This window comes from Octopus sinensis, linkage group LG10 (assembly GCF_006345805.1).
Source record: "Octopus sinensis linkage group LG10, ASM634580v1, whole genome shotgun sequence".
NCBI classification, from domain to species: Eukaryota; Metazoa; Mollusca; class Cephalopoda; order Octopoda; family Octopodidae; genus Octopus; species Octopus sinensis.
The window spans coordinates 51,430,757-51,502,845 of record NC_043006.1 but is presented as its reverse complement, the minus strand read 5'-3'; the positions used below and the strand labels follow the sequence as shown (position 1 = coordinate 51,502,845).

The 72,089-nt window shown below is 35.9% G+C and overlaps 3 protein-coding genes and 2 long non-coding RNA genes across 6 annotated transcripts; 4 read left to right on the top strand and 1 right to left on the bottom strand.

The window, feature by feature from the left end:
- Nucleotides 1-237: 237 nt before the first annotated feature.
- On the bottom strand, nucleotides 238-3,339 carry LOC115216210 (zinc finger protein 845-like). The gene has a single exon (XM_029785409.2). The coding sequence runs from the start codon at nucleotides 2,187-2,189 to the stop codon at nucleotides 615-617; it is 1,575 nt and encodes a 524-aa protein (XP_029641269.1). The 5' UTR covers nucleotides 2,190-3,339; the 3' UTR covers nucleotides 238-614.
- Nucleotides 3,340-14,205: 10,866 nt separating this feature from the next.
- LOC115216209 (zinc finger protein 85-like) lies at nucleotides 14,206-15,624 on the top strand. The gene has a single exon (XM_029785408.1). It carries the CDS (start codon nucleotides 14,206-14,208, stop codon nucleotides 15,622-15,624), a length of 1,419 nt encoding a protein of 472 aa, XP_029641268.1.
- Nucleotides 15,625-20,099: 4,475 nt separating this feature from the next.
- LOC115216702 lies at nucleotides 20,100-23,244 on the top strand. 2 transcript variants are annotated; one of them, XR_005000982.1, is made up of 4 exons: nucleotides 20,100-20,602; nucleotides 20,938-21,049; nucleotides 22,216-22,279; nucleotides 22,711-23,244. It is a non-coding gene; the product is annotated as an uncharacterized LOC115216702 (long non-coding RNA). The 2 variants fall into 2 exon arrangements; XR_005000983.1 differs by lacking the exon at nucleotides 20,938-21,049.
- A 13,699-nt stretch (nucleotides 23,245-36,943) lies between these two features.
- Nucleotides 36,944-38,703, top strand: LOC115216649 (zinc finger protein 239-like). Its single transcript, XM_029786140.2, has 2 exons — nucleotides 36,944-37,289; nucleotides 37,406-38,703. Exon 2 carries the CDS (start codon nucleotides 37,425-37,427, stop codon nucleotides 38,298-38,300), a length of 876 nt encoding a protein of 291 aa, XP_029642000.1. The 5' UTR covers nucleotides 36,944-37,289; nucleotides 37,406-37,424; the 3' UTR covers nucleotides 38,301-38,703.
- Nucleotides 38,704-49,279: 10,576 nt separating this feature from the next.
- On the top strand, nucleotides 49,280-54,419 carry LOC118765130. Its single transcript, XR_005000981.1, has 3 exons — nucleotides 49,280-49,910; nucleotides 52,895-53,040; nucleotides 53,823-54,419. It is a non-coding gene; the product is annotated as an uncharacterized LOC118765130 (long non-coding RNA).
- The last annotated feature ends 17,670 nt before the right edge of the window (nucleotides 54,420-72,089 follow it).

The window sequence follows — 72,089 nt, the reverse complement described above, 5'->3', positions numbered from 1 at the left end:
CTTTTTACTTCTATGTAGAGAATATTTCAAAAAGTCATCTCAGTATTTTCCTCGTTTATATTTACATATGTGGCTGGTGAATGAGAATAGTTCTTCACATTTGCAAGATTTTATTACTTTGTGTTACTACTAATAATTAATGAGCTTATGGCGAATCACTTATAACATGAATAGGCCTTTCTTCAGGGTGCAGTTGTGGATTATATGACAAGAATGATTACCAGCTGATAATTTTTCCCTCCACTCTACTTCCAGCTGTGAGAAACTGGTTACTCATATTTCACACTGATAAAAGTTATATTTTCTGCCCAATATGTATTCAACTGTGGATTACAAGAGAAGATTTATTTCACACTGAAATATTCCCCATATATTTCACATTAATATAGCTCTTTTTTTCTTTATTTTGAATGTGTTCATTTATTAACTAGAAGTTAATAAATTCACAAATAAGAATTTAAGCATTTTAGTGAAAGAGTTTCTCTCAAATGAAAGCATATTTATAGACTACAAGATGAAAATTTGAAGGGAATGATTTCAAAAATATTTCACCAAGATGGTCTCCAATGCATACTTGACGGACTATAAATTCAGATTTGTAAGAGAAAGTTTTTTCACATTTCACAGTTAAAAGGTTCCGCTCTAGTATGTATTTTTTTGTGTGTTTTTAAGTAACCATTAGAAACAAATGATTTCTCACATATTTCACAACGGAATGGTTTTTCTCCAGTATGACTACGTATGTGGATAACAAGATTTGATTTATTAACAAAAGACTTTCCACATATTTCACACTGGTATGGTTTTTCTCCTGAGTGCATTCTTTTATGTGTTGTCAACTGACCATTGGTACTAAACGATTTCACACACATCCCACAGTGGAACGGTTTCTCCCCAGTATGTGTTCGTTTATGTATTTGCAAGAGACCATTCGATATAAAAGTTTTCCCACATATCTCACAATGATATGCTTTGTCCCCAGTGTGTGTTACTCTGTGTGTTTTTAGGAGACCATTTGTCACAAAGGATTTCCCACATATTTCACACCCAAAAGGTTTCTCTCCCGTATGAATTCTTCTGTGAGTTGCTAAATAACTACTAGAGACAAAAAATTTCCTACATATTTCACAATAATATGGCTTTTCACCCGTGTGTATTCGTTTGTGTCTTGTTAAATCGCTACTGCTGATAAAAGATTTCCCACAGGTTTCACAGCACTGTAGTTGTTCCCCGGTGTGACTACGAGTGTGAACTGTAAGCTTAGAATTCGAGATAAAAGATCTCCCGCATATTTCACAGCGATACGGCTGTTCTCCCGTGTGACAGCGTATGTGCAATGTAAGCTTGGAATTCGTGACGAAAGATTTCCCACACACTTCACAGCGGTACGGTTTTTCTCCCGTGTGTAATCTTTTGTGAAGCACAAGACTAGATTTAACAGTAAATGATTTCCCGCATATTTCACAGCTAAACGGATTTTCTCCCGTGTGAATCCTTCTGTGTGTTTTTAAAAGATCGTTAGTAATGAACGATTTCGCACACGTTTCACAGTTGTAAGGCTTTTCTCCGGTGTGTCTACGTTTATGGATAACAAGATTCGAATTCTTAGCAAAAAACTTCCCACATATTTCACAACGGTGTAGTTTTTCTCCCGTGTGTATTCGTACGTGTGCTGTTAACTTACTGTTAGTGGTAAATGATTTTCTGCATATTTCACAATTATAAGGTTTTTCCCCCGTGTGTATTTTTTTGTGCCGGGTTAAATCACTATTATTAGCAAAAGATTTTCCACATATTTCACAGGAATAAGGTCTTTCGCCAGTATGTATTCGTTTGTGAGTTGTTAAATTACTATTCTGGACAAAGGATCTCCCGCATGTCCCACAGTGGAAAGGTTTCTCTCCAGAGTGTACCCTTTTGTGACTGGTTAAATTACTGTTATATAGAAAAGATTTTCCACATATTTCACAGTGATAAGGTTTTTCTCTGTTATGAATTTCGTTGTGAGTAAAGGTTTCATGTTCTGAAGAGAACACTTTTTTACAAATCTCAAGGCGATATTCAGGAGTATTTCTGCATAATGTTCTCTGTTTAGTAAATGTTGCACTACGTAAAGGTTTTTCATCGCTGTTTATCTGTATAACTGTATCTACACTGGTAGAAACAGTTGTGTGATTAACATCTTCCATATTTATATCCGCTTAAGATCCAAGAGATGTCTGAATATATATAATCAATTATGGTTCAGTTTTTTTCTTCCATATCATGGGACTCTGTTAACATGTGTGAAAAAAATTAGGTTTAGATATTTTTTTTTACTATTTTACCACCAGAACGCTCGTTGCGGAATGGGTCCTCCCAAAGAGATGAACATCTTGTAATCGAAAAAGAAATTTCTAGTTTAATTTTAAGAGAGATAAGGACCAGGAAAGCTAATCGCTTAATTGTTGACAGTTTAAATCCAATTTTCTTTGTCCCATTAAAGCTGTTTCGGATGAAATCATAAAAGAGTGGAACACCGACTTTGAAACGTGTAGGTTATTCCTAAATGTTAGAGTTCATCCTAACATGAGATAGTCGCTACACAAATATACACAGATCAGTTGAAGTTATAAAGATTAATAAATTACTGATGCGATAACAGCATTTTTTTCAATGCTATTTCATACTATAAGAGTACGAAGTAGGCGGTGTCATTGGCAATATGATACCGGTGACATACGTTAAATGTACCTAATAAAAAATACAGCTTCTTGATAGGGCCAAATCGTAATCACCGTTATTGAAAACATAGGAATCTGAAGAAATTCTTGGAAAAATAAAAATAACAGAGGTAGATCCTTTGTATTTTAGATAGAATCTTTACGTGACATATGGTGGAGGCAAAAAAGTTTGACAAATTAAAGGTTTATGAAATCAAAAGGATATATGAAGATATATTGCTGCGTAAGGTAACTATTTCGAAGGGGATGATGTTTGTCTGAAGTTTGAAAGTGTTTAGATACAAAAAATAATTTTAAAAATCTGTCGGCCAAAAGCTAATGATCCCGTGTGGTGTTTATGGTGTTATGGGCTGTGATGAGCTATTTGGTGTTGGTGGAGAGAATTGCAGATGAGGTAAACGAAAGTGAAGACTCCGGGGTCCAGCGGAAGAGCCACGGGGGTATGCGTGGGCAAAAAGCACAAGCGAGCAGTTGGACGAAAGACGGCAGCGTGCAAGGGCGTGGCTTTTCTAGACACTGATCACTCATCCCGCCTAGGTCAACGGGTAAGGTCTTTGTATTTCTTTCTACCTTTTGCTTGTTCCTCTGTGTGTGCGTGCGTGCTTGCTTGTTCTTCTGTTTATGTGTGTCTGTTCTGTTTTGTTTTTTTTGTATTTATTAATTGTGGAATATAGAAATAACACACAGAGGAACAAACAAGAATAAGCACACACGCACAACCCATTAGCTTCCCAATTGATAATTGGCAAGAGAACATGTGGTCACGGAAATGACCGATTCAGTGTTTACATTATTACGAGTTAAAACGAAAGATTGCCTTACTTTGTTTTAAAAAAAATGGCGATCTTCGGTATAGGTACACACGTGACTTTGTTTACATTTCTGAAGAAAACAGAAACTCTTTTCTCCCACCTCTAACCCTAACCCTAATTCCCCATATATAAAAAAAACACTTTCTTGAAATGTATTCCGGTACTTACACCGGTACATATAGCGGCGAGGTTACGCCAAAAAAATAATTTACTTTGTGTAAAAAAATTTTAATTTAAAAAAAAACATCTGGCGATGCTTCCGTATATGTACCGGTGTACTTCCGGAAGTAGCGGTATATTTCAAAAAAGTGGGGTTTTTTTCATATATGGGGGGGGGGGGTAGGGTATGTGGCGATGCTTCGGTATATGTACACACGTGACTTTGTTTACATTTCTGAAGAAAACAGAAACCCTTTTCTCCCACCCCTAACCCTAACACAAACCCTAATTCTAACCTTAAATCCCCTTATATAAAAAAAGCACTTTTTTGAAATGTACACCGGTACATATACCGAAGCATCGCCAACCATCTATTAATTTGCATACGCGCACCGGGACCACACTTCTTAAATAGTACCAGAAATTGTGCTGGAGGCGTGTAGGGAATAAGTGATAATAAGTGAGCGAAAACTAAGACTGCATTCTAAGAGACAGCAAAAGAAATAAAGGACGACAAGTATTGTTTAGATTTGGGAAACACAATATTGAAATTTTGGAGAAATACAAGGAGAGCCTTTAATCAGCAATTGCTTTTTTGGTTGATTGTATAATAATATGACAACTAGAATCATATAATAGCCTTTACCGTACTTGCCGATTACTAATGACTGAATGATGATGTAGGTAAATATTTATATTATTTAAACCATGGACACAAAACATTTAAATTATTTTCATCACCAGATGTTCTGGTAGAAAATTAGAGAAAAGCGACGTAATTTATTTTCGATAGCGACAGTAAAATTTTATTTAGTAAAACACCGAAACGACGAAATATACATGGCTTTTGTATATTCACAGCTACAACAATGTATGTAATAATGCAGATTATTCCCTAGAGTTTCATTTGCATTTTAGTAGCTTTGATCATCCAATTTTTCTTCGGTTTATAGTCAGCAAATTTAATTTTACATACTATTTTTTCACCTCCTGCACGAGACAAAAATAAACAAATATATGTAAGATGTTAATTAAGACTAGATTTGTTGCTTCGTTTACCACACAACTTGTGATGGTATTAGAATCTTTTAAATTATGAAGTGTGCGATGAAATGGACAATTATAAGTTGAGTATTTACCCAATTTTCTAAGCCATCATCAGAGCCTTCCTGCATTTGAGACATTCTTTTATTTTCTATACAATATATATATATATATATATATATATATATATATATATATATTCTGCTTGACTAGTCACCTAACAAGTACAGACAGGGGGCAGATCTAATGTAGCTATAAGTCGTGATTGGGCAGAATCTGGATGACGTCCCGTTCTACTTGACTAAAGCCACCTAACGAAACGATTGGTCAAAACGTTGATGACGTCACGCTACGCTGGATTGACCACCTAACAGGCATTATAAAACCGAGCACTTCACAAAAACTCACTAGAACCACCCAGCGAACATCCACCATGGGTCATCACAATTGCTTAAGGTAAAAATGAATTCCTCGCTCTTTCGGAAACATCAATCTTCTGTATTGACCGCTTTCCACCACTTTGATCTGTTTTTTGTATTGAATACGTATCGCCACCGTGGGCCACTGCATCGAACACTTTGAACATATACTTCAAACTATACATGAACTATATATCAACTATACATGAACTCTAAGATGTCTGACTCCGTTGTGTATTATAAATGAATTTCTTCTGTTTGACGGCATGAGCTGTCTTTTTTTATATATAACTTTTTTTGATAAGGTTCATTTCAGGAACTGAAACATGTTATAATGTATATATAAAAATTAAAAATTGTATAATACAGCAGCATTTTCGAACTTCATTTTTTACAAATATATATATATATATTATATATATATATATATATATATATATATATATATATATATATATATAAAGGGCGAAACTTTCATATTTACATATATACATGCGTGTATGTCTTGACATCACATGATGGTTGTAAACAAACCTCACTATCATGCAAGTAATGTTGTTTTTTCCAGTCTTCCCTGAAAAACATGTTTGGCCATGAGGAAATATTACCTTACTTGGAAACAGGGGAGTTAGTGAGTGGAAGGATATCTGTCTGTAGAAAACCTGCCTCAACAAATTCTGTTTGATCTACGCAAGTATAGAAAAGTGGATGTTAAGACAATCATGGTGATAATGAACTGTATCCAATACCTGAGTGTTTTGTGTCTGTCTTCATCTACTTAAAAGAGAGAGAGACACAAGAAAATGGAGTCCTTGATATATAATGCGCATGAGAAGTGATGGTCTTCACCTTGGATTTAACAAAAGCAAAAACACAAAGGCAAATGATGTTTCTGAATATGCACAGATAATTATCATTTCTTATTTAGTAGTTTAACTTATATAATGTTAAACAATCTGAAGCTATGGCTATAATTTACAAGTATATGTAGACTTCGCACATGGCTGTATGATGTAATTTTTATAATAAATTGATGAATAGGATTCAATTGGTTAGGTGAAATTATATACCTACAGTTTATCAGAATAGAAAGATAGTAAGACTTACACTATTATCTTTTTATTTTTTAAGTATCCTCTGTATCATATTCTGTTTTTATTTTACTATTTCAGAATACCAAATGAAGTTGGCATATTATTATGGAAAGGCTTAAGGAAGATGCTATACCAAACTTAAGCAACTTTGTTTATTTAAATTCATGGTAGAATTCCTGTAGAATATTTACTTGAACTGACATTAAAAGCAAAATTTCCCAACTTTTGCTGCCTGAAAAAGTAATAGATGATTTGAGATTCTAATGAAACTTGAGAAAACTTTACAAAGGAAATCACAGTGTCTTCAGATATTGACAAAGATATCAGTTGATGGAAGTATATCAGCAGAAATATTTGTACTGGTCAAAATATAAAAGTAAAATGAAGAAAAATATCCTTGTATTGTGGTGAAAAAAGTAAAAGTATAGAAAAATGATTTATGAGAGGAACTTAAAAGATTGATTTATTTTATTTTATTTTTTTTACTGGAGAGATGCCAAAAGAGATAGCAAAAGCATCATACCATTGTGATATCTGTGGTATATCATTCTCTCAGAAAGGTAACTTAGTTACTCACAAACGTGTTCATACTGGAGAAAAACCATATTACTGTAATATCTGTGGTAAATCATTCTCACAAAATCATGCTTTAACGAAACACAAACGTATTCATACAGGGGAGAAGCCATATCACTGTGATATTTGTGGCAAGTCATTCACTGTAAGGTGTGGCTTAACTACTCACAAACGTATTCATACAGGGGAGAAGCCATATCACTGTGATATTTGTGGTAAATCATTCTCTGAAAATGGTGTTTTAACTAAACACAGACGCATTCATACTGGAGAGAAACCATATCGTTGTGATATTTGTGGTGAATCATTTTCTGAAAATGGTGTCTTAACTAAACACAAACGCATTCATACTGGAGAGAAACCATATCACTGTGATATCTGTGGTAAATCATTCTCACGAAATGATCACTTAACTAGGCACAAATACATTCATACAGGAACTAAGTTATACAACTGTGATATTTGTGGTAAATCTTTCTCTGAAAATGGTGTCTTAACTAAACACAAACGCATTCATACAGGAGAGAAGCCATATCACTGTGATATTTGTGGTCAGCCATTTTCTGAGAGTAGTACTTTAACTATTCACAGACGAATTCATACAGGAGAGAAACCATATGACTGTGATATCTGTGGTAAATCATTCTCTCATACAAGTAACTTAACCAAACACAAATATGTTCATACAGGTTAAAACCATATATTGTTGGCATCCTTTTTTGTCTTGGGAGACAATGGAGTTGTGCATAAAATAGTCTAGTCCGACTTTTACATTTTCATGTCCTAATACATCTCCTGCTGTGGCTGTGTAGTTCTATCCTGGACAAACACTCCCTAAAACCATATAACTATTGTGTTACGTCAGATTCTCTCTCAAAAATAAAAATGCATAAATAAACTACACAGAAATATATCAAATTTTGTTCTATGAAACAAATATGATTCACAATAAATGCATCCAGTTGGGAATGAACATGTAACAGTATAACTACTTTCAGATACTTTTTTTTTATATATACCAACTATATATTTGTGAGAAAACTTACCACACTGATATTATGAATAGAAATATTCTTTCAGAATACTAATATATATTGCATCTAACATATTTCCAGAAGAGAAATAAAATACTATTTATTTATTTGAGATTGTAGGTAAATTCTTTGAGAAATATATAATGATATAAACATATTAACAGTTTATTTATATTCTAGATATATATTCTTTCATGTGTCTTATATATGTTATTGTTGATATTTTGTTATGTATATGCCCCCACTAACAAATGATTCTGTTGTTCGTAAGATCTATATAATTTTGTTACGTAGGCATGGCTGAGTGGATGTGGAGTTTGCTGGTGACCTTGTGATTTCAGGTTTCATCTCTGTGTGACATCTTTATCAAATATCTTCTTCCAGTGCTTACACTCTGTGTCATTGTCTGAGAAAAACATGGATGTCCTGTAAGCAATAACTTGTAGCTCTACACTTTCAAAGCCTTGTGACATTAGGAAAGATGTCCAACAATAGAAACCATGTCAAAGCTGACACTGGAACCTGACGCAGCTCTGCAGCTCATCAGACCCTGTCAAACTATCTTATCCATACCAGTACAGAAAATAGACATTAAATGATGATGATGATGTAGGATTTTAAGAAGACCCTTGCTTGAAAAGCAGGAAAGAATTGACAACAGGAAGTCCATCTAGTTGTAAAATATTGCATCAGTAAATCTCTGTCTAACCTGTGTCAGTATGGAGAAATGAATGAACAAATATTCCCTTTTATTGCAATGATTGCTTTGTGACGTGATGCCTAAGCTAAATGTTAATTTGGAAGTATCAGTGTAGCATTTAACTTAATAAAAATGCAAAGTAGTTGGTATAATTTGTGAATCATCGTCATCTTCATCAATATCCATTTTGGTTGGATATGTCTGTCATACAAGTTATTGCCATGTTTTCTCAAACTTGTGTCTGCTACCCCAAATTGTGACCACATTACTCTGAAATTTAAATAAAGCTGTTTTATCCTGAAATTATTCTTTTCTCATTTTATATGTAGAAGATCTAATTAAAACTTGTACTGATCATAAATAGAATGAAGACTTGCATATTTATCCAAACTGATCTTCAATGGTTTACTTTAAAGCTGTGTAATTTGTTGATGTTATTTCATATTAATTTTTAAATATTAGAGATTGTAAGATAATTTAGTATATTAAATGATAATAGCAGTAATGTAGTCAATAGGTTGAAAGTAGTAACCTCGAAGCAATATAATATGATTAATTCGTGATGCAATTAAAATGTGAAACATATTGTCTTTATGAGTGAGATATAGTCCTCTCACTTATCTAGGTGAGCTGAATTCTGAATAAGAATAGACTTGGACTTTAATAACCCATCAAACCTATATTCGTGATAATCTAGCCCCATCATCACAAAGACAGAGAAACTGTTCATATCAAGGAAGTAATCTTGTACCTCACCCTCTCTAGTTTTGGACGGCATGCAGTTAAAACCTTTCAGAATCACTACAAATAATAGATCTTGCAATCTAATGAGTTTTCCTTGTTACCTTGCATATGTACAACATAACTAAATCTGCATCTCCAAAACTGACCTTCTTTTTCAGAAACAGGAAATTCTTAATTCTGATCAGTTATTAATCTTCCATAAAAAGACTTAATCACATCTTATATTCTTTTAGTAAAATGGAGGATAAACTTACTTGTTTTATCTATTATTATACTAATTGAATTTTACACTCAGAGTAGATGAATAGCTTGTGAGAGCTGTACAAGCAATATCGAAAAGTGCAGTCAGTAAGGTGAGAGTAATGTACATAGTGATGAATTCAACATGACGGTAGGGATACATCAGAGGTCAATCGTCTCTTCACTTCCAAACCATAACAGAAGGGTTTGAGACTTGCTACTCATGAGAATTCCTGTATATGTGACCTAGTTCTTATAGTTGAATCAATAGCAAACTTGGAAAAGAAATTCCTAACTTGAAAACAAAACCAAAGCTTCAAGATTAAAATATTAGTAAGTAAAAGAGAAGACAAAATCCTGTTACTATCAGGGGAATGGTCATGAATAGTGTATAGAAAAGGGACAGGTAAGAATTCTACATGATGCACTCAGTATAACTTACGGTTACAAGAGATGTAGAAGGATCACAAGCAGATTAACAGAGAAGGTAGACTTCATATGCAACAGGTGCACAGAGACAATGAGTAGCAAAAGTGTGTTCAAAATAGATTCTCTCCAATGTCTAGACTAGTTGATAGCTTCAGTTACCTTGAGAATCTAATTATTAGTAGGTTTGTTTGTTCAGAAATCTGTTTCACTGGAGGAAGAACTGTTGAGGAAAAAGTTCAGAGAGGTATTACTTCTGGAAACAAAAGGCTTTCTCTTAGAGTGAGATATGACTGTATGATGCTTGCAGATGAAGTGCAATGTCATGTAGCAGTGAGATGTAGGTCTTGAATGTAGAGGATTTGCTAAGATTAGAAATAAACGGTGCATGCTTACTCGATGTGTAATATATTTGTGTGCACAAACAACAGAGCACAAATGAGCTGAGAGAAAAGCTTAACATAAAAGGAATCAGATGTAGTGTGCAAGAGAGAAGATTGTTGGTTTGGGCATTAGATGTCAATGAAGGAGGGCAACCATATAAAGAAAAATTACGTGCTCAAAGTAAATAGAACCTGCAGAAGGAGCAGACCAAGGAATACTTGGAACAAAGTGGTAAAAACTATCAGTCGCATTTCATAGATGAGATGGTAAAAGACTGTCGATTGGCAACAGGCTGTTTAAGAGAAGACCTGTCCATCTGTCTGGACATAGTGAAATGTGTTCAAATTTGTATATATATAATACATGAATATGGATGTATTCGTTTATATCTCTGGGTGTATGTATTTATGAACATATATAATCTAACACACCTATCACTCTGTCACCCATGTCTCTATTTCCGCTGCCTTTATCACTAATGCTTCTAGTGCTCACACACCCTTCCAGTAATCTTGATTACTCTCCTCACTTCTATGCTGCCGATGTGATTAAGAATAGCAGTTGATCTTTTCAGTTCACTGTACATTGCTTTCAGAGTCACGAAGGATGCCACTTAGGTAACCTTCTTTCATTCTTATCATCGCAGTTCTCTCACCATCTTGAGGTATATGTTTATGGGTCATCATCAGACATGCATATGCTCTATTTATCCTCTTCATTGGCCATGTTATATCAACAAGCACCATTTACTGTCATCATATATCACCCAGAGGGCAGCGAGGTGGCAGAAATGTTAGCATGCCAGGTGAAATGCTTAGTGGTATTGTAACTTGTGAATAATTCTGTGGTATTTTTTTTGCTTGAAGGCTAGTGTTGAAATTGTTACAGAATTCTTTCCTTGTTGTGTTGTTATTAATAGTATTCTGCGTGTGGTAGACAGTGTGAACTTTTATTCCCATCTGTGAGATGGGGTAATTATCCATTTTTGTGGCGTTTTTCCACAAATTTTGTTTAAAATGAATACTTCCTCTGCAGAGGAAAAAAACTGAGAAATGTTAAGTATGCCGACAGCAGACAAACTTGTTGAACCCTCAAAAAAGATAGATTTTGCAGCTGCAGCAGGAGAAAATAAAATATGTATAGATCAAAATGTGCTAATGCAGCACCAAAACATGTTTTTGAAGGAGGGATATGACGTAAAAGCCACCATCCTCAGTGAAATCATAGAGGAAACTGCAAAAAAAGTAGTTGTGTTTAAAACTCTGGTAATAAAGGAAAAGAAACTCGACAAAGCACCAAAAGAAGAAATAGAAAAATAGCCACAACTGATCTGGCAGGACACAGAATACCTGACCAGAAGGAAATGCTTTGCCACTGTAGTAGTTTATTTCAAGAGTGAAGAAAAGGCTAAAACATACTCAGTGCAACCTTTGAGAACCACAGACATTGTGTTGCTGCCAAACATACTTAGGCAGGCATACATCAAAGATCACAATAGAAGAGATCTCGCCAGAAATTAACATCTCATAGCTACTCCCAGCCCTACTAATGGGGCTCGAAGAAGAAATAATGATATTAGAGGTCTCAAAAATCCCCCAGCAGAACTGGAAGGAGCAAGGCCTCGAGGTCATCATCCAAGCGGGCCAGACCCTGGAAAAAATCGTGGAAAATATATACTTCAGAGAAGAAACCACCTTATGGGTAATGGTGGAGGGAAGAAGACCCCGGTGCTTCATATGTGGACAGAAGGGCCATATTCGGGCAAACTGTCCTATCCGTAAGGTGGAGATGACCCAATATATAAAAAAAGGATGCAGAAGAGGCAGAGACACAGAAGACTGACCAGCAGGCTCCCAACAATGAAAACACTCAACCAGTTGGGAGTGAAGATGGATGGTCTACCGTAAAAAGAAAAAAAGTAACCAAAAGTTTACTTTATTTTTCCCAATCCCACCCCCTCAACATCCAGCATGAACAAGCAAAAAGCTCCCTCAGCAGACACACACGTACATTCGGGCTGAAGACACTAGAGAACTTCCAGAAGTCTTTCGCATGGCAATGTTACCTAGGAGCCTTACCTGTCCGGGACAAGCTCGCAAGGCATGGTGGCCCTGGCCCAACGACCTGTCCAAGATTTGGGCGGGACAGGGAAACCATCCCGCACGCTGTTGTTTAGTGTTCGGTGGTGTGTGGGTTTATGCCGAACAACTATTGTCAAGTACAGGAAGAGTACAGCTATCAACTGAGTCAATAGTAAAAAATTGCCCAGCAGATTTCCTACCGAAAGAAGGTAAGAATTGCTTTCTCATCGTTGTAGCAATTGCGAGAGAGGTTATTTGGAAGACGCGAGTGAATGGGTTAATAACAGGCATTTTTATCTCTGCCCTGGCTTGGTGAATTTCTTCACCTTCCACTTAAGAAGGAAAATAGGATTAGAGAGAAAATGCCTGTCCGCGAAAATGTTTCAAGATCGAAGAAAGAATGTCGTACGAATGCTGCGTATGGATGGGACCGCATGAATACAATGCAGGATGAACCCAAAGCATCAGTGGTGAGGCGGGGCTCGTGAGTTCCGAGCACATCCAGCCTCCCAACTCCATTTTGTAATGTGTTGTTATCATTCAAACTCTTAATATTTATGTAAAATTTTAAAATCCATCTTTATGTCAATTCATTAGTTTAAATCTGACCCCATATCAGATTGTACTGTCCCCTTGTGGAAAATAAAAACTTTGCGAAATGTTTAGCAGTATTTCGCCTGCCGTTACGTTCTGAGTTCAAATTCCGCCAAGGTCGACTTTGACTTTCATCCTTTCGGGGTCGATTAAATAAGTACCAGTTACGCACTGGAGTCGATGTAATCGACTTAATTCCTTTGTTTGTCCCCTCTATGTTTAACCCCCTGTGGGCAATAAGGAAATAAATATCACCCAGAGGTACCCGCTCTGGATGAAGAAATTAGAATTTAAGTTCTCATATATCTGAGCACTATTCCGTGGATATCTATATCACACTTGCTTCGCGTTCTCCTAAATATTTTATCTTTGTATGTGCATGTGTTCACATTGCCCTCGCATTTGCTGCTACGTAAATAATGGCATCCTGACGGTGTCATTTGTTTGTAGTTCACTACGAAAAGAAGGCCGGACTCGTTTGTTTACCTTTTTTTTTTTTTTGTATTCCTAAAAAATTAAAATTCTGATAAATAATAATTGTGGTGATCCTTCGTTTTGACTCGTAAATGACCTTCGTAATGCACTTATTTCAGCGGGCGAAGTTAAGAGTCTTTAATTCATGCTTGGTACTCATAACTTATAGCACCGATGTCATCCACTTGAGTGGGGTATTATTTTCAACTCCACCGCCTACTTAGTCTGTTATAAGTTTTGCTAAGGAAGCATCATGTGTAATTGTTATCTCAGGTTACGGTATTTGAGTGTTCTTTAAACAGTTGAATTTCGCTATACAATCACACCATTCCGTGCCCTTTTCTTTTCCCCATAATAACTTTCAACTTTTGAAAGAATGCAGGACAACCCTTAATATCTGTGGGTACATGTAGCTGAATGTTCCATCACTTGCGTTATTATATATTTCATTCAGTCAAAAAGTTCTTGATAGTTTAAACAGTGAACTTTTCTACCGTTTGTTGTTTCATTTGGACTACACATACACGTATATGTACAGAACTGGAAACGTCTACAGTGTCTCATGAACTGGACCCATTCTGCAAGACGCATTTTAATAGTAAGTAAAAAATATACCTGTTATATCCCATCATATCAAGAAACCGAACCGTAATAGATTATCAGGACATTTCTCGGCTTTTAAGAATTCTCTGAGAATTAATATGGAAGATGTTAATCACTTGAACACCTCTAACATAATTGTTTTTACCGATACAGATACAGTTAAACAGGCATACAGCAATGAAAAATCTTTACCAAGTAAAACCTTTTCTGTACAAAGATCATCACACAGAAATGTTCCAGAATTTTGCTGTGAGATTTGTAAGAAAACATATCCTTCAAAACATGAAGCCTTCAAACACAAAGAAACACACAAGGAAAACCACTATCAGTGTGAAGTGTGTGGAAAATTTTTTATTTCACGGACGAAATTAACAAAACACAAACGGATTCACACTAGAGAGAAACTTTTCCTTTGTAAGATATGTGGGAAATCTTTCATGAAGAATTCGAATCTTGTTGTTCACATACGTAGTCATACTGGAGAAAAACCCTTCAGCTGTGAAATATGTGGAAAATCTTTTGTGGATAATTGTTATTTAAAATTACACAAAACATTACACACAGGAAAAAAACCGAATCGCTGTGAGATATGTGGGAAATCTTTCATTAGTAGTTCGAATCTTGTTATCCACAAACGTAGTCACACTGGAGAAAAACCTTACAGTTGTGAAATATGTGGAAAATCTTTTGCCTCTAATTGTCACTTAAAAAGTCACAAACGCTTACATTCTGGTGAAAAACCATACCGCTGTGATATCTGTGGGAAGTATTTTGTCTCTAATGGTAATTTGAGCAGACATTCCATGTTACACACAGGGGAAAAACCCTATCGTTGTGAAATATGTGGAAAATCTTTTACCACTCACAGTTTTTTAAAAACGCATGCAACAGCACACACTGGTAATAAACCTTATAATTGTGACATTTGTGGAAAAGCATTCGTTAGCAATTCTGGTATTTTGGTTCACAAACGTAGACACACCGGAGAAAAACCGTTTTCTTGTAAAGTATGTAGCAAATCTTTCGTATCTAATGGTGAATTAAACAGACACAAACGAATACATAGTGGAGTAAAGCCGTTTCAATGTCAAATATGTGGCAAATCCTTCTTTAGTAATTCAAAACTTGTTAACCATAATCGTAGTCACACTGGTGAAAAGCCCTATCGTTGTGAAATATGTGGGAAGCCTTTTGTTTCTAACTCTAATTTGACAATACACAGAAGAATACACACGGGAGAGAACTTGTCTCACTGTGAAACGTGTGAGAAATCATTTGTCACAAAATATGATTTAATAAAACACAAACGAACGCACAGCGGGGAGAAGCTGTTTCACTGTGAAACTTGCGGGAAATCTTTTAGCCAGAGTTCTAACTTTGTTATCCACAAAAGAGTACACACCGGAGAAGAACCTTATCGTTGTATAACGTGTGGGAAATCTTTTATGAGCGGCAGTATGTTAAAGACGCACAAGCGAATACATTCAGGAAAGAAGCCTTTAAACAGAAAAAAGTGAAAAAAAATCATTCTGTTGCAACTTTAAACTCATAGCCCACCACAAGTGGTACACACTGAAGAACATTTATCATGAAGAAATGATTCCCTTTAAGTTCTCAACGACATACACACACATATCTATCTATCTATCTATATATATATATATAATACAAATAAGAAAATGGAGGAACAGATTCCTTTCAATCATCAACTTACAGATAATACCAATTCATATAATTTATTAACTAATTAATTAGGAACATCCAAATCCAACAGAATAAAACAATATACATCAATAAGTAAGATAATATCATAAAAATATTACATATAAAATGGATTTTACAGCTGTTTCAGCCTGTAGATAAAGGTATCTCATTGTGCCTATATTAGTCAGATGTATTGAGGTAATATGCAGTTAAAAATTAGTTACTTATATATATATCTCAAGGCCTCGTCAGAGATTATAAAGTACAATTATGAAAATATAAAATGCAAATATAAATATGAAACAAAATACACAAGAATATATATATCATCATCATCATCGTTTATGATGATATATATATATGTGTATATATATATATATATATATATGATCAGTGCATGCGTGACTGTGTGGTAGGGTGGAGTGAAAATAAAAAAATTGTGGAAATTGAAAATGCCTGAGGGCTAAAATGTTGCTGTATTTGATTACTAGAAAAATGCTAAATTTCTGCTGAGATCAATGAAGAGCATTTCCTCCCTCACGGCCCCTAAACTCCAAAAATGGGGAAATTTTGTAATTTTTTTACAATAGCGAAGTTTGAGGGAGTAAATACCCTTGACTGACCTAAGAGAAATTCAGCATTTTTCTACTAAACATATATAGCAACATTTTCAATTTCAACAATTTGCTATTTTCACTCCACCCTAGATTTCACAATCTATATATCTACACTCACATACATGTGTGTTAGAGTGGAGTGAAAATAAAAAATTGTGGAAATTGAAAATGCCTGAGGCCTAAAATCTTACTATATTGAAAACGCCCAAGAGCTAAAATGTTATATTTGATTAATAGAAAAATGCTAAATTTTCACTTTGATCAGTCAAGGGCATTAACTCCCCTATGCAATTGTAAAAAAATTTTCAAAACTTCCCCATTTTCAGAGTTTAAGGAGCTTGAGGGAGTAAATGCCCTTGATTGATCTCAATGAAAATTTAATATTTTTCTAGTAATTAAATATAGCAACATTTTAGCCCTCAGGCATTTTCAGTTTTCACATTGTTTTATTTTCACTCCATCCTTCTGTGTGGTAAGAAATTTGCTTCCCAACTACATGACTGGGTTTAGTTTCACTGCATGGCACCATGAGCAAGTGTCTTCTCCATTGGCCTTGTGAGTGGATTTGGTAGGCTGAGGCTGAAAGAAGCCTGTCATGTGTATTTGTATATATAATATATATATGTGTGTGTGTGTCTCTTTGTGTTTGTCCCCCACCCACTACCTTATCAAAAGTGAAATGTTTTTCTATTATTGATGTTTTACCCCGGATTAACAAAGTTCTCTCTCAAACATTACTAGCAAACTCTGTCAGAACCACCTTTCCTTCTTTAACACTTTGTATTGATGTCAATCCATGTTAAATAATTTTGAAAATAAATTCCTATTTTCATGTTGTATCTTAAGTTTGTTAAATGTCTTTGAAGATCCTGTTGAGAAATGTGAGTTTGTGTACATAAATACACATATATAGACAGACAGAGAATACTGCTGTCACATTCATATATATGTACTGCTATGTACATGAACATGCATAATGTTATACATACAGAGAAAGATGAAATCAGAATCGTCATCATTTAATGATGGTTTGACAAAAACAGATGGGCCAGAGAGCTCCGCCAGACTCTAAGTCTACTTTGGCATAGTTTCTACAGCTGGTCACACTTCCTAATGCCAACCACTTAATAGAGCATACTGGGTACTTTTTATGTGGCACCAGCGCATGTGAATACTCATAAGGTAAGACCCCTCAACTGAGTGGGTACCGGAGGAATAGATTCATATTTTTTTGCCGTTAATAAAAGTTTTGTGAAATATCTGTGCGTGTGCACAAACACACACATACAGAGGGAGAGAAGGGAAGTTGCAAAGTGAACCAGAAGTTATGTTACAGACAGACAGATTCCGGTTTTGTTTAGTATAAATTAGGGAAAGGACATATGGCTATCTTTTCAGGAACAAGAGGGTTGCCCAATACAAGAAAGGAAGGTTGGCAATCTTACAAGTCATACATCATCATCATCATTTAACGTCCATACATACAAAACACTTACTGGCAGTTGATGATATTGAGACTGATGAATCAAAAGAATATTGGTGGAACTTAATTAAAACAGCCACCAAGTTAAAACACAACTGGTCATTTGTTGTGTGGGACTACAAGGAAAAGGTATGAGAGTTGGTTGAAAAGTTCATAAGCTGACCAAGATACTTTCATGATATGTGATCAAGTACCCCTTGTGGTCCACAAACTTCTTCCATTGGTGAAGAAGCTTTTCATCTTGTTAGTCAAAAATGTCATCAACAGCAGATAATGACATTATAACTGCAATATTGGTTCCTGGCCTAGTGTTTATTCATGTTGAGAAACAGATGATAGTCAGAATAGGGAGTGGCATAGTACTCTCCATTGATAGTGTAGCCCTTTGCATCCCAAAAAACTGACACCATCATCTTCCCTGTAGATGAAACGACCCTGGCCTTCTTTGGAGGAGATACGGAAGATCCAGAAAATTGCCAAAATCGGTATTGTTAAATTCCACCCCTCCTTCCCCCCAAAATCTTCAATTTCGACTTTTTTCCCCAACACTAACCCTAACCCTAAAAACCTTAACCATCATTGTAACTCCAGAAATGTTTTGAAATTTATGTCCGAATCATAATGTCCGTGTTTTTCCGCATATTTAGAAAAAAAAATTTTACAAAAATCATAATCAGCGTATTTTTCCGCATATTTTGAAGAAAAAATTTCTGGAAAAAGTAAAAAAATGAAAGACATGTGGCTGGTGGGGTGGTAATTAAAAAATGCCAATTTTTGCCAATTTTTTTGCAGATTCGTATTCCCCATAGCTGAAAAGGGGGATTTGTGTTGAAACAAAGAAAATTTTTTTAAAGGGTGGTTTAAATTGACAGAACAATAGAACTCCCAAAATACCCATTATTTGGATAACGGTATGCCTTTCTTTATCGCGATCTTGCGATAATTATATATACAGAAGATACCCAAGCAAAAGTTAGAACCTAGTTGGCAAAAAGGAGGTGACGGAGAGGCGACCACAGACAAAATCCAGTTAGCGAGATATTACAACTGAGTGAAGGCTTAGCAGTGAGAATATCAACTATGGTACAGTATCTTATCACAACACCATTGCTGTTTAAATGTCAGGCACCATGAAGATATCATTTTATCGACTCCCTACATTTAACATCCATTTTATCTTCTTCTAATTCCTAGTTGAGCAGCTAGCAGTTGAACAAACATAACCAGCAACAACATACAAGAAAAGCATAGTTTTCGACGACGAACTAACTAAAGCCAACTTCTTAGATGTTACTCTAAATCTGCATAACAATTTTTACTTCCCTTACCATAAGCCTTCTACTAACCTTAAATATGTCAGCATTTTCAGTAACCATGCAAAAACTATCACCGATAATTTAGTTAAAAATATATCCTTAAGACTATCAAATTTATCTGCGAATGTCGACGTTTTTAAACAAAAAGTGGAATTTTATAATGCCGCCTTGTCAAAAGCCGGTTATAGGGATAAGGTATCATATATTGACCTGGCCCATTCTGAACTAATATTTGCCTCTCAGGATAAGAAAACTAATAACAATAGAAATAATGTAATTAATGATTTCAGCTCTAGCAACGTCGACACTAATATATTTAACAAAAATAATTTACGGACCAGGGGAGGCAATCGAAAACCAACACCAATTCTACAACACAGAAATACTCCCTTTAATGTAAATGTTAACACTCTAAGAACAAAAAAAACTATATCTGGTTTGTCATTCCTTTCGGGAAACAAATCATGTCTAATCTCCCTTTACAGTTCCGTGAAGCTGTAGCTAGAAACTTTCCCAGGAATTCTAGATATTACTCAACTATCAATTCGCATAAGGTGAGGATTGCATTCTCCAACACTAGAAATCTATCGCAGATAATTGCCTCCCATAATAATAAGCTGCTAAATAAGGACTCATCACCCAGGAGTAGCGACACTGCTCTTACCAATTCCAACCTAACATACAATAATAATAATAATATAAATAGTATTGATATTAGCAACATTCATAGCAGCATTGGCGTTAACAATAGTAATAATGATATATATATATGTAAATGTATATATATGTATATGTGTGTGTGTGTGTGTGTATATATATATATACACACACACACGATAAGCTTCGTTTCTTTTTTTTTTTGCCGTCTATCTGATCCATTGACAAGACTTTGGTCAGCCCAGGGCTGAACACTTGCCCAGAGTAGAATTAAAGCCAGAACCATGTGGCTGGGAAGCGAACTTGGCACGCATTCATAAAGTTTTGATAGAACAAACAGGATAAAAAGAACTCAATATATGAGTATATGTATTTTAGCATTATTTGTAACCAGCAGAGAATTACACACTAGTGATTTAAGAGCTGAGAATTTAATGCTGGGTACCTATCAAACTACCCCTTTCATAAGATCCATGAACGAAACTCTCAACTCTTTAGTAATTTTTATAACTTCCTACCGATTAAAGTTAATAAAACACAGGCGCACGTCGAAACTGCGGCTAGAGACAGAAAAGTTATCTTCATTGCAGCGAGATACGAATGTATGGCTAAAGATAGAAGGAAGGTAATATAGTCTTTGAACACCTCGCTCTGTCGATGCGATAATTTCTTGGGTTGCTTGGTTAAAAGGTTCAACAATTGTTTACATCTGAAAAACGTAAGTTGACATTGATTTGTTTCAAGGCTATAATAATAGGTGTCAATAGAACTATGTGAATTGTTGAGGGTAGACTGTCATGTAGAAGTGGAAATACATAACATTGATAAAAAGCTAGTTCATTTAAGTAATGCTTTAAGCTACTATTTAAGAAGAGTGGTCCCGGTGCGCGCATCCGCGCTAGCTAGTCGTGACTAGTCGATCTTTTGTGCTTTTGTGTTTTATTTTGTTTAAAAAATTATTTATTTTTTGTTTTTGTGTTTTATTTACTTTGTTTTTAAAAAATTATTTACTTTGTGTAAAAAAATTATTTTCTATTTTATTCTCTTCCCTAGGTAGTCGTTGCAGGATCGACTAGTCACGACTTGCTAGAGCGGATGCGCGAGTGCGCGTTCCGGGACCACTCTTCTTAAATAGTACCATGCTTTAAAAGTGAAAACATATGAGGTTGAGAAAAGGATTGTTTTGATATTAGTTTGTTTGGTACCAGCACATCCTTTGGCGCTTTTCCGCGTGAAGGTTTTTCCGTTTCTTTGGTTGAGAGGAATTGTTTTTAATGCACTCGAGATCAGTATCGTCGTCTAAAATCGTTTATATTTTGGCCTCAAGCCAGTCTTGATCGCATATACGAATGGTCAAAACTATCCCAGTCTTTTCCAAACATTGTATATCTATGACTACTTAGTCTCTGACATATGCTGCTGCAAGAATATATATGTATATGTGCTATTTCTGAAACTTTTACTGCAGGCGTGGCTGTCTGGTAAGAAGCTTGCTTCCCAACAACATAATTCCGGGTTCAGTTACACTGTGTGGCACCTTGGACTGGTGTCTTCTACTATAGCCTCGGCTGACTAAACCCTTGTGACGAGATTTGGTAGACAGAAATTGAATGAAGCCCGTCGTATATATATATATATATATATGTGTGTGTGTATGTCTTTGTTTCTGTGTTTTGTTCCCCACCACCGCTTGACAACTTGTGTTGGTGTATTTAGGTCCCTGTAACTTCGCGGTTCAGTAAAAGAGACCACTAGAATAAGTACTATGCTTTAAGAAAGTGTAAAATAAAAGTGAAACTACTAAAGGAGTTGTGAATCTAGACTAGCACCTCTAAATCAATAAACCCCCTCCCTTACCACACACACATACACTCACTGCTCCCACTCTAACTTTAGTTTCCTGATCCAGTATGAATAATTGTAGGGGAAAATTTTATATTTTTCCATAGATGTTTCTCTATTACTGGGGTTCATCTAATATGAGCCATACCATGTTCTGGTACTTCAATTCTGATTATGCCCCCAATTATTTACTACACTAAAATCCTTACACTGCAATGCCCTTGATCATAGGTTAGTTCATTCATGGCTGACATAAAGCTAAAGAACAACAGCTGAATAATGAGGGATTATATTTCTGGAGAGAGTAGATTTTGATCTCTTCATTATTCTGTAATCTAATGAAACTAGAAAAAAACTATAGCTGTGATAACAACTTCACAATGTTATATTCCATACAGTTCAATGTTACATACTCTGAAGATATAGCTGTTATTTATAAATATAAAAAATTCCCATAAGGTTGTATCTTTTACCTTTTATTTGTTTCAGTTATTGGACTGTGCCCATGTTGCAGCACCACTTTGAGGAACTTTAGTCGAACAAATCAATTCCAGTTCCTATTTTCACTTTTGGTACTTATTCTATCAGTTCCTTTTACTGAACTGCTAAGTTACAGACAACATAAAAAATAAAACCAACTCAGGTTGTCAAGCAGTGGTGGGTGACATACAAAAGCACACATGCATATATGGTGGGCTTCCACAGTTTTCATCTACCAAATTCACCTGTAAGGCATTGGTCAGCCCGGAGACACTGGCTTGAGGTGTTGTGCAATGGAACTGAACCAGAAACCATATGGCTGCAAAAGGAACTTCTTAACCACTCAGCCATGCCTGCACCTATAATCAAATTGAAAAGTAAAGTTCAGTTGTTCAAATGATTGTTTTTATCTAGTTTTTCAGTATGAAAATGCAACATATCTACTGTTGAATCTATATTTATTATGCATCCTCTATATCTTAAATTGTTTTTCTATTATTTCAGAAAATCAGATGACATTGGCATAAGAGAATTTTTTTTCTGTGGTTGCATCATCAAAATTTATCATCTTTTAAAACTAAAGAAAGATGTTACATGAGAGATGTTATACCGAAGTACTGTGAAATGTTTATTCTGAGTGAGATTATTGTAAACACTGCTCTACTTTATTATCTGAAATATGCTCAAGATAATTTTGCATTCTGATTAAACTTGATAAATTTATGAAGGATTATGTATCAATTTCAAGTATCACAATCAAAAAGATTCCTAATGTTGATATGAGCGGGAAAAAAAATATATAATGGAAAATAAAACATGTGAGAAACAGGTTAAATGTAAAAAAATATCTGAAGGTATTGGTTTTCATGATGAGATGCTGAAAGAGACAACAAAAGCATTTTACCACTGTGATATCTGTAAAAAGTCATTTTCTCAAAAAGCTCACATAACTAGGCACAAACGTATTCATACAGGGGAAAAGCCATATCACTGTGATATCTGTGCTAAATCATTCTCTCAGAGATATAGGCTAACTGGCCACAAACGCATTCATACAGGAGAGAAACCATATCACTGTGAAATCTGTGATAAATCATTCTCTCAAAGTAGTGGTTTAACTAAACACACACGTATTCATACAGGAGAAAAATTGCATGAATGTAGTATCTGCGGCAAATCATTCTCTCAAAGCCATGGGTTAACTACACATATACGCATTCATACTGGAGAAAAGCCATATCAGTGTGATATTTGTGGTAAATCATTCTCTCAAACAAGTGAATTAACTACTCATAAGCACATACATACAGGAGACAAGCCATTTTGTGATATCTGTGGTAAATCATTCTATGATGGAAGTGTTTTAATTACACACAGACGCATTCATACAGGAGAGAAGCCATATCTCTGTGATATTTGTGGTAGATCATTCTCTCAACGAAGTCACTTAACTAAACACAAACGTATTCATACAGGAGAGAAGCCATTTCACTGTGATATCTGTGATAAATCATTCACTGGAAGAAGTAACTTAACTACTCACAATCGCATTCATACTGGAGAAAAGCCCTATTGTTGTAATAGCTGTGGTAAATCCTTTTCTCAGACAGGTACCTTAACTAGACACAAATGCTTACTTTCAGGAGAAAAAGCCTCATAATTGATTTCTGTAGTATGACATTCTCAAAAAAGTCACTTAACTACATTTGTATATATTCATATGGAAGTGTATCTGTGACAATGTCAAAACTCATTCTAAGAAACAAAATGTCTTACATAATCATAAATGTAAGAAAGAAGATAAGCTGTGTGATAACAACTTGTCAACACTATAATTTATATAGTCCTCAGCTATATCTACATTAGTGAAATATCTGTGATATTTTTAATAAAAACCAGAAATGTCCTATATATTTCATGTTACATATTTCCAGAAAAGACTAAAAGCATGACTGATTAATTTGACATTGTGGTTAAATAGCTTGGGAATGTATTTTCATAAATGAGAGATAACATTGCAGTTATTATATTACAAATCATTATCATCATCTACCTCTTGTTACCAACCCTGCTGAAACCGGCTCTGGCTCTTTAGTACAAATGTCTGGCTTTCAAAAGTTCTGAATTAAAATCTTTCACCAAACCTTAGTCACAATTTATGTTCCTAACACTAGCTTAATGATAATGATGTTATTTTACTAAATTCTTTGTTATATTTAAAATAATTGGAAGAAACACAGAGCATCTCAAAATAAATACAGTAATGAAAAGGTTAACGTCTGTTTTCCATGCTAGCATGGATTGGACAGTTTGACAGGTGCTTGCAAGCCAGGGGACTGTGCCAAGCTCTACTGTCTGTTTTGGTATGATTTCTATGGCTAGATGCCCTTCCTAATGCTAGAGAGTGTACTGAGTGCTTTTTATGCAGCACCATCACCAGAGATGTCACCAAGTAACTTGCAAGAAAAGATCCCCTCAACTGAGTGGGGAGTGATATTGAGCAAGATAACTATATCTGGTGGTGAAAGGTTAGGGTATAATAGAGTCACTTGTGTCTTTGAGTAGAGGAGATACATGGCCACCCCAGGTAAAAAAAAAAATTAAAGAAGAGAGAGAGGCAAGAAGATGTGTTGGAGGTGAACCCTCAAGTTACAGAGAGAAAATATATATCCCCAGTCTTCTATACATTCTTTCATATATCTTATGGTGTAAACTTATTATGAATGTATCCTATCAAAGTAATGATTCTCATGTTGGTAAGATGTATATAATTCTCTCATTTTCTTTATAGTATGATTCTTTCAAACCTGATGATTAAATTGAATGTTAGTTTGCAAACATCAATATAACTCAGTTGTTTATATAAATTCAAAGTGGGTTATGTGATTTGTGAATCATCCTCATGACTGTGCTTATCTTCATTCTGTATGCTTATATGGGCTGCACATATCTGCTATACAAGATAGTATCACATTTTCTGTCTTTTGTTATCTTGAGTATTGATCCTATTATCTTTTGTGAATATGCTTAATAACCTGAAATTTAAATAAAGCTGGTTTACTTAAATTATTCTCCTGTTCTTTTATATATAGAACATCCAACCAATGCTTTTACTAACACAGCTGTTTACTTTGAATCTATATAATTTGTTGAAATTATTTGATACCAAATCCTAGATATTAGATGTTAAGCAGTGAATCATATATGCTAATGATTGTGATTATCTTCTGAACATCTGTTATAACTAGAGACAGTCTAAGGAGTATATATTTCTCAGTTAGATAAAGTTTGAATGTGAGAGCTAATGTTGATTGTTGTACAGAAACCTACATTTGTAACACTCTTGTTTCAACAAAACAAAGGTACAAAAACTAACAAGGAAATAATATTATGTCTCACCCTCTGTAATTTTGGATAACATGTAATTAAAGCACTCAAAGTCTACAAATACTATGCCTCACAATATCAGACGATTAGTCCTGACAACATCATAAACATATCTAAATTTGCACTGCAAAGCATAGGCTTCCTCTTCAGAGTCGGAAAATGCTTCAGTTCTCAGTAGCTGAATTATGATTTGCAGTAGAATAGTACTGTGAGACAAAAATACTAGAAGTCCATCTGATTCATTGGAAAATACTCAACAACACACTTCGACATTTTATGTACAGTTCTGACTGTCTTCTCATTGTCTATTCTCCAGTTACATTTTTTCATCCACTGACAAACAAGGAAAACATTTTGTAGTAAAAAAGTACATAGGCTAGTTCTGCTGCTGTTACACTTCCAGGAAATATCCAGATAGTTGGCCAACACATACTCATGTGCATATCACAACACTATAACCACTAGCTATAGCTTGACTATTTCTTGTCTCTAAGTCCATTTAGATCTGATCTTGAGGTCACTAATCTAGTCTAGTATTCATAACTACATATTTCATAAAATAAACACTGGAATGCCATTAGGGCTACTATGTTTGAATAGTATGAACTGTTAAGGAATTCCAGAGTGCAGTAGTTTTGGGAATAAAGAATTAAGCAAAAACTTTACTCTGAGGTTTACTTCTATGATGTAAACAATAGAGGTATGTGCATTTGGTAGTTTTGGATGGAAGTGGAATTAAATTACTACTTCACAGAGCAGAAACTGTTTCAGTGGATCTACAAGAGACAGAAAAGAAAAAGTATATCTATGGCAGGTGGTTATTGTGTGAGTTTCTGCTAGATATTCAGGCAATATGATTTAGAAGAGGTCTAGTAGCAGATTTATTCTAGTTAGCATAATTCTAGTGAGGTTTCAACATAATATTTGTAGCATCTCAGCAACAGGTATTTATTGCCTGGACCTGAATATCTGGGCATTAGATTATACTTTGGGAAATGAAACGTGAATGGAATCTGCAAGTTACTAAATTAGGAGACTCGCATATGTGACAATGGAGAATAAGTTTCTTATGGATACATACACATATGCTATGCTGAAAGTAAATTAAATTCAGATAATAGAAGGTAGTTAGTTTACAAATGTTCCATGAGTTGGCAATGTTAGCAATAACAGAAGAATCAGAAAGATGGAGTCTTTAGGGAAATTGGAAACATTTCATGTTTCACTGATTGCATAGATAATCTTTGAAGAATAATGTCTTGAAAAGTTGGTTGAATGCACAAAAACAAGTAACTGATCCCAAAAATTCTCCAAAATTGACAGGGCATTGAAGAAGAGGTATTCTTTTATTTGTTTGTCATTTGACTGCGGCCATGCTGTGGCACTGCCTTTAGTCAAACAAATCGACCCCAGGACTTATTCTTTGTAAGTCTAATACTTATTCTATTGATCTCTTTTTGCTGAACCGCTAAGTTACAGGGACATAAACACACCAACATCGGTTTTCAAGCAATGATGGAGGGACAAACATACACACACAAACATATATATTTATATATTTATGATGGACTTCTTTCAGTTTCCCTCTGCCAAATCCATTCACACGGCTTTGGTCAGCCCGAGGCTATAGTAGAAGACATTTGCCCAAGATTGGGAAGCAAGCTTCTTACCACATAGTCACGCCTGCACCTGGTAGAGTACACCTATGGACATGAGCTTCTACCTCAATAGATATCCCCAACACAGCTATTGTCCTACCTTTTCTCCGGCAGACAAAATACTTAGGTATATACAAAAAGAGTTGAACACATACATATCGTTGCTATTTAACAACAGTTTGGCCAAATGTGATTTTTTCATAGCACGATCTTCTCTCTTGGTCATTTTTCTTGGCCTACCTGTAGACTTTCTTGCTTCACACGAACCACAATCATCGTAGACCTTAAGAATACCGTGAACAACACTTTTTGACTTGTTAACAATATTTGCAATAGACCCAATACTTAAATTATCCTTCTTTCGAAGCTTAATAATCTGCTGACGAATTGGTAACGGAGTAAGTGGCATTATATTTACAAAGTACACTGCAGATATTCTTATTAATGTTTAGTAAAAGAACCGTCACGTAAACAAATTTAAAACATTAGAGTTCGACGGTTAAATATACTAAAGCACAGAGTAAAAGCAACCGTTCTGATCATTTTGGCCGCCATGGGTTTTGCAGTAAATCACTAAATCATCCATAACTTTTGTATTATCCTCTCAAATTACACCAAAATCTCAGACAATAACAATTAATATTGTATTTATTGTCTGTGAAAATTATAGAATATAAAACAACTTTGATAAAAACTTATACCTACTTTTCTGACGAAAACAATGCCGTTTTGAACATATTGGCCGCAACTGTATATATATATATATATATAATATATATATATATATTATATATATATATATATATATAGGGGGAGAGTTCACGAAAAAACAAAAGATGAAGACAGGTGGTGTAGAAAACAAACAGATGTATTAGTATAACGCTCAGGAATTGAAAAAGTGTTTTACGTCTCAAGTCTACGCTCTTCTACAGAAAGCGACACAGAAAAAAATGTGTGTAGTGGCTACCGATCTATTATGGCGACTGCCACACACACACATATATATATATATTCCAAGTAAATTACAAAACAATTACATTTTATATTTCAATGATGCAAAAACGAAAAAGTAATAATGAACTAATTGTATGTAGAGCTCAGGTGCACTACAATACAAATATATAAATAAGACAAATAAATTATATCAACGAAAACATACAATTATTAGCCCCTACACGCAATTTTTTCTCTCCTTGTTTCTTTTCTGTGTATCTTTCTGTCGAAGAGCGTAGGCTCGAAACGTAAAAGACTTCTTTTATTTCTATTCCTGAGCGCCATACTAATACATTATTTGTTTGTACTCCACCTGCCTTCGTCTTTGTTTATTTTCGTAAACCTTCCGTTATATATATATATATATATATATATATATATATGTTATTATTATATAACATATATATCTATATATATAAAACTGTAGTTGTGTGAGTGTCTGTCCCCTTCGATTTAGATTCCTAACTACTCCCACATTTTGCGGTGCAGTTTAACCAAATTCGGGTATCTTATAGTCGTGATTCATATCGAGCCGTCTGGGTATTAGCGCGCGTCTACGATGAGTCTACGATTTTAAAAATAATTTACCATAATTTTTTATTCCATTTTAGTGCATATTTTTTCGTGTGTCGATGGCGGCGGAGTTGGCGTCCACGCTCACACCTGCACATGTGTTGCTTCTCCCACTTCTTCCCTCCCTCGTGAAGCTGTGGGGAAGGGAGTGTAAGGAAATCAACGTCGTAATGCGTTGTGAAGGAGACCAGCGTTCTTTTAGAACAACGACTTCATGGCTTGAAGTCGCCAAAACAGAAATCGCTAAAAAAGCTGAAACAGATCCACAAAAACGGCAAAAACCGCCACACAGGGCAGGTTTCCTGTGCAAACAATTTGCACAACCGAATGTTTTAGTTGTTGCACAAATCTTTATATATAAAAGTAAGGTTGTGTGTCTGTCTCCTACGATTTAGATTCCTAACTACTCCCACATTTTGCGGTGCAGTGTAACCAAAACCGGGTATCTTATAGTCGTGATTCATATCGAGCCCTTCTGGGTATTAGCGCGCGTCTACGATGAGTCTACGATTTTAAAAATAATTTACCATCATTTTTTTCCATTTTAATGCATTTTTTTGCTATTATATAAGGGAAGTAACTCTCTAAAAATGTCTACGATGAGTCAACGATTTAAAAAAATTTACTATAATTTACTAATACTCAGACGGGCTCGATATGAATCACGACTATAAGATACCCGAATTTGATTAAACTGCACCGCAAAATGTGGGAGTAGTTAGGAATCTAAATCGAAGGGGACAGACACTCACACAACTAGAGTTTTATATATATAGATATATTTAAAGGGAAATAATTCTTATTAAATCCCTTTCCTTTCCGCAATATTGCCTATCGTATATTGATCTATTATAACCCATTCATGCCTATCAAATCAGAGTCTTGGTGAAGGATTGACGCAGCGCAATACGAACTCTTCTTTCTTGACTCCTTCAATATAGCCAATGCAGAGAACCAATAGTCGAATTAATTTGCTGGCAATAAACAAAGTACCATCCAAGTACTTGACTTCTACTTTTATATCGCCCTCGTATGATTGAAAGTTAACTTCAGTGGGATTTGAACTTGGAGCAAAAAGAAGCAGAACAATTATCGCTTTTTACTCTACACTCTAACAATTCACCCCCTTAATATTATATAGACTTCTGCATTTGATTGGTACTTCATTGTATCCCAGAAGGGGGAAAGATGAAGCTGTTTTATATTCTTTACATCAAGTCAACAATGATCAATAAAATTTACGACTGTCCAGTCTTTTATTTCAGCTATGTATCTACATTATTTTTCATATTCCAACTAAAAAGTAAATATTAAAGTTTAGCCATCACTTGCAAGCGAGTATGACCTGGTAGCTTTCTCATAAATATGTGAACTGCGTGTCATTCTTAGCAGAGACAAATAATAAACTTTGATGATCAATCCTCAGAGGACATCTTTACAAAGCTCTCCAGGATAGCAGAAACTGATGCGTTGACAGTGGAATTATATGTGAGAGGAGAGGTTTAAAAATTACTGATACAAAGAACGACAGTTCTACTTGTAAGACAATCTGATCTATGTAATTGATTAGTTGAACTGAGAGTTTATACTTCTAAAGGTTGTAAGCTGGATGAATTCGCACAAATTCTAGAACAGGGATGGCTTGTAAAACCTTGTTTATTACAAAACATAATTGGATGTTTCTGGAATTGTAATGATGAGTTAGCACGTTTCCAGGGTGTACAATTATATCGCTAAAAACGATGTTCTATTAGCAATAGGACGATAAATGTTCAGCACGTGTTACATTTAGGTTGCTTACTATGCATACAATAGAAGTTACTGAACTGTCCAACAATCTAGTCTTAACAGACAATAATGTTGATCTTTCTAACACAAACAAACGGATCAACGAATTGTAATCTACTTACTACTGAAACAGTTCACATAAAAAAGAATTAGTAAAAACAATCCACATGCTATTGTCACACACAATGGAAGAATTAAACGTAAACAATCTTGCATAGAAAAATTGCATATGGTTAATTTAATGTTAGATACCTATCTAGAACTTGCTCTGATCGTTTTGCTGTGTTGTTTACGTTGTGGTATATTAGAAATTCACAAAGGTTATGAAGCAACACAGAGGGAGCCTCTACGTGGTCGCTCAGCCTGGCAGAAATAGTGGGTAAATTTCCCAAAAGAGGACACATTGGATAATGGTATTTCTTCATACTACGACTATAAACAAAGAAAATTATGCAAACCAAAATCAGTGGTTACAATACAAACACGAATGCCGTTAAATCTTACAAAGAAACATACAACAGTTGTTTGCTTCTTTCTAAAATTTAACGGCATTCCTGTTTGTATTGCATCCACTTATTTCGGCTTGCATAATCTTCTTTGTTTATAGTCGTTGTATGAAGAAACACAGTTATCCAATGTGTCCTCTTTTGGGAAGAGCTTTGAACAATGTGAAATACTTTCAGACGGCATTGTAATAGTGATTTCATCACATGTTTGTAAAAGGGGGCAGTATGATTAATAGCTTCGTAAAATCTGTCAGATAAATACATATACACGCTATATTGAATTTAAATCTTGGCACAGATTTAAAACAAGAGAGGAAGACAGGTGTATAAACAACAAACAGGTGTATTAGTTTAACGCTCGGGAAGGTGAGAATGTCTTTTACGTTTCGAGCCTACGCTCTTCAACAGAAAGGAACACGAGAAAATAAACAGAGACAGAACATATACACACACACACACACATATATATATATATATATGTATATATATATCATCATCATCGTTTAACGTCCGCTTTCCATGCTAGCATGGGTTGGACGATTTGACTGAGGTCCTGGCGAACCAGATAGCTGTACCAAACTCCAATCTGATCTGGCAGAGTTTCTACAGCTGGATGCCCTTCCTAACGCCAACTACTCCGAGAGTTAAGTGGGTGCTTTTACGTGCCACCGGCACGAGGGCCAGTCATACGGTACTGGCAACGGCCACGCTCAAATGGTGCTTTTTATGTGCCACCTACACAGGAGCCAGTCTAGTGACACTGGCAGCGACCTCGCTCGAATGTTTTTTCACGTGCCACCAGCACAAGTGCCAGTAAGGCTACACAGGTAATGATCACGCTCGAATGGCGCTTTTTACGTGCCACCAGTACGGAAGCCAGTTTGTTGTTCTGGCAACGATCACGCTCGTATGGTACTCTTAGCGGTCCACTAGCACGGATGCCAATCATCGAATTTGATTTCGATTTCACTTGCCTTAACAGGTCTTCGCAAGCAAAGTTAGTGTCCAATGAAGGAGAGGTGCGCATAAGTAGGCTGGTTACACCCCTGGCCACGAGGTTATGCTCTCACTTGGGCTTGCCGATATATATATAAACATACATACATATATGTATATATATATATATATATATATATATATATATATATATATATATATATATATATATATATATATATATAGGAGAGTATTGTAGTTCGCTTGAAGCATTGTGTATTGTTTGTAAAGAATAAAAAGTTTTCAATGGTACAACAATGCACTATGATATAGACAATGGGCTATTTACCTGTTGTAATTTAGTCATCCATAGTCTGATATGATATTTCGGAATAATAATCCTTCTTCAGATATTCTTAGATGGAGTCACTGCGACTCCATCTACGAATATCTGAAGAAGGAATATATCACTTTTGTAGTAAAATCTGTTGAAATTGTCAGTAAATTAAAAACAATTACATTTAATATTTCAATGATGCAAAACCGAAAAACGTAATAATGAACTAATTGTGTATAGAGCTCAGGTGCACCACAGTACAAATAAATAAATAAGACAAATCAATTGGGACCGCGAAAAGATAGACGTATATACAAATAAATACACATACGCATAAAACATAAACCGTAAAACATTCCCATTCGCCGCAAAACGTGAATAGACAAATGAGTTATATATGTATAAGCCTTTCATATGTCTTAACATCTCTTATATATTTCTTACATATATTCTATTGCTTTATATTTTTTCTGTATATTATTTTTCACCCTTTATAATTGTGTAACTTATACGCGTGTAGTATATACCTAATGTGTATGTGCATGCATATATACATGTGTACGAATGATTGTATATATACGAGTGCAAGACTCTACCTGTTGTATTTGTCTCCTTCCTTCATACATATATGTATGTATATACGTTTATATATCTGCAGGTGTAGATGTGTTTGACAGACAGGAGGGCGTATTTGTGTATATACATATATAACTAATTTGTATATTCAAGTTTTGCGGTGAATGTGAATGTTTTACGGTTAATGTTTTTTGCGCATGTGTTTTTATTTGTATATACGTCTATCCGCGTATGTATGTGCATGCGCGTATAGACTCCGTTTTGCATTCCCCCGTATGTATGTGTATATATAGATGTGTATATGAACATAATGATGTGTGCGTTTTTGCGCATGTGTTTTTATTTGTATATATGTCTATCCACGTATGTATATGCATGTGCGTATAAACTACGTTTTGTATATCCGCGTATGTATGCGTGTGCGTGTGTAGAAATGTGTATATGAGCGTAGTGATGCGTGCATGGGGAGATATATATACGTGTGTATGTGCGTGCATGCGTAGATATATATACGTATATCTGTGTTTGTATGTATATGTACATGCGTGTGTGAGTATGTGTGTGTGTGTGTATATATATATATAATATATATATATATATACATACGTATATGTGTGTGTGTGTGCGTACATGTATGTGTGCATATGCGGATTCTATATAGGAAGTTTTACTTTTCCATACCTATTGGAGTAATTTCCCTTTATTTAACGGATTTTTTCATGGCGTTTTTGTTTGTCTTAACGACTGATGAGATGCCGGAGCAGACTTCATCCCCGGCATCCGAACCCTGAGTTTTATTATGACAACCAACTAATTGTCACATATTATATTTGACTGAACAATTTGAACTTTTAAAATTCATTATTAAAATTACATAACCCAACTTTTTGCGAATTCTAATATATTTGTAAACTGTAGCTACACTTTTTAGAGCATTTAACATCATATATGTTAAACAACAGAATTTTTTGTAGCTGTTTAGTCCAGGCTTGTCAACTCAACAGACTTGTAATCCTTTCTTCTATAGGCATAAGACCTGAAATTTTTGGAGTGGAAACTAGTTGATTACATCGATCCAGTGCTTAACTGGTACTTATTTTACTGACTCTGAGAGGATTGAAGGCAAAGTTGACCTAAGAACATAAATACAAATGAAGTGCCACTAAGCATTTTGTCCAATGTGCCAACAATTCTGCCAGCTCACTGCCTTACACCAGACCTATAATCAAAAATATTTTAGTCATGTCTATTCCATTCTTCTCTTGAGCATATGTATCTAGGACTATATCATCCAATATAGCCCTTTTATTTCAAGATGGGTGTAATTTCAGGGGAATTTGACTATAAGAGAGACCACACCAAGGCTAACTTAGTGATTTATTTAACCCCAACTCAACCCTGAGTGAGCAAATCTAAAACAAATGCGTTCCAACAGAAACAATCCTGCCTCTCTCTCTCTCTTTCTCTCCCTCCCCCCTCTCTCCCTCTATCTTCATGATAGTAGAAACTTGGCTGCTATTCCAAGTAAGTCTAACAACCTATGATCAAATGCAGGGTGTTGTTGTTTAGCCCCTAATCAACTCTGAGCAGGTTTATAATCAAAAGAAAGTAGTTTTAAAAAGTGTTACAAATTCTATATTAGATTAACCAAAAAAAAAAAAAAACAATGACAAGAATATCATTAGAAAATATCTAATACTAGCAGCATAGCCCGGCGTTGCCCGGGTATGTAAGAGACCCTAGTAGGCAACAACTAATCCCAATCTAGTCCTTTCCCTCTAGGAAACGAAGGCGCATGTGTAGGTTGCAACGTCTTCTCTTCACTCCCAAATAACTATCAAACAGCTATCGATAATTCAACCCAACCAATTCCTACCAGGAAGAAATTACATTCGAGACTTTACCCACTTCTGCTAACAGCTGCTGCAGCCGCAAGTTATTCGAATACTTTTTTTGTTTACACTTTCTTTATAACTACCACCCTAAACGTTTTACCTTAAATTTTTGATGTACCCTAAGGGTCCTCGGACGCTACTTGCAAACTCTTGGTTTATTATAAACTGCTTTTGTCGTGTGCATCAAAAAACCTTTTCCATTCGTTTGTTCAGTTTGGTCACTTTTGACTTTTTCGTTGTTGTCACTCACATTGCTGCCCGCTTTTTTGCCGATTTTGTACATTTTTATACATTTTGGGATACTTACCCCACGTGTTCCGAGAGTTAAAAAGGTCGAGTTGCGTCCCCTAGACAGTCTGTAGAAAATGTGTTGCATATAAAAAGCTTAGATTCACGACCCATGTCGAATTTATCGATTTTTTTTCAGAACTGGGGGAACTTTTCAAAATTTTCGCTGCGTTAGTTTTGAATTATGACATTGGGCTACGTGTGTGTCAAGTTTCATCAGAATCGGTTGAAAGCCGTGGTCAGGGTGAGGGTACAACCTGACAGACACACAGACAGACAGACAAACTGCCGTTTATATATAGAGAGATAGACCTTCAATCAATCAATAATAATAGTTAACTTGATGGACAGTTGTGACTGAACAATGACCTGATTAATATTACTTTTTATGGATAGCAATAAAAAATATCCGAAGTAAATATAGAATTCTAAGTAGCTGTCTTCAAAATTTACCTTTAATGATTGGTAGAATGAATAGAAATTAGTATAAAAATAATAGTGTAAGAGAAATAAATATGTTGGAATCAACAGTTGAAGTAACTACAAAAGATACTTGCATGTTTTACATCAACTAATAAAATCATTCTCCATAAAACCCATGAAATGTCTTGCGGTTTTCAACGGGAATTTTTAGTAAACTTAGTAGCTACTCCACATTACTTCGTAAGGAGCACAAAGCCAGTTTCCCGGCTTCTCTGGTGGATATATTCCTCCTTGAATGGGACGCTGGTCTGTCATAAGTCTACTCACTTTTGCCAGCTGAATGGACTGGAGCAACGCGAAAAGAAGTGTTTTTGCTCAAGAACACAACGCACCGACCAGTCCGGACTTATTTGAATTTAATATCCGGATTATAACTAATTTCTTAAACATTACAAGCATTGTATTAAGACTAGTATTTACAAAGGTAAATGGATAATAACAATCAAAATGAGTCAAAAGGAAGATCCTACACTCCTTCAGTAACACACACAAACAGGGAAGGCTGACATTTTCCCCCAAAACGTTTTACAGTATCCAAAACAGGCGGGTGATGGCAAGGCAAAGACACTTGGAACAACTAAGTACCCCTTGATTGCATCATTTGATACTCCGGTAAGACGTCAATGATAAAAACTACGTTGTCAGTGGCCAGGGTCTCCTGAATATCTCAAAAGAAGACGAGAAGGCAGGTTGTATTATAAAATGTAATTCAGGTTTTCAATAGTGGAATAAAAATAGAAAAATAGAATTGGAATAGCGAAAAGTCAGAGGTGGCAACGAAAGTCTACAATGTTAATAGGGATAAACACTTTCGGTGTTTAATATTTACGGTAATATGTTACAAATGACATTGCTAAGACAGCGTTTGTTGGCGATGCTTCGGAATATGTACACACGTGACTTTGTTTACATTTCTGAAGATAATAGAAGCCCCTTTCTCCCCCCCCCCATATATAAAAAAATCACTTTTTTGAAACGTATCCGGTACATATACCGAAGGTTCGCCCGTTTGTTTGATATTTGGTGATGCTCAACAGTCAACCAAAACGATAACGGAGAAACGGAAAGCACGCCTACTGTACATGTGTTTGTTTCTGTGTATTTTGGGCCACATCTAGAACTTCATTGTCAAATGTATCATACAGGACGATGAAGGAGTATTTATTTGTTATTTCTAGCTAGTCGAACAATGGAGTTAATTTGCTGGGTGGCGTTTTATTTTTAATTTTCCATGAGCTGGATAGAAATTGGTGTAACTAAAGACGTTTTAGCGGTATTAATTTATGTTAAGGACTTTTAATTTATGTCACCGGTATCATTTAATAGTGGAAAACATTTTTAATGACACCGCCTAAACGATCACGTATAGCATTATCTCATGTCGAGAGAACTTCAGTGTTTGAGAATAGATTGGTGATCCATCATCTGCATGACTAAATATTTTATTTTCGTCACATCTTTGTTATACATCCTTATTTAACACGCCAGGCCAAACATGTATTAATGAGCAGCCAATGAGCGATTAGCTTTCATGAAATGGTTTTAATTACCAACCAATGGGCGAATCTTTGATATTCAAATTTATGTGCTTTTATTTTGTTGTGTATCGTCAAAAATGTGTCTCTCACGACGATAGATGCATTCAACAACAAACATTCCAGTGGTAAGTAAATAAATAGATATATTGCATATTTTTAACTCGTGCAAATAGTATCCCGTGATATTCAAAATAAACTGAAGCATAATAGCTTATACTCACAGACATTTCTTGTATTTTAGGAATTAAAGGTGAATTAACATGGCAGAAGTTAATCACTTGGACACTTACAAAACGAATGTTTTCAGCAATAGAAAATCAGTTGCAAAGACGTGCAGCGAAGAGAAACGTTCGCGTAAAAGTCTTCACTGTGAAATCTGTGGGAAATACTTCAGTGAGAATTCTAAGCTTACAATCCACATACGTAGTCACACCGGAGAAAAACCGTATCGATGTGAGATATGTGGAAAATCATTTATTACTAATGGTCATTTAACAACACACAGAACAATACATACTGGAGAAAAACTACACCATTGTGAAACTTGTGGGAAATCCTGTACTCAGTATTCGAACCTTGTAACCCACAAAACGATCCACACGGGGGAGAAACCTTTCCTTTGTGAAATATGTGGGAAATCTTTCTCTGTAAAGTCTAGTCTTATAGTTCATAAAAGGATACATACGGGAGAAAAACCTTATAACTGTGAAATATGCGGGAAATATTTTGTCTATAACAGTAATTTAACGAAACATAAACGAATCCACACGGGAGAGAATCCTTTTCACTGTGATATATGCGGGAAGTCTTTCATAGAAAATTCTAAACTTACCGTTCATAAACGTTGTCACACTGGAGAAAAACCGTATCCCTGTGAAATATGTGGAAAATCTTTTGTCTCTAACAGTGATTTAAAAACACACAAACGAATACATACTGGGGAAAAACCCTTCCAATGTGAGCTATGTGATAAATCTTTTACTCAGAATTCTAGTCTTATAGTTCACAAACGTAGTCATACTGGAGAAAAACCTTTCCACTGTGACATATGTAGGAAATCGTTTATAAGTAAGAGTTTGTTAAAAAGACACATACGGATACACGCTGGAGCCAAGACTTTTAACAGTGAAACGTGAGATTCTCTTGCAAACTTTTAGTCCATCCAACAAATTTACACACTGGGAAAACATCATTGTGAACCATGCCAGAAATGATTCTGTCCCCTCTCTAAAATATTTCGGAAATCCTTATTTATGAATTTTAAGCTTGTAGTTAACAAATGAATTTACAACTGAGTACAAACTGGACAGAAAATTTTCACTGTGAATTATGTTGGTGCAACAAAATCTTATAAAAGAGAAAACCTGTAGAAAGTTCTTATTCAAAAGCCAACCTTAAATTAAAGAGAAATATATAGGAGCAAACTATTGAGATGATTTGTTGAAAACATTCTTTAGATTTTAAAAAAGAACAAATAACTGAGATATTCATTTCATTTAAAATCTTAACACTAAAATTTGTGACAAAATATTCACATTTATATGTACATTAAAATTTTTTCTAAATCACAAATTAGTTGAATAATATTTTCTGGAGAGTTGAATTGGTCATTTTCAAAATTGATTTCCCACTGAAAATACTAAAATATATTGGTAAATAAAATTGTCTCCTTACCAAACTTACTACCAAACTTACACAAACTTGAAAATAGAGAGTCCTGTTGCTTGATGCATCTGAGGCAGTTCAAGCAATCCTGTAGCTTGGTCTTAGTGCCAGTATCAGTTGGCATATTACTTTGTTACAGTTTAAAAATGTAATGAAGATATACAGTTCTTTAGTCAAGGGTCACCAAATGTAATGACAGAATTTAGTATGAAGATGCATAAGAAAAATGAATCATTGTCATCATCTAATGTGTGTTTTCCATGCTGGCATGGATTGGGCAGTTTGGCAGGAGCTTTCCAGACTCCAAATTGTCTGCTGTGCTATGGTTTCTACAGCTGGATGCCCTTCCTAACACTAACCACTTTATAGAGTGTGCTGGGCGCTTTTTACGTGCCACCAGCATAGGTACATTTATGCAGCACTAGCATCTGTATAGAACAAGCCTGTGTGTATGAACTACAGCAATTTTACTTGGCTTGACATGTTTTCTTATGGCCACAACTCCCAATCTCTTGTCATTTTTTTTTCACTGAGACACAGTGTCTGAAGATCCTTTCTCACCACTTTGTCCCACATCTTCCTGGGTCAACCCCTTCCACAGATTCTCTCCACAATTAAAGCTCAAACACAATTATTAAAATGGCCATTTATTAAGATTAATTATAATATTAGTCATTACAATATATAAGAAATATACAACTTTGTCAAGTTGCTTGTGTGTGTGCAACTTGTTTGTAGATCTCTGGTTCATTCTGTATGATAGTAGTTATTTTCGTCTCTGCGACTCTTAGAGATAGAAAGAGTAAGTTAGTCAAAGTAGATAGAGTAACAGTTGTGTTCTCACACTCATACCAGGTGAAGGAAATAGCCATAATCTTGGTAGGCACCAAATTACCAAAAGAGAGTGAGAGCAATCTGACTTGTGTATTTATATTTTTGTTAGTTTAATTAAGTCAGCTGAGAACAATGGGGTTCTTCAATATCAGGTTTCACCCTTGAATAACTCAAAAAGGTCTGAGAGGTCAACCTATTCACATTAATCTCTTTGTGCAAAAATAGGCTGATGACTTATTTGATAATGTGGATTTAGTTTTGAATCTTAGCTTAGATATTCTGTAGTTGTTTATCACAACTTCATTGATAAAGTAGAATTTGGCAACAAGGTTGTTTTGACATTTTCAGTCTTCTACTGGTTTGTTATAATATCCATTTTTGGATGGTCGTTGCCTAGCAGCAGCTTCTTTGCTTCTATTAAGATCAAGTCTAACTTGTTTTTAATGAATATTGCCGAGACTGCAATATTATATGCAGAAATTAGGTTTGAGAAACTCTTATCTTTAGACTATATAAAAGATACTACTCCTTAGATATGTAAACTAAAATAGTGAATAGCAACAATAAACAAAAGGGATAATCTGTTATACTTTAATGAGGACCTACAACTAGCAGTACTAGCCAGTTCATTATCATGCACAGTAACTTAAGTTCCTTTAAATCTTATAAATAGCAGCAACCAACTTAATCAGCATTCAATATAAAATATGTTTTGAGTATGGGTCTGTGGATTCTACCATGATCAATGTAACTGATTGTGAGTATTATCTAATCCTGGTACTTCATTATGATGCACCACTTGTTCTGCACTTGTTCTTTTAAGGTCACATCAAGCATGTGACTGTAGAATATTCGACAGTACACCTTCCTTGGTCAACCCCTTGCAAAGATTCCCTCCACAATTAGAGCTCAAACACAATTATTAAACTGGCCGTTTATTAAGCAGATTCACCTCTCTTTGATCTTAACATTTACTCAGATTGACTGGTTTATGTGTGTAGATAATTACACTATTTTTTCCCACTTTTCATGAATGATTTCAGACTCAAGTTCAGTTTCAAGTGTTACATAATTGTCATATGACTGCTTCTCTCTGAGCTTTTAGGATTTCATTACTGAATATGTTTACACTTTATAATTTTTTACATTTTCCTTTTCTGTGTGTGTCTGAGGCTGTCGATGTCTTACACAACCTCTTCTCATCTCTGGCTATCTGTGTTGTGAGAGTGACAGGGTTGTGGCCACCTGCTAACTTTACATTAAATCCACATCAGCTGTTAATAACAAACAAATAATTGAGTGTGTGGTTTTGAATTATTGCTTATACTAGTTAATACCATTTCAGTTTAAGCAGGAGTTATTTGTATTTCTGATAGGAAGTGTTCTGCAATAAAACAAGTTTTATGTGTAATTTTATCTGAAAATGTTATGTAAAATATTTTAGTATTTGATAATACTTAAGAATTTCATGTTGATGATCTATGCTCTTGGCTAAAGAAAATTGGGTACAATGCTTATAAGACATATTACTCACAATCGAATGGAATTGTAGATAGAAGATACAAACACTTAAATCAGGTTTAAAACTCTCCTTTTCTAAAGAAATATTTTAATTATCTTTGCCCCATTTATTGTTTAGTTATCACATAATTACACTATCCTCACATTCGTAAAATATAAAGTACTTTTGCATCAATAGTACATTAACATTGTGCACTATTTTCCATTAATGAACAAGTTTGGAGTAATGGTGGTTCTACAACAGAAATTACAACATGGAAACAGCACTACTCTCATTACAAGGAATGAATGAGAGGCATTGGTCCAATCTGATCAAATTAAGAATGCACAATGTGAAGCAGAAATTTGTTGATGTAAGAACAAGGAGGTTTCATAAGAAATGTAATCTTGTGTAATATTTGAAAAACAATTCATAGAAACTTAGTCCAACTCTAAAATATTTTATTTAACCTTGTCAAAGGTAAATAATAAATATCAAGCTTCTTGTATGTAACTGTAGAAGTTACGACATGCACTTTCTTAGTGAAAAATGTTTTCATTGTCCATGGATGAAGAAATTGTTTTAGACTGGAAGAAGTGTCCAGCACCCATTACCTTTGTTGACCCTCCAAAGTTGATGAGATCAATTCTGTTTGTGTTTAGCTTACACGTTCGTTATTAGTCAGCAATTGGTATGAAAAATTTGTAGTGGTGGATAATATTCCAGTGAGCTATTGCAGGTCATTGGAAGTGCAATATAAAAATAGATGATGAAAAGACCAAGTGATATGGGTACCGGATAGAGGCAGCTTACAACTAGCTCATCCTGATATGTCCTCAATGTAGGCTTTTAATTATAATCAACGTAGATGAAATTAAGCATTAGGTATGAAATTTTAAAAGTATTAAAATGTTATACCTTAAGGCAAGTGATAGAAGACTGAAGCAGAGTGATTAAAAAAGATAGAAAGCAAACTATCTTCTGGGTAAAAGTAACTGTAGACATGAGGATTTGATATGTAAAGGTGAGTGACAGTGGGGAGCGTGTTGCAAATGGTGTATACAGATTTATGGAATAATAAAAGCTTGCACAGTTCAATGGACAAAACAAAACAGAGATGAACTTTATAGAGCATTATACTTAACAGAAAAATAGATGAAGTATAACCAATGAATGTGGACAGCTTTTTGATTCAAACAAGACAGGTTGTGAGAGTGGAAAAAATTTACACAAAATAACGGACCCCCATGCCTGATTGATAGACAGGCAAAAAATTCCGTTCAATTCTGTCTTGCTACATAAGAAAACAAGATTTTAGCGAACATGTTTGGTTCATTACAGAAGCAAACTAATTTTGTAATAAAAGTTATACGAGGCATTTCAGTATAATGGAGCAAGGGAGACAACTTATCCCTATGAGTGATAAATTTGTCGGCTGGAGGGACGGAAAGTAGAGAGATTGAGAGAGACGGACAAATTAACAGACATAGCTGGTACAGGAAAAGACCAATAGAATGATGTACACACACATATATATATTTATATGTGTGTGTATATATATATATATATATAATTCTTAATCCAAAAACGTCATATTTTATCTTTTTCTTACTTGTTTCAGTCATGTTGAGGCACTGCCTTGAATTTTAGTCACGTGAATCGATCCAAGTACTTAGAATTAAGCTTGGTACTTATTCTATCGGTTTCTTCTGACGAACCACTAAGTTACAGGGCGTGAACACACCAATGCTGTTGTCATGCAGTGTGGGTGGAGAGGACAAACACATACACAGAGACACACAACGATATATATTCTTTTCTTTATTCCTTTGTTTGTTGTTTGACTGTTGCGGCCATATTGAAGCATTGCCTTTAGTCGAACAAATCGACCCCAGGTTTCTTTCAGTTTCTATCTACCATATCCACTTACAAGTCTTTGGTCAGTCCAAGGCTGTAGTAGAAGACACTTGCCCAAGGTGCCAACACAAGTACACATAGCTAAACCCACTTGTGTAGAAAACACACACAGCCATACAAACATATGGGCCATAATGTCACAGAGCCAAGCAGTGCCTCCTGATATCGAACACACACATATATACAATTCAAGCCCTGTCATACAGACACATAGACAAAAATCTGCATATATAACGATAAGACCTATGAGTTGATTGCACAAGTCAGCAAGGCATAGCAAATATTCACATAAACTCTGTCCATCAGTTGGCCAGCCTGCCTGCATGTCTAAGTTTCAGAATTACTTTTGTAATGACTCTCTCATTCATCTTCAAAATCAACTAATGCTATCAAGCCTTTTGGTAGAGAACATCCACAAAAGTTTGTTAATCCAGAATGCAATGAGGAAACTGTGATTCTTATATGACAAGAGCATGGTAAGAGAGGTATTTTCTTAATGAGTAAAGGCTATAAACTTTAAAGAAATAATAAATCATATAAAGTTTATGATGTCGTTTAGTATCCTCTCATATGCGTCAGTATGGAATTCTTCAGATGGGGTCCAACTAAAGTTACATGCAATGCTTTTTATTAATATCACTTCAATATCTATCCAACCCAATTTATTATACTGTCAAGATTTATATCTACAGTAAGCTGTTATGTTTGTAACGGTAATCTGATAAAATAAAATTACAATACAACTCACCACGAGTTGAGAATTGATTCAGAACAGCATCGACTGGAGATCTTCTCATCTGAAAAGATCGTTACAATGGAGGACTTTTTCTTGAACCATGTAATAATTTTCTTGCACCTTTCCGATCTCTTTTCCTTCATAGCTGTTGTCAACAAGTGTTTTGGTGTTCTTGCGTAAGATTTTAACCTCAAATCATATTTTACTGCATTTCTAATGGTCTTGTTGTCTACCTCAAGTTCATTTGCCATTTTTCTCATGGATTTGGTTGGATTCCGTAGGATTTTGGATTTGAGAGCTTTAATAAAAGCTTTGGTTCGTTTTTTGTTGATTCCTCCACTTCCAGACTTCCTCTTAATAGTTTTTCTCATAGTCATTCTATTCTTTACATTATAAACAGTCTTTATGGACACTCCAACTATTCTTGAAATCTCCTTTGGTGTGAAGAGTGCATTCAGCAAATCACACTCTTTGACGTTTGCTTTCCTGATTACTCATATGGGCAAAAGTTTCTGAAAAGGTAAGGATAATAGTGTGAGGTATGATTATGACATCAATATATCCTAGATTTCAAAACAATTGACTTAGTGCTTGCTGAGAAAAAACAACTTAATGTTCATTGTAAATTTTACTTCCCCACCCTGTGTATATATATATATATGTAATGAATGCATTGTTCAATTAAATGGAGTTGCATGAAACGATCGTACTGCATTACCTCTGGATATCTTTGTTGCTTATTTTGATAAATCATCATCATCGTTTAACGTCCGCTTCCCATGCTAGCATGGGTTGGACGATTTTGACAGATGGCTGGCGAACCAGAAGGCTGCACCAGGCTCCAATCTTGATCTGGCAGAGTTTCTACAGCTGAATGCTCTTTCTAACGCCAAGCACTCTGAGAGAGTAGTGTGTGCTTTTTACATGCTACTGGCACGGGGGCCAGTCAGGCGGTACTGGCAATGACCTCGCTCGAATTTTTACACATGCCACCGGCACAGGTGCCAGTGAGGCGACGTTGGTAACGATCACGCTTGAATTGGTACCCTTTTACGTGCCACCAGAACGGAAGCCAGTTGGCTGCTCTGGCAACGATCACGCTCGGGTGGTGCTCTTGGCACCCTACTAGCACGGGCACAAGTGCCAGTAACGCGACGCTGGTAACGATCACACTCGAATGGTGCCCTTTTATGTGCCACTGGCATGGAAGCCGGTTAGCCGCTCTGTCAACGATCACACTCGTATGGTGCTCTTTGCACCCCGCTAGCACAGATGCCAGTCATCGAATTTGATTTTGATTTCACTTGCCTTAACAGGTCTTCGCGAGCAGAGTTTAGTGACCAAAGAAGGAAAAGGTACGCATAAGCTGGCTGGTTATGCTGCTGGCATAGGCCACAGGTTATGGTCTCATTCGGCTTGCCGGGTCTTCTCAAGCACGGCATATTTCCAAAAGTCTCGGTCGCTAGTCATTTCGTTGGTGAGGCCTAATGTTCAAAGGTCGTGCTTCACCACTTCATCCCAGGTCTTCCTTGGTCTACCTCTTCCACAGGTTCCCTCAACCGCTAGGGTGTGACACTTTTTCACACAGCTATCCTCATCCATTCTTGCCACATGACCATACCAGCGCAGTCGTCTCTCTTGCACACCACATCTAATGCTTCTTAGGTCCAACTTTTCTCGCAAGGTACTTACACTGTTGAGTATGCACACTGACATTATACATCCAACGAATCATACTGGCTTCATTCCTTGCGAGCTTACACATGTCCTCAGCAGTCACAACCTATGTTTCACTGCCATGTAGCATGGCTGTTTGTACACAAGTATCATACAGTCTACCTTTTACTCTGAGCGAGAGGCCCTTTGTCACTAGCAGAGGTAAGAGCTCTCTGAACTTTGCCCAAGCTATTCTTATTCTAGCAGCTACACTTTCAGAGCACCCTCCTCCGCTACTGACTTGGTCACCTAGGTAATGGAAGATATCAACTACTTCTAGTTTTTCTCCCTGGAACGTGGCGGAAATTTGGTCTCTGTGCATTTTCAGTGTTTATTGCTCCCGAGCATCTGCCACATACAAAAACTATCTTCCCAGTTAGCCTTCCTTTGATATTACTGCACCTCTGGTGTGTCCATAGCTTACACTGGGTACATCTTATAGAGTTTCTACCTACGCCTCTACTACAGATCGAGCAGGGTCATCTACCTGAAGGGATTTGTGGTTTGCCTGTCTTCCTACTTATTAGGACTTTGGTTTTAGCTAGGTTGATTCTAAGGCCCTTCGATTCTAATCCCTGTTTCCACACTTGAAACTTCTCCTCTAGTTCTGATAGTGACTCAGCAATTAGAGCAAGGTCGTCAGCATAGAGGAGCTCCCAGGGGCATCCTGTCTTGAATTCCTCCGTTATTGCCTGGAGGACTATAGGAGGGGGCTGAGGACTGAACCTTGGTGGATCCGTACCACTACCTTGAATTCTTCAGTGTATTCGTTGCCAACCCTCACCTTACTTACAGCGTCCCTGTACATGGCTTGCACAGCTCTCACTAACCATTCAATGATCCCTAGTTTCCTCATTGACCACCAGATAAGGGATCGGGGGACCCTGTCAAATGCTTTCTCTATGTCAACGAAAGCCAGGTACAGGGGCTTATCTTTGGCTAGGTATTTCTCCTGCAGCTGTCTTACCAGAAATATGGCATCAGTGGTGCTTTTCCCTGGCACAAAACCAAACTGCATCTCATCCAAGCTGACTCTCTCCCTAATCAGTTGGGCTATGATCCTCTCCGTAACTTTTATTACCTGATCCAACAGCTTGATACCTCTGTAATTATTTGTATCTAAAGCGTCACCTTTACCTTTGTAGTAGTTGACTATTATGCTGCTACACCAGTCATTGGGTATGACTCCTTCATGTCTCACCTGGTTAACTATACTGGTGACTAGGCTATAGCCGACACTGCCAGATATTTTGAGCATCTCTGCAGTAATTCCTGATGGGCCTGGGGCTTTCCCTGTTTTCATGCTTCTAATTGCCTTATCTACCAAGGTACTGTCAACTCGGATAGCTGGTCCCTCAGTTGGGTCGACATTCGGCAGACTCTCTTTCTCCCGTTCATTTTCTTTATTCAGCAACCTTTCATTATGGCATCTCCAAACCTCTCTCTTTGCATCCTCATTTAGCGCAAGTGAACCATCATCCATGCGAACACATTTCTCTCTCACACACTGTCTTGTAACACGAAATACCTTAAGTCTTTAGTCCTCACTGCACAGAACATTGGCAATTTTTTTCCTGCTTCCCTTCTGGCTAAATAAACCTGCTTCCTAGCTTCCCTTCTGGCAGTCTGATACACTTCCCTGCTACCACCGTTCTTCCAGTCCTTCCAAGCGTGCTTCTTTTGTCTAACAGCCTTGTCAACAACATTGTTGTACTACCACGTTATTTTGGGTCAAGAGGGGACTTTGCACCATCCACAGATTTGGTCGGTGGCTGGCCCTTAACAGGTTGTCCCGTAGGAACCTCCAGTTGTCTTCTATACCACGTGAAGCTATATCCCCTTCTATTCCGTCAAAAACTTCGAGTAATATGTCTCTAAATCTCTGTCCATTTGCAGGATCTTTAAGTCTTCAGACCCTTCTTCTCCTTGCTGGTCGTCTTCTGGGCATCCATTTAGCCCTGATCCTGAAGTCACTAACTACCAGTCTATGTTGTGGGGTACATTCTTCACCTGGGAAGGTTTTGGCATTTATAAGCAGCCGTCTTTCCCTTTCTCTGGTGAGGATGTAGTCAATCTGACTAGTGTGTCATATATATATATATATATATATATATATATATATATATAAATGGAGTTTAACACAGGTATAATTCAAATACTTTTACTTCCGACACACGTTTCAAAGATTTCATTGATATTATTTAATCCCCTATCATCATTCTAAAAGTAAATGTACGACTTTCAAAAATAATTACACTAAAAATAAGTTATCTAAAAGAATTTCTATCCATTACTCAACATTTAGGGATAGGAATAAACGTAACAGTACAGGGCTCATTAAATTAATTTGGGATCTAAAAGACCACAATGAACAATTTAATTTAGAATGGTTGATTCTCTCAATCTCGATACCTGATTAATGACTAATTTTAATAATTTCTTCTCTATAACGAGATGGTGCATAAATGTATCAGGAACAGAACCAGGTGGAATTCTGTTTCAAGCACCCCATAGAACCCTTCATAACATTTTTTTTTTTTTTGAATTTTCAGAAAATTTTTGTGGATTCGTATTCTACACACATGTATTCATAAGACTATGAAAATAAACCCCAAACATTTTGTGCGTGTGATTTTAAAGGCTATTTAGCTATTGTTATGGGTTTTTTTTGCATATCTCACAACCACCTGTTACCCTCCTCATTTGTTCGTCACTGACGTATTGATGTTTGTCAATATCTTTTTTTCCCACAAACACATTTAACGATCTTGTAGCAAGCATATTCAGTTTGGCTCTTTACCCACATTTTGCCTCATCACGTGATGGTTGAGTTCCTCTAGCTTTATGCGAGCTGTCCACCTTATCATATGACTAGCCAAACGCGCTACCCTCAGTTATATAGGGGGAACTGTTCCCATTATTTCCTCAGTGAGGTGGGTTTTGCATGATCGAGTACGGATCTTCGGCAGAGGGCAAGCTTATTTTCACAGGTATCCTTTGATGCAGACGTTGTTCATGTCCTCCAACTGAAGTTGTCTCATAGGTGTTTTTCCTGTTCTATCCAGCATACATCATCATCATTATGTACTATCTGCTTATTAAACCATTATGTATATATTCTGACCATTCCTTCAATGTATATCTCCGCAGCTTTAACACTTTTTAACGAGTTGAATAAATCGTCGCACTTAATCTTGGTTTCTTCGTTCTTCTTCCTTTATCTACACACACAGCGTTACTCAAACCAACAATATTTATCAACCACAACCTTCAGCCATTAAAACTGATGACCGCCAACATGATACTTACTGTTTCCAGCTAAATTTAATTTTGCTACCATTTTGCTTTTACGAGGAAGATAAATCTTTTTTATCGGCGAAATTCTCTACATCTTTGAATTACTTGTCGATCTATATGGTAACAACTTCACTCTACAGCCTGCTAGAGATGTTTCTACATGGAGAATCTCATGGTTAAAGTTTTTTAAAACCATTTTCCGTCTCTCGTGTAGCATTTCTTGTTTTGATCCACTCCCCTGCCAAATTCGTTTTTTATCTGCTTTTCGCATCACTTTTCAATTAGACCATTTTTTTGGTTTCAACTACTGTTGTGAATTTTTGCCTCTCCGTGAAAAGTCATTCTCACAGCAGGAGAATCTGGAATCTTGGATCTTCTTTTCAATTGCACGACACCTTTTCATCCCGCATTCTTGGTCACTCATCTTGAGCTCCGTTTGTCAGAGATTACAAGGAGTTAAAATCTCTAATTCGGATTCGGCAATTTACTTCCTTTTTCTCTCACCATGACATTCGTCTTGTGCCAAAATTCGAAATCAATATTAACATCGTTGAATATTATTTTAGTTAGCACCAAAGATTTTTGGGAGCATTTTTAACGCCTTACTACAGCCATATTTTTTTCGGGTGCATTATACAGATCTACTTCTACGTTTTTGAATTATTTTGATGGACGATGTGCCTGAAAGATGATTAATTTTTAAAATGCAAAAAGAATTAAACATTATTATCAATGATAAATGCGGTATTGAATGTGAAAGTGATAGTGTTGGTGATAATAATGATAATGACGAAGAGTGAATTATAGAGAGAGTTACTTCCCCTAACACTAAGTGTTAAACGCTCCCAAATATTTCTGATCACTCCCTGCTTATTATTCGTTACACATCTGATAGCCAGATCCAGTCTACAAATGACATTTATGAGATCGAATTAAATATAAATAGTTGATAATTGTGCAATTACTATAGCATTCTTTACTATGTTAACCTGTAAGATCTTGACGTTTTCATGAAGCTGTTATCCAATCTGTTGTCGAACGTGTATTGTGAGAGCTTCCTTAAAGGGTCTATATTAATGTGTAAGTATCATTTATATGTAAACATTGTTGTATACGTATCCTTGTCTGTATATCTATTTTTGTTCAGCAAATGAAAGAAAGTGAAAAAAAAAAGTTTTACGAAAGTAAGAATATTGCCTTATTTCATCGTTTCGTTTTCCATTCGACACTCCATTCCTATTTTTCCTATTCCGTACATTTTTATATCAACAGAAAAAGAAAGATGTGGTGTAACTCGCATTACGTAATCTCGTATTTACAGTTGTACAGTATTCTGTATGGGATCTATTATTCTGTTCTTACAGAAACTCTGAACAATTTTAAAACTAATTTAAAACTAAAATTATGATATTTATTGAGATAAAATGTGGTTAAGTTGATGGGTAGGTGAAGCAACTGTTGTGCAGTAGAAACAAAGAATCTGGTGAGGATAAGGCTGGTAGCTTGTGATAGCCTCATATATGAACGTGAGGACATCGCATTTGTTGTCTGCTCCATACAACTGTAGGAGAATAATACATTGTCAGCAGAAACCTGTTTGTTGTTGATCTAGGGTATATACAAGAACATGACCAATAAACCTTATTTATAGGCAATAAACCAAAATGACAGTTATACGGAAGTTACTGATAAAATACATAATTGAAACTGAAAACTGAAATAATGCTAGTATAATTCTTAAATTGTTCTATAAATACTGGTGTGTTCAACATGTTCCAACTTACCTCCTTGTGAGATAACTTGGAAAGTTTAAACTTAGGTCACAAAATTTACTTTTTCTCGGGAATTTCTCTTAACCTCTGCATGTTTACTGAGTATATACACGTTGTATATCTGTAAAATGTTTCAGTCATTTGACTGTGGCTATGCTAGGGCACCTCTTTGACAAGTTTTAGTCAAACAAATCAACCCTGGGACATTTTTGAAGCCTAGTACTTATTCTATCGGTCGTTTTGCTGAACTGCTAAGTTACAGGGATGTAAATACATCACCAGCAGTTGTCAAATGATGGTGGGGGACAAACACAGACCCCCACTTCCATAGATAGATATATGTCTACAAAATCCTCTCACAAGACTTCAGTTGACTTGAAGCTAGAGTACAAAACATTTGCCAAAGGTGCCATGCAGTAAAGCTGAACCCGGAACCATGTGGTTGAGAAGCAAGATTCTTGATTTTTGGGAAATTGGCCATAAAGGCCTTACATAGAGGGGACAAAAAAACAAAACGAATGAAAAGATGGAATGAAGCCACTCAGCTCCACCTCTGAGCGACTTCATTGAACCTGTTAATACATTTTTTAAAAACTTTTTTTGAAAACAATTTAATCACCTTTTTTTCAAAATGTCTATATTGTGCTTTTTTAGAATATCCACATACCCTATGTGCTCCAGCATTGTGCTGGTGTCTATATTCTTTACCCACCACTCGCAGTCCAGATTTTCCACATACTCCTGTAATCTCCACACGTACTCCATGTCTGTGAAGAAGTAGAGAAAGTTCTTGGGCAGACCCTTTACTCTCATATCTACCTTTACTGCTCCGTCCCACAACTCCACCTCATCAAACATTTCTTCATTATGCCCATTATTACATTTTTCTTCACAGGGCGGGGGTGGATAAGTTTGTGGATCCTGTGTGTTTGTACTTGTTTTTATGTCAGACAGGGCATGGGGAGGGTTGGTGTATGTAGGGAGTGGTTGGGGCAGAGAGGGTGTGGATAGGAAGCTTAGATGGGTTGGGGGTCATCCTTTACCACATGTGTCTTCCTCCTTTTTCTTCTCTTCTTCCTTGCTATTTCACAGTTGGTATTTGTCTTCTCTTCTTCGATGCTGGTACTCTGTAGTGCTATATCTATTTCCTTTTCATCCATACTAACCCTGGAAGCACTCTTCCTACGGTAAATGGGCAGAAGAACTACCTCATTCGTTTTCAGCAATGTTGCTGAGTGCAGCCTGGCAGTAGCTGCATCCCGAAACAGCACCTCTACCGTTCCAAATTTTCTACCTCTGTCGAGGTGGATATTCCCTGCCAGATTGGTTCGAGCACCTTTTCCATTTGAGCTCTTGACATAACTTCTATTTTCCCGGCCGCTATCGAGTGTGTTCTATAAATTATAGTTCTCTCATTCTTCTCCTCTAACACCTCCTTGGGGGGGGGGAATTCTCACGCTGTTCCCCTCCTTTTTAAGCATATAATAGAGCCTGCTCAAATCTTCCAGGTTTACTTCTAATACTTTAAAATCCCCCTCTGATTCACTATTCATCTCGTTGAAGTACTCCACCAATCCCTCCTCAGATGAATCACATTCTGGGGAAGAACACCTCAAATTCTCCCAACTTCTCATTCGACATCCCTCCATCACAAGCAAGCTTTTTATCTCACAGCCACACTTGCAAACATGAAAATATTGAAAATAAATATTTCTACCAAAATAAATAATTAAAAAAAAAATAATATACTTTGGTGTTACACTTTAATACACGCAACTGTTTCTCTTATTTTTCTTTGTAAATTTTTGTTGTTTACTATCTATTAATTCAACTATTTAAATTTACTGTTGTGTCTGAGGAGAATCATTTTCTTTTTGTGCCTTATAATTTAACACACTCACCGGTAAAATTTCTACTTATATCCTTCTTTATTTTTCTAAAATTTCCGTTGCGTCTTGCAACCTATTCACACTGCGTTCCTTTTTGTTTGTGCGCATGGTGTGTGTATGCATGTATTTATGTATGTATGTGTGTACATTTGTATGTATGTATTTTGCATATTCATGTGTTTGTGTGTGTGTACCTCTATCTCCTTGTGTATACATATCTGAGTGTGTTTTGCAACTCTGTGCCGTGTTTGTATGTATGAATGTGGATCTCCATATGTGTGGACGTGAGCCTCCATATGTGTCCTTGTGTGAAGTACAGTGTGTGTATATATGGTCATTTAAATTTATTTTTTCTCCTAAAGTATCAATTAATATCCAAGATTAATTTCTCTCTCTCCATCAGCTATGCTATTAGAAGAGGCATGGATGGGGCACACACAGCATCCTTTTCTCAAGAAATGGAGAGTGTTGAGTGAACAAGGATAACAACCACTTTTCATAGAAGAGCTGGTATCATACTGGAACAATCCAAGGACAGGCAGATATACAGTTTGGCTCCAAACATATACCGTAAATCCTCGAGTATAGTCCGCCCTTGAGTATAAAACGCGGGGGATTTTTAGGAGGCTGTACCTCTGAAAAACCTAAACCTTGTGTATAATACGCACCCCTTCTCTAACTTGAGTCGTGTGTAATTAAGCCAGCAACACCTAGTCGAACAAACACTTCCGCGCATGCGTAATACAAAAATGGTGATGTTCTTAACTGTTATATGGGAATGTAAATATGTTTGCAAATTGTTTTTGTTACATGTTATTCTGTGTTCTGAATACTTTTATTTTAATAAATGTTGCTTACTGCAAGTTATGGATGATTCTTTTATGACTTCATTGCTTTCAGGCTTAGCTTAAGGTATTTTCGCACCCGACATCACAAAATGCGTCTGAATAAATGTTGCCAGACAGCAAATAGAGACTCGGACATTGCTTAGAAACTATTTTTCATTTTTAACCTCGTATATAGTATGCACTAGGGATTTCGACCTTTAAATTTTGGGAAAAAAATGCGGATTATACTCGAGGATTTACAGTAGATAAAATATTTGTATATAAGTGTGTGTCTGTCTGTGTTTCAAAAGTACCAAAATAATATACCTCCAATCAAATCACATCCACCAGATGAATAATCTATTCACAATGATAGAGAAAGTTATGAAAAAATAGTTATATTTATCTAATAGAAGACTTATATTGCTTCAGCTTATTTATTCCTCTGTTGAATCTTTGCTTTTAACGTAATTTTTATCTTATACTGTTTCTCTATGATTTCAGAATACTGGGTGATACTGGATTGACAGAATTTTACTTCAGATGTATCATCAAACTAAATGAAGTTGTAAAGAGCTGTTATAACATTTAAATGTAAATCTTAGGCTGAATTACTAGGAGATATTTTCCCCGGGTGAGATTATTAGCAAAATGTCTCATTATTTGGAATGTGTATAAAATTATTTTGCCTACAAATTAAACATGGATTGCAAAGAAGTTTGCTGCATCAATTGACTTTAACAGGATCATAGTTGATGAACGTGCAGCAGTAAATATGTTATCTTGAAATAAAATACAAATCAAAAAGAAGAAAAATATCCTTATAGTGTTGTGAAGGAAGAAAAATTATGGAAAATGATTTATATGAGAACCAGGTTAAATATAATGCAAAGTTTAAAAGGGTTGGTTTCCCTGATGTGACACAGAAAGACATAGGGAAAACATCATATGACTGTAATATCTGTAAAAAGTCATTCTCATATAAAGATAACCTACTTACTCACAAATACATTCATACAAGAAAAAAGCCATATCACTGTGATATCTGTGGCAAATCATTCTCTGGAAAAAGTACTATAAATGCTCACAAACGTATTCATACAGGAGAAAAGCCATACCACTGTGATATCTGTGGTAAATCATTCTCTCAAAACAGTGAAGTAACTATACACAAACGTATTCATACAGGAGAAAAACCATATGACTGTGATGTCTGTGGTAAATCATTCTCTACAGGAAGTAGTTTAATTACTCACAAATACATTCATACAGGAGCAAAACCCTATCTTTGTGACACCTGTGGTAAATCTTTCTCACAAGTAGGTACTTTGACTACTCATAAACGTATTCATACAGGAGAAAAACCATATCACTGTGATATTTGTGGTAAATCATTCTCTCGAAGTGGCCACTTAACTAAACACAACCGAATTCATACAAGAGAGAAGCCATATTGCTGTGATATCTGTGGTAAATCATTCTCAGTAAGTAGTACCTTAACTACTCACAAACGCATTCATACAGGAGAGAAACCATACGACTGTGATACCTGTGGGAAATCATTCTCACAGACAGGTAGCTTAGCTACACACAAATATATTCATACAGGAGAAAAGCCATTCAATTGATATCTGTAGTAAATTATTCTCCCATACTTAACTACACATTTATATCCATACAGAGGAGTTACTGTATTAGTATCAAACGTCATCCTGTTAGAAAATATAAATTTTATCATAAAAATGTATTCACACAAGAAAGTAGATATGACAGCATGTGTTAATATGCTCCCAACACTATTGTATAAGACCATAAATATATTTAAATTATTGGCGAGAAAGCATTATGATATTTTTAATAAATGCAGTCATTTGAAATATATATATATATATATATATATGCAAATAAGAAAATGGAGGAACAAATTCATTTCGAACATCAACTTACAGATATTACCATTTCATATTATTTATTAATTATATAAATAGGAACATGAAAATCGAACAAAACAATATACATCAATATGCAAATTAATAATACCATAAGAATAATATAAATAAACTTCTCCTTACAGCTGTTTCAGCCCATAGATAAAAGCATCTCATTCTGCCTATATTAGTCAAATGTATTTAGGTAATAAGCAGTTGAAAATGAGGTACTTATATATATCTCAAGGCCTCATCAGAGATTATAAAGTACAATCATAAAAATATAAATATAAATATGAAACACCCTCATAACCCCTATCTTACTTTGTACTATATATGTATATATATATAATTGAGATTCAGATGAATTAGGTCCTTAAGTTGAGGCACTAAAAATTAGTGCACTATTATCCTTGCAATTTCAAAATAAGGTGAATAAAATCAAAATAAGCAACAGGATATCCAGAGGTGGTGCAATACAATCGTTTCAAGTGGCTCCATTTAATTGAACAATGCAATCATTACATCAATTTAAATGCAGGGCTATACTCAGCTGCATAAATAAATGAATAGAATTAATTTAGTCAGTCAGACACATTTGTATAATTTTACTTAAATCCTCTAAGAGGGTAAAAAGACAGGCAAAATCCATGCTGTTTTCACTTCAGCTTAGAAGCTACTAAGACATCAGGTAAAAAGAAACTTGTTAGGGTTCTAGTTTGTCACTGATGCATCAGTAGCTTCTAAGCTGAAGTGAAAACAGCATGGATTTTGTCTGTCTTCTTACCCGGTACAAGGGCCTGGCTGGTGGTACTGGCAACGGCCATGCTCAAATGGTGTTTTTTTATGTGCTACCTGCACAGGAGCCAGTCCTGCTCTGGCACTGGCAATGACCTCACTTTTTCATGTGCCAGTAAGGCGATGCTGGTAATGATTTGATAATACATATATATATGTATATATAATGTATGTATGTGTGTGTATTGCATCTTACATATTTCCAGAATCTAGAAAAGATACTGATTCATTTGACATTGACAATAAAGAGCTGAGAAATATATTCCATTACATGATTAGGGAACATATTTTATATGCATGTGTGAAATTTTATTTTGTACCATTAAGTGAATGATTCTGTTTTTAATAAAATCTATACTATATAATTTTATCTTTTCTTTATTGATAGTTTAGCTTAATTTCCAAGTGTCATTGCAACCTTAAACTTAATACATATATATATATATATACTAGCAGTATCGCCCGGCGTTGCTTGGGTTTGTAAGGGAAATAACTATATAAGCATTTTTAGAGAGTTACTTCCCTTATAGATGCCAATTCGGGCTTTCTTAGCCATTTCTGTTTTGGTGTCTTCAAGCCATGAAGTCATTGTTCTAAAAGAACGCTGTTCTCCTTGACAACGCTTTACGACGTTGATTTCCTTACACTCCCTTCCCCACAGCTTCACGAGGGAGGGAAGAAGAGGGAGAAGCAAACAGGTGCAGGTGTGACCATGGACGCTAACTCCGCCGCCATCGACACGAAAAATTATGCATTAAAATGGAATAAAAAATGATGTTAAATTATTTTTAAAATCGTAGACTCATCGTAGCGCGTGCTAATACTCAGACGGGCTCGATATGAATCACGACTATAAGATACCCGAATTTGGTTAAACTGCACCGCAAAATGTGGGAGTAGTTAGGAATCTAAATCGAAGGGGACAGACACTCACACAACTACAGTTTTATATATATAGATATATATAAAAACATGATGCAAAGGATTTAGTGGTACATATGTTTCTGAGTTTTATTAGACAGTTTATATCAATGCATAATTGATGTAACATGTATGTCAATAGCCTTCTTCAGCCGCGCACAATTACTACTCCAAGGACGTATTACATTATAAGTAATTACCTTTGCAATCACCTTTTATTTTTTACCTTCATTTCATTTTAATCTTTATTCGAATACTTTTACTTTTATTTTTATTTTTATTTTACTTCTATTTTCTTATATATTTATATATATATATATTATATATATATATATATATATATATATATATATATATATATATATATATATATATATATTCTATTATACTTTTTTACTTTCATGTTTTTTTACTTCCTGTTTTTTTACTTTCAGCTTTTTTACTTTCATGTCTATCTTCTTTTTGTTCATTATAATTTCTTAATCTCCATTCATTCTAGCTAGTGCTCAATTTAATGTCCCCTATTTTTATTTATTTTTAAAATTTTTATTTTTTTAATTTTAATTTTAATTTTTGTTTTTATCCCTTCTCTAATTTTTGTCTTTTTTTCTTTCCTTTCTTTTCTTTCTTTTCTGATTTACCTGTACACATCTTTAACTTGCTAATTACTCACTTATAATTTATTTACAATGGTTTATAACCATCAAACCACTCTGAGACAGACATTTAGAATATGTAGGTTCCTTTTTGCGTGTGTGCAGGAATGAATCTTCGGATGCATATGTGTGGAGACCTCTATACTTCGTGAGTTATACGTACCCCTGCATAGAAGTATATGCCTGCGAAGGTGCACACACATTAGCGCACGTGCGTGTAGATGCGAGCACGAGCATATATGTGCATATGAGTATGTCCATGTGTGTGCGAGTAGTGGTGGGCGTATATACATGTTTGTATGAATGTGTACGCAGGTACGTATATGTATTTGTTTGTATATATGTGTGTGTGTATATATATATGTGTGTAGGTATGTGCGCTTGTGGGTGTGTGAGTGTAGATATGTGTGTATGCATATGTAGACTTGTATGTGCATTTCTAGTTCCTCCTTGTCCGAGTGCATGGAGGTGCGCATGCACGTGCATAGACATTCGGATAGATATACCTGTTTCTATGCATATATGCATATCTGTATATGCATAGGGATTTACTTCCTTATGTAGGTGTGTATGTACATGTATGCGTATACGTACGTATGTGCGTGGGTTCTTGTACCCAACTACATGCGCTTTTTTCCATATGTATGTGTATATTGAGATATTTATGTATGTGCGCATATACGTACACAAGTGTGTAGATGTGCAGGCTCGATATATGTACGTGTGAGTATGTATTTGTATGTATACAGGTACGTCTGCAGAGGTGTGTAAGTGTATATGTATTTATGTATTTAGTTTCTGCGGGTTTAGGTATCTGTACGTAGCGGGACGTATGTATATGCGTATCCCTGTCGATACTTCCACACGGGAGTATGTATGTATATATACGTGTGGATGTGTATATGTATGCATGCATGTACGTGTGTACATGTTGACTGTTAGTAACACAGTCCCAGACAATTTATGAGAAAGTAGATAAACTATTTAGCCACAAACCAACTTGGAGCAGACAACTTATATTGACCATCCACTTGGTCCCCAGATAATTAAGTTAATTTATGACACCCACCGTACATCCTTAAGCTTCACCAACCGGAATATCTTTTTTTTCTGTACCTTACGTTATCTTCCCTTCCGTCCACCCTTTTTATTTCTTTACCCCTTTATATTTCTTTATCCCTTTATATTTTATTTTTATTTTTTATTTTTTATCCTTATTTTTCGTCTTTATTTTTTTCGCTTCTTTATCTTTATTTATTTATATTCCCATGTTTTTTCACGTCCTTGTGTATTTATATATCTATATATTTATATATTTATATACTTATATACTTTTTATATTTTTATATTTTTTATATTTTTTTAAATTTTAATTTTTACTCTTTTACTACATTTTGCACCTACTACTCTCCCTCTTTGTGATCCCTAACTCATTAAAGATTCACCCCCTCCAACTCCTTCCCTCTTTATCTCAACATCCAACCTCCTCATTCTACATTGAGTGAAAAACGGGATGGACGTTTTGTTTTTGTTTTGGTGCCTCGCTCTGTTGTACACGACTATGAGGATTTGCATCCCCAACGTAAATCGTCTTTTTCCCAAACTTATAATGTAATACATGTCCTTGGAGTAGTAATTGTGTGCGGCTGAAGAAGGCTATTGACATACATATTACATCATTTATGCATTGATATAAGCTGTCTAATAAAAGCCAGAAACATATGTACCGCTAAATCCTTTGCATCATGTTTTTCTTTTGATAAATATACTCTATCACCTACACCACTAACTGGCATATACAGGTGCTTAAAATTATCAAGTATTCACCCTGAATTTTTTATATATAAATATATACAAAACAAGTAATACTATATTTGAATCATCCTTATAGATGGCCTAGTGCTCATTCTGCATGCTAATATAGGCTGGATACATCCTTTATACAAGATCTCATTACATTTTCTCATCTCAGGACGCTCAGAGCCCTGACTTTGATTGCATTACTATCCATGAACTTTCAATAAATGGGAATTTAAATAAAGCTGATTTACTCTTAAATTATTATGCTATACGTTTATGAAGAGCATACAAGTAAAAGTTTTACTGACACAATCATATATACAAATACATATACACATATACATACAAGGGGGTACCCAAGAGAAACCGGAATTTTGCAATATTATTTTATTCCCTTAGCTTTATATGTTTACACTTTTATTCCCTCCAAGTATTCTCCATTTGAAGCAATGCATCAGTCCAGATACGTTTTCCACTGTTCAAAGCAGTCCTGGAATCTTGCGAAGTGATGCCTTTTAACACCACCATCGTTTTTCTTCACCTTTTCCACAGCTGCAAACTGTTTCCATTTGAGGGAACAAAAAAAAAGTGACAGGGAGCAAGATCAGGTGAATAGGGAGGGCAGGTAAGCAGAGTCATGCCATCTTTGGTCAAAAACTGTCTCTCACTCAAGGAGGTGTGTGCTGGTACTTTGTGATGAAACCACCACTCTCCACTTTGTCACTGGTTGGGACATTTTTGCCTCGCTGCATCTCATGCTTCAGAACTACCAAGTAAAATGTCTGGTTAACAGTTTGACCAGGAGGAGCAAATTCTGGGTGGACAATCCCTGTCACATTGATGAAACAAATCAGCATCATCTTGACACTGGACTTCATTTGACACACTTTTTGGGGGCATGGTGAATTTGAATGCTTCCATTGACTTGATTGCTGCTTCGTTTCTGGGTTGCAGCCATAGCAGCAGCTTTTGTCAACGGTGATGACCTCCAAAAACAAGGTTTGGATCCACTTTCAACTGTTCTTTCAGTTTGTGACATGCATTTAATCATGACTGCTTTTGATCTGTGAGCAAGTGAGGCACAAATTTTGTTGCAACGCTTTTCATTTGCAATTCCTCACTCAAAATTCATTGGCAGGAGCTCTAGGACACCAGTCATATCAACGAGTTTGGCAACTGTTCTCCAAGATCAATTCATGAATTTTCGTGATGTTTTCATTTGTTCATACAGGCACCCTGTATGAGGTTGGTTTTCAAGCAACAAGTGACCATTCCTAAAGTGTGAAAATCACTCATAAATGTTTTGCTCCTGGCAGTGTCTTTGTAAGCTGTTTGAAGCATGACAGCTGTTTTGGTCACTGTTTTCCCCAGGAGAAAACAGAAGCATGCTGTTCCTTCATTTAGACAGCCATCACAAAGATCAGCAGACAGGAGAAGCACTGCAAAAAAAGATGCACCACGTCACAGTATGACTTCACCTGATGCTGCTAGTTGGCAGACTAATACCCAAGGGTCACATCAGATGGCTTCTAGTGGTGGAAACCTGACCTACAATGGGCTTGTCCTACGGAGAACATTTCTGGTTACTTTTGGGTACCTTCTTGTATGTGTGTTTGTGTACTCTCTATTCTTTAATTCGTTTCAGTCATTTGACTGCGGCCATGCTGGAGCACCACCTTTAGTTGAACAAATCAACCCCAGGACTTATGCTTTGTAAGCCTAGTACTTATTCTATCAGTCTCTTTTGCCGAACCACTAAGTTACAGAGATGTAAACACACCAGCATTGGTTGTCAAGCGATGCTGGGGGGGACACAGACACACAAAAATATACAAACACATACATATATATATATACATATATATGTGTGTGTGTGCATGCAATTAGCTAAGAGCTCATTCTTTTTAGTTAAGTTAATACTGGTTAGTAAGATTTCTACAGCTTTCTATATGCACAAACACCTTCATGTCTTTGATCCCCATATCATTTCACTGTGCTTAAAACATCCCAACCAATTTTAGATTTGACATTCCATAGTTATTTTGGCAATGGCATTGAATGTTTTTAATTTGGCATGAGAAGATTGCTTGTGCAAAGAATATCTGATTTTAAAAAAGTTGGATGTAAATCTTGTATATTACTTAATTCCAATTTTTCTGAGAAGGTACTCTTTAACAGGACATTCATTAGCCAGTTTATAATTACACCTAGTTCTAGTATTTTTCATATTAAGCTGGCTATTAGTTTCAGTGTGAAGGTGCATGGCTTAATGGTTAGGGTGTCAGCATCATGATTGTAAAGATTGTGATTTTGATTCCTGAACCAGGCGATGTGTTGTGTTCTTGAGCAAAACACTTCAATTCACGTTGCTCTAGTCCACTCAGCTGGCAAAAAGGAGTAACGCTGGGGAACACATACGCCATTGAAACCAGGAAACCGGGCTCATGAGCCTGGCTAGGCTTTAAAAGGGCCCATTTATTTTATTATTTATTAGTTTTAGCATACTTCATATTAAACTAACTATTGCTAGACAATATCTGACATGAGATGGCTGAAGTAGAGTATTCAGCCTTTGATGTCATTAAACAACCAATCCCAATTTGTCATGATTCACAGCACAGGTTTTACTATTCATCTTTTTGGTTACTGAAAACATGGTTTTCAAGACCTTCGTTTGGGTTATTTTTCTGTGTCACAATATCAATCTTATATGCCAATCTGTCACAAGGTTACCCATGGGTTGGAGCAACATAAAAGGAAGTGTTTTGCTAAAGAACACAATGCACAGTTAGTCTGGGAAGCGAACCCATGATCTTTTGATCACGAGTGCAACACCCTAACCATTAAACCATGTGCCTTCACAAGGTGCATAAATAAGGTATTTTTACCTATACTAGATAAAGTGGGTGTTATTATATATCTTAGTTATTAATACTAGACTTGTGGCTTTTGTAACTGTTATTAGCTTGATTAGTTTACCTTACCAGCATCTATACCTCTTGTTTTAAATGAACGCGTTCTAAACTCATTGTTTCCATTTATGTTATTCTTCATATTTGATGTAAACACTTATTATTATTATTCTTATCCTTACTACCTCTGTGCGCAAAAAAAAAAGAGAGAAAGATTAGAAAGTAGTTGGGGCCTCATTGGAAGTGTATTGATAACACAATTCTGGAAATTTATGAAACTTCAAATCTTTTTGAAAATTTGGGTGTCTGGGGCTGAATTTCCATTTTTTTCACTTTTCAGGCCAAAAACATGAAAATTGATATAATTTGAGTTAAATGACAATTGGAAGCATTCATTGAAAGTGTATTGATCAGACAATTATGACAAGGACTGTAGAGGATATCACTGAGCTACACTACAGGACAATTACTTTAGGTTACTTTTTAGCTCACTTTTCAACTTCTAAAATCCCTTAAGATGTTGATTAAAGATTCTTTACAATAAATTATTTTGTACATACTTAACATTGTAAATGTAATTTTCAAAACTCTGACTATTTTAATAATAATAAAACCATACTTAGGTGCAGGAGTGGCTGTGTGGTAAGTAGCTTGCTAACCAACCACATGGATCTGGGTTCAGTCCCACTGCGTGGCATCTTGGGCAAGTGTCTTCTGCTATAGCCCCGGGCCGACCAATGCCTTGTGAGTGGATTTGGTAGACGGAAACTGAAAGAAGCCTGTCGTATATATGTATATATATATATGTGTGTGTGTGTTTGTCCCCCTAGCATTGCTTGACAACCGATGCTGGTGTGTTTACGTCCCCGTCACTTAGCGGTTCGGCAAAAGAGACCGATAGAATAAGTACTGGGCTTACAAAGAATAAGTCCTGGGGTCGATTTGCTCGACTAAAGGCGGTGCTCCAGCATGGCCGCAGTCAAATGACTGAAACAAGTAAAAGAAAGAAAGAAAGAATACTTCATTTATGTCTTAGTAAATAATAATAAGGAACCAATTATAAACAAAATAATGATTAAAATAAGCGCGTATATCACACAAGTTTAGCAACCGCGAGTTTTGCAACGTCAAAAACCTAAAATGTCGCTTAAAGTAATCACGCTTGAAGTTGCAGATCACGCGCTAAACTAGCGCCAAAGAAAGTTATAAGATAACTAATTCAGTGAAAGACACTGATTTATAGCCATGCATATTCAACGTTCTACTCTTTCAACCAGTCCCCTACTCATTCTTAACTGAATAATAATGATGCCGGCGACATCATTATTCGTTTAAGCGACATATAAGAGAGCGATTGAAAACGAAAAAAAATGAAGTCGGGATTGTACAAAAATAACCTAATCTACATTAGTGAACTTTGCATTCCGACGACAAACTTGTCGGACAAGTTTAGACAACTAGACATGTTAAATAATTGTTTTTATTTTCGCTGATACTGACATTTTCTTAAGTACAGAGAATAATCAAAGCGATTCTATGATATGCAAGGTACACAGTCTATTTCTTATTTCTTTACTGCCCACAAGGGACTACACATAGAGGGGACAAACGGATTAAGTCGATTATATCGACTCCAGTGCGCCACTGGTATTTACTTAATCGACCCCGAAAGGATGAAAGGCAAAGTCGACCTCGGCGGGATTAGAACTCAGAACGTAACGGCAGACGAAATACCTATTTCTTTACTACCTACAAGGGGCTAAACACAGAGAGGACAAACACGGACAGACAAACGGATTAAGTCGATTATATCGACCCCAGTGCGTAACCGTTACTTAATTTATCAACCTCGAAAGGATGAAAGGCAAATCGACCTCGGCGGAATCTAAACTCAGAACGTAACGGCAGACGAAATACGGCTACGCATTTCGCCCGGCGTGCTAACGATTCTTCCAGCTCGACGCCTTAAGGTACACAGTCTATTTCTGCCAAACTAACTACTCGAAGTTATATGAAGAATTATCTTATTCACATGAACATATGTCTTCAGTGAATTTGACTCCAAGGTTTATTAGCTTAATTAGAAATGCCTCAACAACTCTACTTTTTTGAATCACAATTCCTCGCTACCTGTCCAGTTACGAGGTTTTCATTCTATTATATTTTACTTAACTTAGTATTTCTTTTCAGTGTTTCTACGTATACCGTATCAAACTGAAACAGTTTTAACTGACACTGAGAAGAAATCTGTACATATTCTTTAGGTTTATTAGAAATTGCATCTCGAGTTAAGATGCACGAAGACATTGCACACTCCTCGCTTGCACTGTCTTCATGTATCTAACAGGAAAAGCTTCCGTTTACTCTTTTTTTTTCTCACCTTACTAAATATAACTACGATGAAACTAAACCTAGTGGGTATTAAGAGGTGTCGATTATCTTAAATGCGGTACAAAAAGAAAAAGCTACATATTTAAGTGATGGAAGGAAGGATTTGAAGACATGGTATCGGCCATTATCTGCAAGTCGAGCAAACGTCTCCAAATACTAACGCAAAGAGTTACCTACCTTATACTGATAGTGCAGTAAGTTGTCAGCTAGAGTTGTGTCCCCTTGAGTATAACTGCTAAAAAGAAATGCATGATATAGCTTAACTTCTTAGTATTCAATCCGGCCTTATCCGATCCAAATATTCCGTCAGTTTTTTGTTCAAACTGGCCAAATCCAGCTTTTCACGCCAACTCTACATTGTCAATCTAAAAACAAACAGTCCATATTATTGAAATCTCAAAATAATTATCGAGTCGTTTTTATTAATTCAGATCTGTTGATCGTGTATCTGATTCCATTTTCTTAAGTTTATATTTCTCTTTCTCCTCTATAAACCTACATATAATTTTCAATAATATAACCCTTTGATAATTTTAAAACGCGCTCTCCTGGTTATCTAAATTTATTTAATACCTCAATTGTCAAATTAAATTTCACGCTTATTCCAGTAATGGTGTTTATTATCTACCAAGAAATATAATTGGTATTTTCTGCAAGTCATGCTGCTTCAATAACCGTGGCATACCTCAACAAAAAATAGTTTCAAACGTGGCTTTAGTATATAAAACTGCTTTCCATCGTTAAGAGTAATGAAATTTTGAGTGGATATATGTGATTTCCACTGGTAAGGATGTTTTGTTATCATGGTTTGGTTGCTAATTATAGAAATTGTAAATTACATAATTGTCTGACTCCTGTCGGACCAGAGCAGGACATTTACATGCAAAAATGATACAGACAAGTTCTTTTCTATATTTTTTTTCATAGGTAATTTGTCTTTCTTAAAGTATCAAGAAAATGCATACTTTGGACATGTCATTGGTGACAAAGACAAAATATGGATGGCATGTATAGGTTGCAATCTTCATGAGATATTATATACTGTAAAAAATTCTTAGGGATTTGCTGTGTTCCTTACCAAAATCATTCCTATGAAACATGAATCTCAGATCTTGCTCTCTCTCTCTCTCCCTTCTAGGATATGTTCTAATCTTTTGAAACATACTACATGAGTGTGTACCATTCCAAAGAAGGCTAACCCCCTCTGGTCTTGCCAATTATTATCCTACCAGGCTCACTTTCATGCCACAAATTATGAATATTGCTCTGTTTGACAAGATCAAGATTGAAGAGATCCTTTGATATACTGGCCTGCCTCCTATGATGGAAAACATCATTGAGAGAAATTTGTGTTATTTGGGTCACGTACACAGGACAGACAACAGCAGACTTCCCAGATAACTCCTTTTTTCCCCCAACTATGTAAGGGGAAATGAAACCATGGAAGACTTAGGCAGAGATATTCAAAGCAACTGCAGAAAAAAATATGAAGTGGAAAGGAATTGATCATAATGAATGGCAAACTCAAGCAAAAAACTGACCAGTATGGAGTAAGCTTATTGAGTCATGCCAAAGCCATGAAGTCATAGTTGCAATGACTGTGCAGATCAAATGACAGGCTCACTTACAACAGTCCATACGTGATAGAAACTTATTAATAGTAACCTTCTCCGATACCTTGAATCCCTCTGCAGATTTTTAACTATCAGTATCATACAGATAAAGTCAAATTTATTGGAAACCTACTCTTCTATGTCACTCACTTGTTGGCCCTCAATCTTATGAGGTTTGGTGAAAACAATGTTGTTGCACTTAACTCTTGATCCCAACAAAACATTTACCGTTTGCTTGCAATTCAATTCAAAACTGCACACACTCGTTATAGGGGTTCTCTGAATCTGTCTCTTTCTACTCCACTAAGCTCAACACCACATATACATATATACCAGCTACAAAAGAATTCCCTGTCAAAACTGCCTGCTTATGACTTCCATATATCCCTCATCTCTTGTATTGGTGGCTTTCTATAAGGAAACACCATTGTGAACGTATTTGTGTGTGTGTGTGTGTGTGTGTGTGTGTGCACACACATACACATGCATCTGTGTTTATATTTGACCCACATCCACGCACACACTATTTCAGAACAGGATTTGTTTTGTTTACTACCCCATAATGTAGAAGTTGGGCAAAAGAGACCTTTAGAATAAGTTCTAGACTTAAATAGCTACAAGGGTGATTTCTTTGACTAAACCCTTCAAGCTGTTGTTCCAGCATGGCTACAGTCCAATAAATGAAACAAGCATAAGAGTAAGCCAGTACAAAGTGCATTTAAATTAAATAAGTTCACTCAATTTTGTCTTTGGTTATTCTGAAAACTAAACATTTATTGGAAATATTAGCAGTGAACAAAATATATATGTCAGTTCATTACATATATATATATATATCTACTCTGTAAAATTCCACTCACACATTCATCTTTATACATTTCCACCCTCTTTATTTCTTAAAGTAATCCAATACTATTTTCTGTCTGTCTCTGTCTCTCTCTGTCTGTCTCACTCTTTTTCTTTACACACATACATACATACATACATACATACATACATACATACATACATACATACATACATGCATGCATACAATCAAAATAGGCATTAAAGTTGTAGATTTACATTTGTTAAATGACAAAGGATTTGTCATTTACACACACACACATACATACATACACATATACACAGATATACGTATGTATGTACATACATACATGCAACATTGATGCATGCATACACCTATGCATGCATACACTCATGCATGCATTCATGTAAGCACACATTCATGCATGAATGCATGTATGCATGCATACATACATACATACATACATACATATACTCACACACACACATAGTAGAGCACCTGATCACTGTATACAATAAGTTCATTATTTTTTTTAAAACATTCAAGAATACTGGAGAGAAAACGGATAACATAAAGAGAGTTGAAGAGGGTGGGTAATGCTTATATCATTTTCAATTTATAAAATGAAACACAACTACATGAATAAATGTATGCACATGTGTGTTTGTATGTTTAAATACATGCATGTATCCTCCTCCCCATATATATATATGTATGTAACAATAAGATATTTCTGTGTGTAGGTTACCAGGGTAGTAATTCAGTACTGAGTTGATTTGGATCAAATGAAAGAAAATTTATTGTGATTTTAATTGAAAAATATTTCTTTATCATTAACAAAGTATGGTGTGTTACTGCTATGAACAACGGAGCAGGTATATGAACAGTTGCTGGCTTTGGGCCAAAAAAAAAATACAGGGGATCAGTTAATTATGATTTTATTCAACATATTCCACTTTCAAATTCGCACACTTATTGCAGCAATCCTTCAGTTTTTCTAAGTCCTGTAAAAAAAAACTCAAAAGGTTGAGAAGACCTGTCAAGTCAAGTGAGATCGTAGTTGCAGCCAATGCTGGTGTTTCATAACTGGCACCCATGCGGGTGGCATATAAAAAGCACCCACTACATTCTTGGAGTGGCTGATGTTAGGAAGGGCATCTAGCTGTAGAAACCATGCCAAATCAGATTGGAATCTGGTGCAACTCCAAAGCTTACCACTTTTCAGTCACACAGTCCAACCCATGCCAGCATTGAAAACTAATGTTAAATGATGTTAATGATGATGATATGTGTGTGTGTGTATACACACACACGCATATACACATAAGTGAATAATAATTTATATAACTCTGTATAAACGTTTGTATGTGGACAGACAAACAGACAGATAGATAGATATGCAACCCTAACCCTAACCCAATACTTGACTGGTACTTTATCTTATCAACCCTGAAAGGATGAAAGCAATATCTGAACTCAAAATGTAAAGAAGCAGAAGAAGCCGCTAAGATTTTATCCAACACAGTGGGGACAAACAAAGGGATTAAGTCAATTGCATTGACCCCAGTGCGTAACTGGTACTTAATTAATTGACCCCGAAAGGATGAAAGGTAAAGTCGACCTTGGCAAAATTCAAACTCAGAACGTAACAACAGACGAAATACTGCTAAGCATTTCACCCAGCGTGCTAACATTTCTGTCAGCTCATCGCCTTATGAAGAGAGATATATTAGAACAAAAAAGAGAGAAGGAGTGGAGAGAGAGAGAGAATGATATATAAAGGAAATAAAAACTGAAATTCCCACTTAAGTGGGGAGTTAAAAGTTTGTAAAGGTTTTACCAATAAAGGGATTTAATAGTTGTGATGTAATGGTGATAACATTAATAACAGCAATAGCAATGGTAGTAGTTGTAGTGGTAAGTTTTCTAATTGTGCTATACACACAATAATATATATACATGTATATATTTTTTTCTTTCTATTCGTTTCAGTTGTCCGGCTGTGGCCATGCTGGAGCAGTGCCTCTTAGTCAAAGAAATTGATCCCAGGACTTATTCTTTGCAAGCCTGATACTTACTCTATCGGTCTCTTTTTGCCAAACCAGTAAGTTATGAGGATGTAAACTCACCAACATCAGTTGTCAAGTGATGGTGGAGGGGACAAACACACACACACATACAATGGGCTTCTTTCAGTTTCCGTCTACCAGATCCTCTCACAAGGCTATAGTAGAAGACACTTGACCAAGGTGCCACTGAACCTGGAACCATGTGGTTGGTAAGCAAGCTTCTTATCACACAGCCACTCCAGTGCCTATATATATATATGTGGAGGCGCAATGGCCCAGTGGTTATGGCAGTGGACTCGTGGTCATAGGATCACGGTTTCAATTCCCAGAGCAGGCATTGTGAGTGTTTATTGAGCAAAAACACCTAAAACTCCACGAGGCTCTGGCAGGGGGTGGTGGCAATCCCTGTTGTACTCTTTCGCCACAACTTTCTCTCACTCTTTCTTCTGTAGGTCTGCTCACTTCACCAGCAGGATGGTGTCATTTGAAGGCTAAAACAATGTGAAGCGCATTGTGACCAGCTATGTGTAGCAACATCTGATAGCCTGGTTGGTCATGTGATCACATATCATTGACAGACCGGCTTCTGTGCCAGTGGCACTCAAAGGCACCATTCGAGCGTGATTGTTACCAGCATCGCCTTACTGGCACTTGTGCCCATGCTAGTAGGGTGCCAAGAGCACCATCCGAGTGTGATCGTTGCCAGAGCAACCAACTGGCTTCCGTGCCAGTGGCACGTAAAAGGGCACCATTCGAGCATGATCGTTACCGAAGTCGTCTTACTGGCACCTGTGCTGGGGGCATGTGTAAAAGAATTCGAGCAAGGTTGTTGCCAGTTTCGCCTGACTGGCCCCCGTGCCGGTGGCATGTAAAAAGCACCCACTACACTCTCGGAGTCGTTGGCGTTAGGAAGGGCATCCAGCTGTTGAAGCTCTGCGAAATCAAGATTGGAGCCTGGTGCAGCCATCTGGTTCGCCAGCCCTCAGTCAAAATCGTCCAACCCATGCTCCATGGAGCAGACGTTAAACGATGATGATGATTATATATATCTATATCTATTTATATATATATATATATATATATATATGTATGTATGTATATGTACAAATATGTATTTATATGTACTTATATACATACACACATATATGTATATATACATACAGAGAAAGTGAGAGAGAGGGAGAGATAAAGAAAGAGCAATAAGTGTTTTAAGGCCATTGTTCCTGTTAATTCAACAGTTAAACTTGTGTGTCTTATATAATGCTAGCTGACAAGTATTATCTACAGTTCCGGCTGATAGTGAGCAACCAGGACAAGGTGCATCATTAATTGAACCTATTCTGCCTGACTTGCTACACAGTATGTCTGTCCTTGCTGCTCTTGGTATATCACTCCTAAACTGCATTCCCCATTATATTGAATTGAAGTAAAATATCAAAGCAAATATTTAGGCTTGACAAGCAATACACATTCTGCAGAACTGTGATGTAACTGATATTTCTGAAATGAAATAAAGCACTGATAAGTTTTGTTTATCTAGCTATATTTTAAATTAGGACAGGGAACTAGGAGAATCATTAGTGCTGGACAAGATGTCAGCTGGTGTCTGAGTTCAAATCCTATTGAGGTTAACATTGCTTTTCATCCTTCCAGAATTGATAAAATAAATTACCAGAACAGTACAGTGGTTGAATGAATCCATTCAAAATCGGTGGCCTTGTTTCTAAAATTAGAAATCTGGTTAGTTATTAGAAACGCTATTTTACTTGTAACTGTATACAACTATTATCACTATTATTATTCAAAAGCTATGTCTAGTATTTCAACTAAGTTTCTTTGGTATTTAGGGTAAGAAATCTCTTAAGAAAATTCACGAGACTTTTATAATGGACATCTAGGTTAGCACACAGTTCAACATTGTAAAAGAGTGTAAATAAATTGTACTAAAAATGAAAGTAAAATACAATAAAAACTAGAAGTAATGACAGAAATATCCCAACATTTCATTAAAATGTTTGATATTTGACATGCTGACTTCCTATTTGGGTCTCGGCAACCTCTGAACTCATGAAGTTGTCATGCTGTGACTGCAAAGACCCGACAAATGAAATGAGTTCATGGCTCGCAGGACAACCTGCTATGCTAACCTTGGATCGTAGAGTGACCCGCTGTGTCTGAGGAGACCTACTGAGTCAAGTATGTCAACACCAACATCAAAATAAAAATCAAATGGAAATTGTAGTTAAGATACCTGTGCCGGTGACATGTAAAAAGCACCATCCGAACGTGGCTGATGCCAGTGCCGCCTGACTGGCTTCCATGTCGGTGACACATAAACAGCACCATCCGATTGTGGCCGTTTGCCAGCCTCCTCTTGCCTTTGTGCCGGTGGCATGTAAAAAGCACCCACTACACTCACGGAGTGGTTGGCATTAGGAAGGGCATCCAGCTGTAGAAACACTGCCAGATCAGACTGGAGCCTGGCGCAGTCTTCTGGCTTCCCAGACCCTGGTCGAACTGTCCAACCCATGCTAGCATGGAAAACAGACGTTAAACGATGATGATTATATATTATATATATATGTGCTATACATTACTTATGTCATATACATTGCTTACATGAAATTATGGGATGTCACTGTTGTCACCACCAGTTTTATTGCAATTTACTTTAATTTTTTTAGGACAATTTACTTTTACTGTTTTTTTAAAGATGGTAAACTGTGTGTTGACTTGTCTCTAATAGGACCATACAAGTGAATGAGTAATACAAAAAAGCTATTGATAAAACTGTTGGAAAATAGAGGAGTGAATTCATTCATAAAAGAAAAAAATTTTAAATGTTATCACAAGATCACAAATTTATGAGATTTAC

Coding starts and splice junctions, on each gene's coding strand:
- LOC115216209 (XM_029785408.1), top strand. CDS start 14,206: ATGGAAGATGTTAATCACTTGAACACCTCTAACATAATTGTTTTTACC.
- LOC115216210 (XM_029785409.2), bottom strand. CDS start 2,189: ATGGAAGATGTTAATCACACAACTGTTTCTACCAGTGTAGATACAGTT.
- LOC115216649 (XM_029786140.2), top strand. CDS start 37,425: ATGGCAGAAGTTAATCACTTGGACACTTACAAAACGAATGTTTTCAGC.